Raw genomic sequence first — 72,089 nt, 5'->3', positions numbered from 1 at the left:
ACATCATGAATAGAGTCCTAATAAGACCATCCTTATCAAAAACTCCCTATGAATTATGGAATAACAAAAAACCAAATATTTCCTATTTTAAAGTTTTCGGTTGTAAATGCTTTTATTTTGAATGAAAGGGATGCCTTAGGAAAATTTGATGCTAAATCCGATGAAGGCATCTCTCTTGGTTACTCTTCTGTTTCTAAGGCTTTTTGGGTTTTTAACAAAAGAACCTTAGTAATAGAAGAGTCTATTCATGTAGTTTTTAATGAAATTTCTAATTTAAAGAAAAATGATTTTGATGATGATCTTGGTTTTGATAATTTGAATTTAAATGAACCCCCTCCTCAAAATAGCAACTTGGATGCACCTTCTTTCGAAATTTCCTTACCCAAGGAATGGAAGTATATAGATGCTCATCCAAAGGAGCTAATTATAGGAGATACATCAAAAGGGGTTCAAACTCGTTCCTCTTTCAAGAATTTTTGTGCTAACGCCGCCTTCCTTTCTCAAATCGAACCTAAATGCATTGACGAGACCAGAAAAGATGATTTTTGGGTTATCGCAATGCAGGAATTGAATCAATTTGAGAGGAATAAGGTATGGAAGCTTGTTCCTAGACCTAGTGACCATTTAGTCATCGGTACTAAATGGGTCTTTAGAAACAAGCAAGATGAAAATGGTATCGTGGTTAGAAACAAGGCTAGATTAGTGGCCAAAGGTTTCAATCAAGAAGAAGGTATCGATTACGAAGAAACATTCGCTCCCGTGGCTCGATTAGAAGCCATAAGGATGCTCCTTGCCTATGCTAGTAGTAATAATTTTAAACTATTTCAAATGGATGTTAAAAGTGCTTTCTTGAATAGTTTTATTTCCGAAGAAGTATATGTCGAACAACCTCCCGGATTTGAAAATTCTCTTCTTCCTAACCATGTATTCAAATTGACTAAGGCTCTCTATAGCTTGAAACAAGCTCCTAGAGCTTGGTATGAAAGGCTTAGTTCTTTTCTTATTTTAAATAATTTTACTAAAGGCAAGGTTGATACTACATTGTTTATTAAACATTTTGAAAATAATTTTCTTATTATGCAAATTTATGTTGACGATATTATTTTTGGCTCTTCGGATGAATCACTATGTGAATCATTTGCCAAATGTATGAGTCATGAATTTGAAATGAGTTTAATGGGTAAATTAACTTTCTTTTTGGGATTACAAATCAAATAATTTAGTGATGGTATATTTCTTAACCAATCTAAATATACATTAGAATTGTTTAAACGATTTAACATGGATAATTCAAAAGCAATAAACACCCCTATGAGTACTGCGACTAAGTTAGATATGGATGAAAATAGTGAAAATTTCGATCATAAAACATATAGGGGAATGATAGGTAGTCTACTCTACCTCATCGCGACTAGACTGGATATTATGTTTAGTGTAGGACTTTGCGCTAGGTTTCAATCAAATCCTAAATTATCTCATCTGAAAAGTGTTAAAAGAATATTTAGGTATCTTAAAGGAACTCCAAATCTAAGACTGTGGTATCCAAAATCTAAAAAATTCGATTTAATAGCTTATGCAGATGCCGATTTTGGTGGATGCAGGATAGATAGAAAAAGTACATCCGGAACATGCCAATTTTTAGGACATGCACTTGTTTCTTGGACTTCCAAGAAACAAAATTCAGTTGCGCTATCTACGGCGAAAGCCAAATAAATTGCTGCAAGTGCATGCTGTACACAAGTTGTTTGGATGAAAAATACATTAGAAGACTATAGAATTCACTTTAAAAACATTCCCATAAAATGTGATAATACTAGTGCCATATGTCTTACTAAAAATCCAATTCAGCACTCTAGAACTAAGCACATCGACGTTAGGCATCATTTCATACGCGATCATGTCCTTAACAATGATATTGTTCTAGAATTCATTGACACAAAACATCAATTAGCAGATATATTTATAAAAGCTTTGAATGAAGACCAATTTGAATTTATTAGAAGGGAATTAGGTATGTTAAATTGTCCCTAAGAATAAACTTGTTTGAATAGATTTTTCCGTAAAGTTTTTCATCCTCTCTCCGTTCCTCGATGAATCTGATTCTTCTCTTTCGATTCTAAATGACATGTTAAATTATCTTATCCTATCTTGAGTCAAACACCGCTCCCATCTGATCAAGATTAATGATTTTATGATATCTTGTGAATCTCGAAATTGATTTTGATGGCTTGATTATGAGTTTCAAGTTGACGAATTGAATTTGAATGGATTATGATCTTGGCTTATTGGAGTTTCTACTTGAAATTTTTTTATCACTATCTCTTCCTTGTACATCTACAATTTTTTGTTATTTATAGAAAGAAGAGATTTGATAAAATGGATGAATGCTGAATTTTCCTTTAAGATGAACTCTGCGTAAATATTTTAGCATACTAAAATTTTTATGATCAATGCTGAATTCCTGATGTTATAATCATAAATTATGTGCTTCAAGTCTCATTCCCTTTTTGTTGATGACAAAGGGGGAGAAAAGTGATGACTTGTACCATTTTAATAGCATGACTTATATGAATTACAAAAGCTTATGTGATATGAATGTTTTATATGCCTTGCAAAATCTTTGAGAATATTGCAAGATTGATTGATCATATTGAAAGCATGCCTTACATTTATATCATGAAATTCATGTTGAAAATCTTTATCTCCTGCCGTAGTAAAAATTGTCTCTTATCATTCGACTTGAAAATGATTTTCATCGAAGTTTTGTATTTACTATTGCTTAATGAGAATAACGATAAGTTCTATGGTTAGAACCTATCGGTTTATGCTTGAATATAATGGATGAAATTCAAGTGTTTTCATCTTCTCATAATATGGCATATAGATAGGGGGAGTTATGTTTAACTCTATCATCAATTGATTGTCATCATCAAAAAGGGGGAGATTGTTGAATCTCGGATTTTGATGATAAAATCAATTGATGGGTTAATTGATCTAATCCATATTATTGAGTTAAGTATACATGATTAACTACGATAACCAGAAAACACAAAGCAAGAATACCAGAGTCAAGTTCAATGGACGTTTAAGAGTCCGAAGAATTGTCGGAGATGCTGTCGGAACCAACCAAGAAGAAATCAAGAACCTGTCGGAATTTTTGGAAGTTCGCCGAAGAGATCGTCGGAGGTTCACGGAGATCACCGAGAAGACTTGGCTACTCGTTAAAGTCATCACAAGTTCGAGAGCTTGCTGGGAGTCCGTCGGAAGAAGTTCGTCGGAAAGCTCGCCGGAACAAGACTCGACGTTCGCGGTTGAAAACTTGCTTAGGATGTGTTTTGTTATGTAGTTCACTTGTAATTAGGATTAGGATTAAGAGATAATCATATATCCTGGTTAGGGGCCAACTGGGCCCAAAATTAGAATTGGTTTGGGCTAAATTTGAAGCCTAAACAGTGAACCGAAGGGTCTAGCGGTGGCACCGCCCAGCACCTAAGAGCTGGGCGGTGGCACCGCGAGTATCGGGAACCCAAAAAGAATTCAAATTTTGGAGCCCAAATTTAAATCCTCTAGAGGCCTATAAATACCCCTTAAATCTCAACTGAGATCACAACTTTTTGAGCAGCAATTGTTTGAGAGAAAGGTCTTAGAAAAGTCTTTGCTAGTCTTGTTTTCAATTTGCTAGTGTTCACCTCCTTCTTTCTTGCTGAAAATCTGTAAGAGAGTGAACCACTTGTAAAAAATTGTAAGAGGGGTATTTACCCTTCCCCTTCAAGAGATTTGCTAGTGGAAGGTGGGAGCCTCATCGAAGAGGGGCCTCGCAAGTGGATGTAGGTCATTTGACCGAACCACTGTAAAATCGGCGTGATCTCTAGTTTGCATTTACTTATTGTCATTTACATTACTGCAAACCATTTGTACTTTAATGCTCTACTTCTTTGTCTCCGTCTTACTTATCTCTTCAAGTTAAAACGTAATCGAAACGGTTTCAAACGAAAACGTTACTTTTATCGTAAGAAGTTTCTGAAAGTGTTTAAATCATCAAAAGTTTATCACACTTTACCGCTGCACTAATTCACCCCCCCCCCCCCCCCCCCCCCTCTTAGTGCCGCTCCGATCCTAACAACCAGAACCTGTTGTACAGAACCTGTTGTAATTCACGGGGAGATCAAAGGATAATCCATGGTGGTGGAGATGACGGTGGAATTTGGCAATGATCTCTTAAGCAATTGTGGGAATTGCTTTGGGTGGTTGTGGAGGGTTGATGGATGGCTGTGGAAGGGCAGCGAGACACTAAGAACACTACTCTAATACCAGGTGTTAGAACCCTTGCAGATTCTAAACTTGGGATTGATCTCTTTAGGGGATCGGCCTCCTTGGAACTCTATAGGGGTTCCTCCCTCCAAGTTGCGACTCAAAGGCTGCAGAAAAGATTCATCTATTGCTTATCAAAAGAGAAGGAATACATGGCTATTTATAGGGTTTCTAAACCCTAACTCCTAATAGGACTCCTACTCAAGACACTTCTAACCAACTCCTAATAGGACTTCTACTCAAGACTCCTATTCCTTTACAACTCCTAATTCATCTATAAGAAACAACCTCCTAACCCTAGCCGGCCTCTTCACCTCTTTAATAGGGGTCGGCTTAGGTAGGTTTTATATAAATGTCCCTCTCAATTAGGACTCTCCTAGCTAGAGTCCTAACATTCACCCTCTCCTAGAGATCTGTAGGGATTTAGGGATATATGATCTCCCTAGGTAACACAATCTATCTCACACGTGGTTTTCTAGTTCGTAGATTTTTACGCATCAATCTTCGCACGACGACAAACATATCTTTGGGAATTAGGGATTTTGTTTTATGTTCTTCTACTACGCATGTGATGTTGCCCCCAAGATTTCCCAACACATGTGACATGATACATATTTTTTTTTACTTATTATATTTTAGTATTTTATCATTGTATATTGCTTATTGCATATATACATATATATTGTGATGTCGATGGATCTATGTAATGAGAATTGGATAATGATGAGATCACAATAATGAGACCGATTCACCTTTAAACACAAACCTTAAATAATCCTGGTCATAGGTTACTCGAAAGGGATATTGAGATAACCAGACAAACTAGTGTGCTGTATACCCGTCTATATGATAGAGACAACGTGTCTCATAGCTACTAGTGTGGGGACACTAAGAGTGTAGTGTAGGTGCTTATCGGAGAATGAGTTCATTAATTGATCTGCTCACGAAATACTGGATGGTTGATGATGTCTTATTGTCAAACAACGATTCTGTAATCCTAGTAGTGTATCTGGTCCTTAGACTTAAGATACCAAGGATGTCCTATACGAGTACTCCACTCTTTGATACCATACTTAAATATAGTACAACCGGTTATTGAGAGTGACAGCCAACCTTACGAGGGCTATTGAGTGTCGATAGAGGATCATCCACTCTTGGTATAATGAGAGGAATATCCTGTGTATTCTTATTCAGACAAATCCTTAGCCAAGGTCATTTAGATTAAGAGAGAAAGAGTTCTTTGGGAGAATTTGATTAGGGTGAGACTCGAGGAGAAACTATATGGGCTTGACGACACCATGCCCGATATATGGCCTCTAGGATATTAGATGGTTAAGGGACTATAGGTACATGATAACTAAGGATAGATAGGTCCAAAGTATTAGATTCCCTTATATTGTTTAGGGACTACAGCGTAGTGACCTAGTACGTCCTATCACAGACAAAATTCTAAATAGGATGTTTGATGTAATACTTATGTATATCTGTATCTTTTGGTTTGTTCATGCTTTGTATAGCATATAGAGGGATGGTTGAAGGCTTAATAATCCTATTTTAGTTGGGTTTGGTGGTCATTTTAGGCTTATAAATAAAGGTTGTATCATATGGACACTTGTGAGAGATATTCGATCTGTAATGGACCATTTTGACCCTTTGTTGTGCAACCGTTCAGAGCTTGTAAAGTCTGTTTATAATTTGCATTGTCTATGAAGTATTTCGTGAAATGTTTGCTTGTGAATCCTGAGTGAGGCACTTTCTCTAACCCGTTTTCTCTTTTGTAGGTCCTAAGGGACCATGGGAGGTTTCAGGGAGGCTAACCTTTGCGGATGAATACGCAAGGGTGTCGTACGACTTAGGCAAAACCAGCTAAGTTCGTGACAGTCCGTAGTCGATAAGTCGAGTGAATTATTATGGAGATAATAATTTACTGAGCTAGAAGGAGTTTTGATAGGTATGACTCACAGCCAGCTCGATATTGGGCCTAGAGAGTCACACACATATGGTAGGTGTTGCAACGAGTAAAGGTTCATATATAAGATATCCGTTGGAACTCCTATCTTATTGGATATCCAATAAACCCCTGAATTATTGGATCTCATGGATGAGATCCAATAAGAGCTAATAAGATATTATTAGGTAAAGACCCACTAATTTAAGAGGCTTGGGTAATTGGATGGAGATCCCGTGCCCAATAGGGTAGGATCCATTAGGGTTAACTAGGGACCTCTATAAATAGGAGGGAAGTAAAGGCCCATAGGCTAGGGCTTTTTGGTGGCCACCTCCTATTCTCCTCTCATTTTCTCTTCTTTAGATAGTAAGCATGAAGATTTGAGGAGCGTCGTCAAAGCCTTGTTGAATCTCGGATTTTGATGATGAAGTCAATTATCATTTGGTTATCTAATCCATATGTTGAGATAAGTGTGTAGGATTAACTACGATGGCAGTAAGATATGCAGTAGGTGTTGAGTCGGAGTCAAGACCAAGATCACACTAGGGGTTTGAGAGTTCGTCGGAAGTCCGGACAATCATCGGAGGTTCTGCGGGAACAATCCAAGAAGTCCAGGATCTTACAAAAGAAGCTCGTCGGAACTCACCAAGAGGATCGTCGCAAGTCCAGGAGTTTGCCGGAAGTCCGCCGGAGCATCGCCGAGGGTTTGTCGGATGTTCACCGGAAGCTCGCCGGAAGAAGCGATTGACGCACCAGAGCAAGTTGCAGTATTAATGTCTTAAATATCACAATTAGCATGTAGATTAAGTTAGGAATGGGAGATGATCCCATTAATTTAATCTGGGGGCAATTGGGCCCTTGATAGACCCAAATTGGGCCGAATGGATTAGCCCATTCGGACCCAGAATTCTTGGCTGGCGGTGGCACCGCATAGGAGTTCAGTCTCCCAAGAATGTCAAGCAGTGGTACCGCCTGAGCTTGGTCTCCGAGCGAAGCTGAGTGGTGGTACCGCCCCTGTCAGGCGGTGGTACCACTTGAGCTCGGTCTCCGAGCAATGCTAGGCAGAAGTACCTTCCAATTATGGCGGTAGTACCGCCAAGACCCCGAAAATCCGGGAGATGACATTTTTTAGCTCCAAATTCAAACCAGTTGGGGCCTATATAAACCCCACCCTTTCCTACATGAAAGGGCACCGAAAATCTTGATCTTATTCTGAGAATTTGAGAGCTCAAAAGTGTTGTAAAAGGCCAAAAGTTCTTCCTCTTTTCATCTAAGTTTTGATCATTCAAGAGGGGAGTGAAAATCTGTAAGGGTTGTCTCCTAAGCCTGTCAAAAGGAGTAAAGCTATAAAAGGGTAGTTGGTCTTCGCCTATTGAAGGAAGGCCTCTAGTGGACGTCGGTGACCGCATCGGAGGAGGAAGCCAAAGTGGATGTAGGTCAAGATTGATTGAACCACTCTAAATCTCGGTTTGCATTTACATTCTGCTCTTTATATTAACTGTAAACTACCTCCATTGCTTTTCTTCAACTGTACTTTCCTTAATCTTAAGTTGAAGAACTTTCCGAAATGATTTTTCATCAAAAGTGTTTTTATCGTATGAACGTCGTTTTAAATCACTGAAAGTTATCTGCTGCACTAATTCACCACCCTCCCCCCCCCTCTTAGTCCTCTTGATCCTAACAATTGGTATCAGAGCAGGGTTAACTCTCAATCAGATTAAAACCTAAGAAAGATGGCATACGCTGGAAACCAAGAGGGCCACTTTATTACATGTCCACCCATGTTCAATGGGACGGACTACACCTACTGGAAGACCCGAATGAGGATCTTCCTTATTTTCATTGATTTTGAACTTTGGAATCTCATTAAAAATGGATTTTCAAAGTCTTCTCCTCCAATGAGCGATTGGAATGAATCGGAGAAGAAGACTTTCACACTTAATGCAAAGGCTATGAATGCCTTATTTTGTGCGCTTGATAAAAATGAGTTCAATCGTGTTTCGGTTTGTGAAACTGCATTTGATATTTGGCACACACTCAAAGTGACTCACAAAAGCACGAGTAGAGTGAAAGAGTCAAAAATCAATCTTTTAATTCATTCTTTTAAACTTTTTCAAATGAAACCGAGCAAGATTATAGGCGACATGTACACCTATTTCACGGATGTCGTCAATGGTCTAAAAGGACTCGGTAAAAGTTTTTCGGATTTTGAGCTCGTGAATAAGATTCTAAGGTCCCTTCCAAAGAGTTGGGACCCTAAAGTTACTACTATTCAAAAGGCTAAAGATTTAAACAACTTCCCTCTTGAAGAATTAATCGAGTCATTAATGACCTATAAAATGACTTGCAAAACTCATGAAGAGCATGAAGACATCCTTCCAAAGAATAGGAAGGATATGACACTTAGAACTCAAGAAGACCACTTGAGGGAAAACTCAAGAGATAGGACTTTGACGATGACTTGGCACTTCTAACAAGGAAATTTAAAAAATTCATTAAAAGAAACAAGTTTAAAAATGACACTAAAAATAAATTTGAACCCAAAAAGGACCAAGTTATTTGCTACGAATGCAAGAAGCCGGGACACTATAAAAGTGATGGTCCCCAAGCCAAGAAGAGAACACCAAAGAAGAAGGCGCTCAAAGCAACATATGATGACTCAAGCGCGTCCGAACAAGAGGAGTCCAACACCGAGCAAGTTGCTCACTACGCCCTAATGGCCATTGGAGAGGAGGTAACGAATTTAATTGATGCAGATTTATCATTTAATGAATTGTTAAATGCTTTCCATGACTTAGTTGATGAATGCAAAACAATTAGTAGAAAATATAAATAGTTAAAAAAGGAACATGATATTCTTATTAGTAATTTCGATAAATTAAAAACTGAACATAATGATAGTTTAGCTCCATGTATGAAATGCCATGATCTAGAAACTCTCCAAAAGGAGAACTTGCTACTTAAAGACACCTTGAAGAAATTCGAGGTTGGTAGCAAGTCTTTGAATATAATCCTTACAAATAAGGGTCACGTTCCTAAACGAAGTGGAATTGGATTTGTGAGAAGTCCTCACCAAAATCCAACTACCTTCATTAAAGGTCCTATCTTGCATATTTCACACCAAAGCAAATGCAACTTTTGTTGCAAATATGGACATAGAACTTATCATTGTTCATTTAAGAAAATTAGTCTGAATGAATTGATTTAGGTTCCTAAAGGAACCATGATAAATTCATGCAACATGACAAACAATTTAGATCAGTTTTTGAGGCACCCAAGATTAAATGGGTACCTAAAAATCATCCTTTCTTATAGAAACATATACCATCACAAGCTAGGAGCAAGAGATGGTACCTTGATAGTGGATGCTCAAGGCATATGACCGGAGATCCATCTCAATTTTCTAAGCTCACTAGCATAGATGAAGGCTATATCACCTTCAGAGACAACAACAAGGGTAAAATCATTGGCAAAGGAACCATAGGTAACAAATCCAACTTCTTTATTGAAGATATTTTGTTAGTTGATGGTTTAAAACATAACCTCTTAAGTATTAGTCAATTGTGTGATAAATGATATATTATTAAATTCGAATCTAATGCTTGCATTATTGAAAAACCACACAAGAACACATCTATGATTGCATTAAAACAAAATAATGTATATACTATTGATATCAATGATCTTTGCAATGAAATATGTTTTTCGGTTTTGAATGACGATGTTTGGCTTTGGCATAGGAGATTAGGTCATGCTAGCATGAAACTAATCACCCAAATTTTTTTTTTTTTGGTAAGTAAAAGTAAATTGATTATGTGTAAAGTTTCTACAAATAGCTTTGTCTATACAAGTCATAGACAAAGTCAGGTAACTCATTGAATACACATGTGGTAGTTATGACTACACATGTTGTAGACTTTAACTCCTAACTGTAGCGAGCATGTTAAGATGTGCCAAGACTACCAGTGGTTACAACATTTAACATCATTGCCAAGATCTTTAGCTAATAGTAAAATTGAATTTGACAAAAATATCTCTTTCTCTTCGTGTAAAGTGCTCCATTTTGAGATTATGCTCCATGCATGATCTTGAGTCTCTAATAATCTCTGTCAAGAGCTGAGCATCGTTTGTGTGTTGATACTCAAAGATTCTGCTACATCTCTCCTTCCACATCCACCAAATAGCACATCTGAAAGTAACCTTTGCCAATTGTGTAAGAGGTCCTTTTCTTGAGAAACTTTGTATGAGGTCGCCTAATTCTTGATGCAAGTTTGGTTGCGATAGCCTATTGAGTTCAAATCGCTGGAGAATCTCCTTCCATATCCATTTAGTATATTCACAAGCAAAATAGAGGTGGTCAATAGTTTCTTCTTGTTGCAAACAAAGGGAGCATCGGTTAACATGATAGATACCTCTTCTCTTAATATTATCTATTGTAGGTAGTTTATTCAGAAGGGCCTGCCATTTACATAAGGAGTGTCTCTATGATCCCGGTCGATCCCATGTCCAACTGCTTGGGAGCCACTTGTTATTTCTTTGCCTAATTTGATTCCATGCAGATGTGGCACTAAATTTACCATTGTCATGAAGCCAAATAAGTACATCTGAAGGGTTGTTCCTGATTGGAATAGCTGTGATAGTCGGCCAAAGTGATAACATTTCAGGAGAAATAGGAGTAGGGAGACACTAGGTACCATTAGCAATGAACTCGGAAACCTTCCAATCTTTGGGAGCCCCAAGATCTTTTCGTATTCTGTCACCATATAATTGAAATATACTTTTCCCATTCACCCAAGGATCATACCACATATTAGTATTAGTTTCAGTAGAGATTGCATAAGAAATGTGTTTGATTATCCAATTCCTTGCCTTTAAAATTCCTTTCCAAGCTGCAGAGTGGTATGTTCTTGTTGAAATTTCCCAAATCGATTCCTTCGAAAGATATCTAGCAGAAACCCATTATGACCATAAGGAACATTTGTTTTGCAAAAGGTCCCACAATTGTTGTACCAAACATGCTTTATTCCACTCTCTAATATTTCTCAAGTTCAGCCCCCCTTCATCTTTCGGTTTACAGATGTTGTCCCAATTAACCATATGCATTGCCTTATCATTTATACTATTCCAGAAGAAGTTCATTAATAGCCGTTCAATATCTTGGATAAGTCCAACAGGCAGAAGAAAAGCATTAGACCAATATATAGAGTAAGAGTACAACACCGAACGGATGAGTTCAAGTCGTCCTGCTTTTGATAGAAGCCTATTTTTCCAGGAAGAAATTCTATTCTTTATTTTTTGTAGAATAGACTGACAGTGGGTTTTATGAATGCCAGTGGATATGAGTGGGAGACCCAGATAAGGAACTGGCAGACTTCCCTCATTAACCCCCAGAGTGTGTGTAATAAAGTCCTTGTCCTCAATGCAAGGACCCATATAGACTTTACGTTTTGCATGATTTAACTGAAGGCCAGAAACCATACCAAAGTCATTTAGAATAGTAGCTAGGTTCCTCACTGAAGTTGGATCATTCTGGAGAAATATAAGTAAATCATCTGCAAATATTATGTGTGATATGTGAATAGAACCAGCATTTGATACCTTAATACCGCCATTTAAGACTGCCTTTTCCAACATACAGCTAAGTCCTTCCATTGCAATAGTAAAGAGATATGGAGAAAGTGGATCACCTTATCGGATGCCATTCGTACTCCCAAAAAAACCAATAGGTGAGCCATTAAAAAGTATCGAAAACTTTGGAGTTTCCAAGCAACTTTGAATCCAATTTACCCATTTCTGTGGGAAGTTCATATCGATGAGCATCTTATAGATAAAATTCCTATTAACCGAATCAAAGGCTTTCCGTAAATCAGCTTTAAAACATATTTTCGTCCCTCTCGCATTTGAGTGCAGGTCCTTTATCAAGTCATTGGCAAGCAGAATATTATGATGTATACTTCTCCCTTTGATGAAAGCTGCCTGATTTGGACTAATGATCTTGTGTATTACCTTTTGCATTCTATCTGCCAACACTTTGGAGATGATCTTGTGAATAAAGTTACATAATGATATGGGTCGATAGTTTTCTAGTGAATCAGCCCCTGCATTCTTGGGAATTAAAGAAATAAAAGTGCAGTTCATCTCTCTAAGAATATGGCCTGAAGAGAAAAAATGTTGGCAAGCCTTAATCACATCATTTCCAATAATAGACCATGCAGTTTGGTAAAATTCAGTTGGAAATCCATCTGGGCCAGGGCTTTTATCCTTCGGTGACTTAAAGACAACTCTTACAATTTCATCATCTGTAACTGGGGCACTGAGGATTGAAATGTTATCCGAATCAAGCTTTCTAGTTGGCTCCATATGAATGTTATTAGGTTGCACCGCTTGATTGAGTAAGGATTAAAAAAATCGCTCAGTGTATGCTTTAACTTCATCTAAATTCTCAATAAGATTACCATATTTGTCTTTGCATTTTCTGATGCGATTAACGGCCCTTCGAGTAACAATGGATGTATAGAAAAACTTAGTATTGGAATCTCCTAGAGTTAGCCAATGCTGTCGAGACTTCTACTTTGCAAAACTTTCCTCCTGCTTTAAGGCTTGCATGAAGTTACTTCTGGCTTCTGTCTCTTTGTAGATAAGATTCTCTTTTTTTTTTTGGTAAGTTTGTAGATAAGATTCTCATCTTGGGGCTGAAGTTGTAGCTCATATTGTATCGCCATTAGTTCCTTTCTGTAAATTTGAACCCGAGTGATAATATTTCCAAAGGTGTTTGTATTCCACTCCTTCAGTGCCGCTTTGCAAACTTTGAGCCTTTGGCATAAGATGTAAAGTGGCGAACCATGTATATTAATATTCCAAGCCAATCTGATAATATCAAGGAACTGAGGATGAGTACTCCACATGTTAAAGAATCTAAATGGTTTCTTGCCTCTAGGTGTTGCTTTCTCTGCGTGTATATACATTAAGGAATGATCAGAAAACAATGGTGCATCATACTCAAGAAGTGAATCAGGGTAAACTGTTAACCATTCTTGGTTAATCAAACACCTGTCTAGTCGAGCTATTATTTTTCTGTTACCATCGCCTTGATTACTCCAGGAGAGCCAATTGCCCACAGATTTCATATCAATCAATGCGGCAGTGTCTATATAATCATTAAATCTTTGAAGCTGACTTTCAGAATGATGTCTACCCCCCACTTTTTAATTTGTGTATCGAACAGTATTAAAGTCACCAAGAATAATCCACGGCATATTAAGACAGTTATTTGCAATGTTAGTCAGATCGGTCCAAAGTATATTTCTTTCTTGCATACTATTTGAAGCATATATACCAATAAAATTGAATTGACAGCCATTCTTTTTGTCCTCCACCTTAAGATGAATGAATTGATCGGTAGCAGAAATAAACCAAGCATTAATGGAGTTAGGATGCCATAAGACCCATATTCTACCAAATGTTTTACTAGAGTCATTGGTAAACAGTTCTGCGTCCGGCCATATTAAATTCTTTTGAGCAAGAACGAGCGATTTTTTAATTTTTGTTTCCACGAGAATAGCTATATCACATGCGGCAGACTTAATTATTCTGTTGAGCTCCCGACATTTTTCAGGCTTATTAAGTCCACGAACATTCAAGCAAATTATCTTCATCAGAAAAAGAAAGTAAGGTATTCATTCTACGACTTTGAATGGATAGTACCATCCTTTTTCTTATCCATAGGTTTTGCATTTTCCTCCCGCACAATATCTTTACCTTTTAAGGCTTTATTTCTATATTTATCCACTTTATCCACAGCTATCAAATTTTTAAACTTTATACCTTGAGTCAAGTAGTCTGATTGTTGAGGCGCAATATCCTGGTTAGTATGATTTATTGAGGCATGAGATAGTTGAGGTAGAATATCCTTACTAACAAGGTTTGTTGGGGCCTGTGTTTGTTATGGCAGAATATCCTTGCTGGCGATGTTTGTTGGTGCTTGAGTTTGTTGAGTCATAATGTCTTGGTTAGCATGTTGAGTAGATATTGGAATTCCTGTTGTGGATGGATCCGGTAATATAGTAAGAGATGAAGTTTCCAACTTCTGCTTCTCCTGTCCATGAGTACCATGGGCTATTGTGGAAAGCTCTGACATAATAGGGAGAGATAAAGTTCCTGATTTGTCTTGTCTATGGCGCTGTCCCTGGGAGTCGAAATGCTCACTCGTCTGTGTCACCACCGGTTCTACTACCATTAGGGGAGGTTCGCCTTGTTGTTGAGGCATCTGACGTGGCTTGTAGATCTTATTTATTGGTTTCGGGGTTTGTTGACAGGCTCCATTTGCATGACCAAAAGATAAGCAACTCTTGCATCATTGTGGCTTCCAAGAATATGAGACATGTACCTTACGAGTGTTCCCTTCAAGATCGTGATAAAAAACCTTATTAGGGAGATCTTCGTCAGAGGAAACCAGTACACATGCTCGGGCAAATGTTAATCTCGTCTGCGCAGCTGTTGCTTTATCAATATAGAGTGGCTGTCCCAAAGTGCTGCATAACTTTGCAATAAAACGTCGACTCCAAAGATGTAGAGGGAGACCTTGAAACGATACCCATAAGGGAATATTCCCTTCTGCAAAGAAGAAGAAGGAGACCAGATAGCGGAATTGATGTTTTCTTGATGTTTTCTTGATGTTTCAGAACCCTTCAAGGATCCGTTGCAAATCTTCTTCAGAGTATAGCTTGCAAACAAAGAAACCGTTCTCCAGCATATGGAGGTCAAATGCCGATGTTTCCCATCTAGTTTTTATAAATGACGATGGTGGGAAAAAGGATGTTTTGAGACCTACCACATAGCCAACAATCGCCATAGACCATGTCTCAATTAACTCTGCGGAATCATCTATCTCATACACAGCAATCTTCTTTTCAGCTTGAACTTCTGGAGCAAATAATTCCAAACTGAGGTCCGGGCTTCCAATTGGAGCCTTGAAGAGGCTAGTCCATGGCCGAGGTTCATTGGAAATAAGAGCAGGAGGCCGCGATCTAGAGCGCGACCTACTTTGATGCTACTTCGTCAAAGGAACTAGACAAGCAACTTGAGAAGGGAGCCTCGCCGTCGAATCTACCCTCTCTCCAACGTCACCAAACCCAAGGACCATCGTTGCCATGTCCCGGCCTTCTTTTTTTGGTTTTTTTTTTTTTAATAAGGAGCTCTCCTTTCTGCAATTGCCACCCCCCGTAAGGAACTCTATTTCACCGAGCAGAGCAGGAGAGAAAGGTTCGATTTTAGCCTTCCCGTTGCTACCAACCGTAGAGAGGAAAGAAGAACAGAAATTTCTTTGTCCTCTGTTCTGTTCCTTTCTGCGAAGAACAAAAATTCCTTTGTTCCCGTTCTTTATTTTTTCAGTTTCAAGATCCGATCTGCCCCAATATGTTTCCGGGCCCCTTACGATGAGAAGAGGAAGAAAGTTTTCGATCTTGAAAGAGCAGAGTGTCCCCGATCTCTTTGGTCGCAGCCTCGCCTCCGCTGGAAGGAATCAGCCACCGAGCCCCTTTCCCCCGATGAGAAGCAGGGGGCGGTGCAGAGACCCTCTCTTCTCCCTTCTCAGATGGAAGAAGGAGAGCAGATCTCCACTGTTCGGGCTCCTTTTTCCCGATTAAAAGAGTAAGAAGGAGACCCCTCCTCTGTTCGTGCAAGAGAAATAGAGCAGATCTCCCACCTTCTTCGATCTCGCTGAAAGAAGGAGAGCAGAACCGCTTTCTTTCCTTGACAGCACTGCAAAGAAGAAGAAGGAGACCAGATAGCGGAATTGATGTTTTCTTGATGTTTCTTCTTTCCTCCCTGTTCTGTTCGTTCTAAATGCTGATCTCTTCCCTTCTTGCAGAAGAAGGAAGAGACAACCCCTCTTCTTATTCGTGTAAGAGGAAGAAGGAGAGCAGAGAGTGCGACCTCCCTCCTCCGGTCGATCTCTTAGGTCTCCAGCAGTCGCCCCTTTACCCGAAGCTCGTCGCCGTCGTCGTCCAGCGGTGAAAAGCGCCGACCGTTGGAAGAAGTAGCCACCGATCGCCAACAGCTTTCGTCGACCGGAGACCTCAGGGAGAAGGCGAAAAGAAGAAGAGGACGCCGAAAGGAAGATGCTTCTCCTCCAGGGACGACTCCGCTTTCATGACGTTCTCCGTCGCCTCCCTAATCACCCAAATTTCATCCAAAGAACTTGTAAGAGGAATTCCTTATATCAAGTTTATCAAAAATAATGTGTGTGATGCTTGTCAATTAGGAAAATAAATAAAGGGTAGCTTCAAATCTAAGAATCAAATAAGCACCTCTAGACATTTGCAATTGATCCATATTCGGACCAATCTCTACATCAAGCCTAGGAGGTAGCAAATACGCTTTTGTTATAATAGATAATTATAGTAGATATACATGGACTTATTTCTGGAAATACAAAAGTGAATGCTTTAGATATTTCACTAAGTTTTGTAAACTTGTTCAAAATGAAAAGGGTTTTATGATTTTATCAATTCGAAGTGATCACGGTGGTGAATTTCAAAACTATGATTTCCAAGAATTTTGTGAATCTAATGGATACAACCATAACTTCTCTACTCCAAGAAATCCTCAACAAAATGGAGTAGTAGAAAGAAAGAATAGAAATTTATAAGAAATGACAAGAACCATGTTGAATGAACATAGTCTACCCAAATATTTTTGGGCCGAAGCCGCAAACATGGTATGCTATGTTATGAATAGAGTTCTAGTAAGACCCTTACTCACCAAAACTCCTTATGAGTTGTGGAACAATAAAAAACCCAATGTTTCATATTTTAAAGTTTTTGGGTGTAAGTGTTTTATCTTGAATGAAAAAGATGCCTCGGGAAAATTTGATGCTAAATCCGATGAAAATTTTTTTTTGGTTATTCCTCGATTTTTAAAGCATTTCATATCTTCAATAAGAGAACTTTAATTATAGAAGAATTCATTCGTGTTGTTTTCAATGAGATTTCCAAAATCAGGAAAAATAATTTTGATGATGATGTTAATTTTGATACTTTAAATTTAAATGAAACCCCTTCTCCAACTAGCAACTTGGATGCATCCATTTCCGAAATATCCTTACCCAAGGATTGGAAGTATGTAGATGCTCATCCTAAGGAGCTAATCATAGGAGATACATCTAAAGGGGTTCAAACACATTCTTCTCTTAAAAATTTTTGTGCCAATGCCGCTTTTCTCTCCCAAATTGAACCTAAATATATTGATGAAGCTATGAAAGATTATTCATGGATTATCGTAATGCAAGATGAGTTAAATCAATTTGAGAGAAATGAGGTGTGAAAGCTTGTTCCTAGGCCAAATGACCATCTAGTTATTGGTACTAAATGGGTCTTTAGAAACAAGCAAGATGAATATGGTATTGTGGTTAGAAACAAGGCTAGATTAGTAGCTAAAGGTTTCAACCAAGAAGAATGCATCGATTACGAAGAAACCTTCACTCTTGTGGCTCGATTAGAAGCTATAAGGATTCTCTTTGCCTATGCTAATAGTAATAATTTTAAGTTATTTCAAATGGATTTTAAAAGTGCTTTTCTTAATAGCTTTATTTTTGAAGAAATTTATGTTGAACTACCTCCCGGATTTGAGAATAATAGTCTCCCTAATCATGTGTTTAAATTAACTAAAGCTCTCTATGGTTTAAAACAAGCCCAAAGGGCTTGGTATGAGAGACTTAGTTCTTTTCTTATTGAAAATAATTTCTCTAAAGGCAAGGTCGATACTACATTGTTTATCAAAAATTTTGAAAATAATTTTCTCATTGTTCAGATTTATGTTGAAGATATTATCTTTGGTTCTACGAATGAATCTCTTTGTGAATCTTTTGCTAAAACTATGAGCCTTGAATTTGAAATGAGTTTGATGGAAGAATTAATCTTTATTTTAGACTTACAAATTAAGCAACTAAGCAATGACATCTTTATTAGTCAAACTAAATACGCTTTAGATTTGCTAAAAAGATTTAATATGGATAACTCAAAAGCTATCAACACTCCTAAAAGCACCTCCACTAAGTTAGAAATAGACGAGAGTGGAGAAAGCATTGTTCAAAAAACTTATAGGGGTATGATAGGAAGTTTAATTTACCTCACTGCAACTAGACCGAATATCATGTTCAGCGTAGGACTTTTTGCTTGGTTTCAATTGAATCCTAAGATATCTCATCTTAAAGCTGTTAAAAGAATACTTAGATATCTTAAAGGTACCACAAATCTAGGATTATGGTATCCAAAATCCGAGAATTTTAAGCTAATTGCTTATACTAATGTAGATTTTGCTGGGTGTAGACTAGATAGAAAAAACACATTAGGAACATGTCAATTTTTAGGACATGCCCTTATTTCCTAATCATCTAAGAAACAAAACTTGGTTGCACTATGCTTAACAAAGAATCTCATTCAACACTCAAGAATAAAGCATATTGATATTAGACATCACTTTATACGAGATCATGTCACTAATCACGATGTAATTATAGAGTTCATTGATACTAAACATTAACTAGCTGATATTTTTACAAAGTCTTTAAGCAAAGAACAATTTGATTTCATTAGAAGAGAATTAGGAATGTTGATTTGTCCAAATGCATGAATTTATTGAATTTAAATTTTTGGACTTTCTTGATTCTATGATTCAATCACTTAATGATGAAAATCTCATTATACAAATTTTACGTATATGCTTTAATAACATGTTGGAAATTGTGTGGTTTGGATGCAAAAATTTCCATGATGATGAGCATGTTTTACCTCTATGATTGTGTTTGAAAAGCCTTGGCAAAACTTTGTCTGAATGCATGAATTTCATTTTTGGACTTTCTTGATCCTAACAATATTGTCTGAATAAATGATTTTGTATTTCTCTTCCGGACTTAATGGAGCTTTCATGAGCCTAAATGATTTTATATCAAGTTCATTTCATATCAATGCTCCATGATTTTTGACATATGGAATTGATTAACAAATGCATTTCTTATGGATTTACCTTATGAAAAATAATTTTTAATCAAGAAATGAATTCCTTCTTGATGAAGGAAGACTTTTTTTTTAAATGAACACTTGCAAGAATTTAATTTCACATGTATATCTTGATTTGTGTAAAAATGAAGCATGATTTAATCTCTTATCGTTTTGTTTAACTTCATTTAAGTAAGCTCACAATGGCTTTCCTCCTTCATGCAAATAGATAATGACAAATAAAAAGAAAGATATAATGAAAACTATCTCCATGTCATGTTTCCTTGAAATGTTTGTATCCTATCATTTATTATTGAAAAATGACATGAACCTTTCTATGACACGAATCATTACCGCACTTATACTCGATGCTTAAATCGTTCTCCTTTTTGTTGATGACAAAAGGGGAGAAATATGTGGTAAATTGATGATAGATAAAATTGCTATAATTATCATATTTGTATTATTTTAAAATATCAGAGAAATATGTGGTAAATTGATGATAGAATTACTATAATTGCTATGATTGTGATATTTGTATTATGATAAGATATCAAAAGCTTACATCACAATTTTACAAATTGATATCTTGCCATATGATGAATTGCTATGATAGAATGAATTGCTATACATAGAGCTTACATTTGAAATATTTGCATTATGATATCAAGGGCTTACATTGTAATTTTACAATGTTGATATCTTGCCATGTGATGAATTGCTATGAATGTCATATTTGCATTATGTTAAGATATCAAGAGTTTACATTGCTTGCATTGTAATTTTACAAAATGATATCTTACCATGTGATGAATTGCTACAATTACTATCTTTCATATTTGAAATATAAGACTTGAAAATAGATATCAAGCCTTGATATCATTTTCAGAGAGATACATCATGATAAAAATCATGATGGGAGTATTGATAAGTTTAAATAAACTTAACTTATCAATTTGTCTCTTGAATTCAAAGGCCTTGAATTCAAGAATGACTTATCTCAAGTATGACATATAGATAGGGGGAGTTCAGGTTAACTCTGTCATCAATTGATTATCATCATAAAAAAGGGGGAGATTGTTGAATCTCGGATTTTGATGATGAAGTCAATTGTCATTTGGTTATCTAATCCATATGTTGAGATAAGTGTGTAGGATTAACTACGATGGCAGTAAGACATGCAATAGGTGTTGAGCCGGAGTCAAGACCAAGATCACGCTGGGGGTTCGAGAGTTCATCGGAAGTCCAGACGGTCATTGGAGGTTCTACGAGAACAATCCGAGAAGTCCAAGAGCTTGCCAAAGAAGCTCGTCGGAACTCACCAAGAGGATCGTCGCAAGTCCAGGAGTTTGCCGGAAGTCTGCCGGAGCATCGCCGAGGGTTTGTCGGATGTTCACCGGAAGTTCATCGGAAACTCATTGGAAGAAGCGATTGATGCACCGGAGCAAGTTGCAGTATTAATGTCTTAAATATCGTAGTTAGCATATAGATTAAGTTAGAAATGAGAGGTGATCCCATTAACTTAATCTGGGGGTAATTGGGCCTTTGACAGATCTAAATTGGGCTGAATAGATCAGCCCATTCAGACCTAGAATTTCTGGCCGGCGGTGGCACCGCTTGGGAGCTCAGTCTCCCAAGAATGCCAAGCGGTGGTATCGCCCCTATCAGGCGGTGGTATCACTTGAGCTCGGTCTCCGAGCGAAGCTGAGCGGTGGTACTGCCCCTGTTAGGCGATGGTACCGCCTGAGCTCGGTCTCCGAGCAATGCCAAGCGGAAGTACCGCCCAATTATGGCAGTAGTACCGCCAGGACCTTAGAAATCCGGGAGATAATATTTTTGAGCTCCAAATTCGAACTAGTTGGAGCCTATATAAACCCCACCCTTTCTTGCATGAAAGGGCACTGAAAATCTTAATCTTATTATGAGAATTTGAGAGCTCAAAAGTGTTGTAAATGCCAAAAGTTCTTCTCCCTCTTTTTATCGAAGTTTTGATCATTCAAGAGAGGAGTGAAAATCTGTAAGGGATGTCTCCTATCAAAAAGAGGAAAGCTGTAAAAGGGTGGTTGGCCTTCGCCTATTGAAGGAAAGCCTCTAGTGGACGTCGGTGACCTCATCGGAGGAGGAAGCCAAAAGTAGATATAGGTCAAGATTGACCGAACCACTCTAAATCTCGGTTTGCATTTACATTCTGCTCTCTATCTTAACTGCAAATTGCCTCAATTGTTTTTTCTTCAATTGTACTTCACTTAATCTTAAGTTGAAGAACTTTTCGAAATTAGTTTTTCATCGAAAGTGTTTTTATCATATAAACGTCGTTTTAAATCGTCGAAAGTTATCCACTGTACTAATTGACGCCCCCCCCTCTTAATGCTCTTGATCCTAACATTACTATGTGAATCACCACTAGAGAGGAGGATGCTTGACTTCCTTTATAATCTCTAATAGATCTATAAGGATTCAGGGATATGCGATCTTCCTAGGTAACATAACTATCTCATACGTGGTTTTCTATGTTGCGAGTTTTGTGCACTAATCTTCGCTCGATGATGAACACATTTTCGGAAATTTAGGATTTTTATTTTTTGTTCTTCCGTTACGCATGATGTCACCTATAGATTTCCCTATAAAGAGCCTATTTGAATCATGTATAATATTTTAAAATAAATTTTATAGTAATTTTATTTTGATGATCAAAACACTAAGCAGGTCATTTTTAATTTATATTTATACTGTGATATTTTAAATTATTATAAATATATATTTGAATCTCGGTTTTATCAAATGGTTTTTGGTATGTTTCGATTCTATTTGTTTAGTTACAGTGTTTTCAATAGCGTTATAATATTTTTATTAAGGTAATAAAAATATTATAGTACTATTAAAAAAATTATAAATAATATTTTATTATGTCTTTCTGATTGCTCGTAGACAATGTTATAAAATCAAATTTTTAGACTGAGAAGTTCGATTGTGAATCCATTTATATTATTATTTATAATGTTTTTAAATAATTTTTATAATATTTTTATTGTGATGACTAAAACACTATAATAAGTCATAGTATGGACGGATCATAAGATGACTCTAAAAAGGATGAGGATGATATTTTTGAAACTGATACGAGGGTAGTATACGAGGGTCTTTTGGGATATCATTTAAAAAAATAAAACAGGAGGCCTTTTAAAAAAAAATGAAAAAGGAGGCATTTTAGGAAAATCACCTTTTCTTACGAAATTTTCTTTTTCACCATTTCCATGATTCTATCTAAATTGGTTATAAAACTTCCCAATGTTCATATGTGACTAAATATATAAAATAAATTTTACAATTTTTTAAAACATTAGAAGCAATTTTTGCAGTAGAAAGACAAGAAATGCCTTCACTCCACTCACAGGAGATCCCGTTTCTCGTTTCCCGCTGTCCAAGATCGTTTCGCGATGGGAAGAGCCAACCTCCACACTTGCAATTGGTTGATCGCCTCCGAGAAGTGAAACGGCTGCTCGCGTTGCTCTCCAAATCCCGTCGAAATGGCGGCTCTCGCGGCCTCTATTGGCCTTCGTCCTAAGCCTCCGAGCTCTCTCAAGTCTTTTCCTTATACACTTTTTCGTAGGATTCAGTGCTCCATCGAGGATCTCAAGGGCCAGAGAGTTGCGGTCAGTCTTCCTCACTCTCCTCCTCCTCCTCCTCCGGAAATATCTTGTTCTTGTAGTTTCTGTCGATCTTTTCCCTTAGAGGTGACAACAAATCCAAGAATAGAAAATCTTTGTACTGATCAACAGATGTTGGATCGAGTTCCTCAAGGTACTTTCATAGTCCACTCTCCCAAATGTCAATATGTTCACAGTCGAATGTCCTTTTCCTTTTAAACCTTCTGTTTAGAATCTCAAGCATACTTACATTTGACGAATCACAACCGACGAAATAAGTGAAAAGTTTTGAATTTTTTTACCAATTTTCATTTAGAGAGACTTAGGGCTTGCTTCAACAGGGTGTTCCATTACTAATAATTTCTTTTCCATTTTGGATGGTATTGGAGAATTTGCTTGAACAAGGGAGAGAAGACATGGGATGGTCTTGTTAATGGAAGAGCATGAATGCAATTCATTGAGTTTGCTGGGTTTTGCATGTGATTTTGCCTATGGAATATTGTTCAGTAGAGGTCTATCCTTGTTTATGGGGTAAAACACACGCAATTCATTGATTTTGGTGGGACATTTATGTGAATTTTCCCGTTAAAATTGTTCAGTAGAGGTCTATCCTTGTTTATGGAATATCACGTTTGCAATTTTGGTGGAAGTTTTAGAGAAAAATACCTAATGCACTACATGTATCAGATTGAAGAACTGAAAGCCTAGAGTGTCACCATTTATGTTGTTTACTGCTTTACTTTACATGAGAAACTGTTTTAGATTATCTTAAATGCTGCAAACTCGCATAGTTTAAATTATGTGTTGCTGCTTAGCTTGCGGGTCTGCCTTAAGGCTTCTTACAGCATTACCACACTTCATTGAGTTGATGTTATCCTAGTTTGGCAGGTTGTAGGCCTAGGTGTTTCTGGGAGAGCCGCGGTTAAGCTTGCACTTTCTAGAGGTGCTTCTGTTCTTGCGATCGATAAAAATGAGCAAATGGTTCCTCTGGAGGTTTGTTATCATATTGATCATGTCAAAATTATTTTGTATTCATTTTTGTCTTTAATCTAATCACAGACATCCATGATTTCAGAGAGATCCTCAGTTTGTGGAATATGCTGATTTGCAAACCATGCTTGGTTATTGTGACAACATGCACCTTGCTAATGCAGATAGAATAGTTGTATCTCCTGGGGTTCCCCTCCAGGAGTATGACCTTTCCTCTTTGCTGCATTCTGTAAGTTCCATTGGCCAACCCTTTCCTACCTCTTGGTTTCTTCTATACCCCGTCTACCTAGAGATAGAAGTCAATGAAAGTGTTCACTGAGTAGTTCAGGGCTCAGATATAATGGCTCAATAGCTTTTTATATTTATATTGTATTTCATGAAAGAACTTTGACATACGGCAAAACAAAACTAGTTATGTTGTCACTAACTGCAGGGAAAGCTAGTGATGTCTGAACTGGACTTTGCAGCTGAAGCATTACCTCAGAGCATGAAGATTTTAGCAGTGACAGGAACAAATGGAAAATCCACCGTCACTACTTTTGCTGGACAGGTAACTTGATATTTTTTTTCTGTACTTAGGAGTTACACCTAGGCTTTCTCCCTAGACAACTTCCTGTGGCATTGTTATCAAATTAATTATTATGGCTAAAGTTATCTCTGCCTTTCTGATCTATGATACCTTGGCCATCGGTTTTAATATAACCAGTGATTTAAAAAGCGCTAGGCGCCAAGGTCCAAAAACGCCAGAGGCGCTAGGCGCTCGCTCGAGCGAAGCGAGACGCTAAAATATAAAAATATATAATATAATTAATAAATATAATTATTTAAAATTTTAAATAAAAATATGCTATTAAATTAAGAAAATCTAAGATACAAAATCACAATGTCACATTAATAAAAAGTTTCAAAATTCAAAACAATAAAATTTTACATCAAAATAAAAATTAACAACATTAAAATCAAAATAATATATTATTAATCTATTAACAGTATTGAAAATTAATCATTTCAAAATTCAAATAAACTTAACATTAAGAGTATACTGTATATTGAGCTTGACAGAGAAACGAGGAAGCAGCGGCGAGCGGCGGCAACGGTAGCGGCAGCGGGAAAGGGAAAGGGAGCGGGAGGCGCGAGCAGCGGGAGGGCTCGCGGGAGTCGCGAGCAGCGGGAAAGCTCGCGGGAGGGCTCGCGGGAGGCGCGAGCAACGGGAGGGCTCGCGGGAGTCGCGAGCAGCGGGAAGGCTCGCGGGAGACGCGAGCGGCTGGAGGGCTCGTGGGAGGCGCGAGCAGCGGGAGGGCTCGCGGGAGTCGCGAGCAACGGGAAGGCTCGCGGGAGGCGCGAGCAGCGACAGCGACGAGCAGCAGCAGCGGGAGCAGGAGCGACGAGCAGCGAGATCGGGAGCGGCAGCGGCCGCGGGTTAGGGTTGGGTAAGAGTTATATCGGTTTAGTTGGTTTGATTGAACCAACTAACAACCGAACCAGGACCGAACCAGACCTAAAATCCTGGTTCGCTTACTTGGTTTACTTAGGTGCTCGCCCGAAGCGCCCAGCGCCTAGGCTTGGGCGAGCGCCCAGGCGGCGCCTGTTTGAAACGCGCCGCCTGGGACATTAGCGAGGCGCTCGGGCCTCGCCTCGCCTCGCCCGAGCGCCTAGGCGAGCGCCCGAGCGCCTCTTTCAATCACTGAATATAACTGGAATGAGACCTTGATAAAGTTTATGATTTTTTCCTGTTATCATTCTGAACAAGCAATTGAGAATTCTAGCATGTTATCTTTTGATAGATATACATTTTTAAGACATTGAACTAGAGAGGAGTCCTACTAGTGGCACTTTAAGTTTCCCACACCACATTGTAAATCAATTTTTTTAATTTTGACTGGTTAATTTGAGGTTTGTCAGCAAACCTGCTCCGGGTCAGGTTCAGGTAGGAAAAATCTGAACAATTATTGATAAAACAGCCAGACCTGCTCTGTACACAATCCCCAGTCTTCGGATGCTGCCTTTTCCAACTGAATTTTTTTTTCTTGACAAACTAAACATGACCTAATTTGATCCAAATTTTGACTAAAAATAATAAATGGATACAATCAATGTATTTAATCAGTCTTGATTTTCTCAATCTACCTGTATTTGTCATGGTTTGACCCTGAGATTTCTACAAACATATAAAAAAGTAGCTGCTTTACATTTTATTAACAAAAAACAACATAGAACAAGATGTAACAAAACCTGTTGTGGACCTATCTGAAGCAGACCTGGTATGTTGGACTTAATGTTAACATAGTAATTCAGACCCATTTAATTCCTAATTCAGACCTGACAGAAATTATCCATGTGATTTTTCATGTTCTAAAAGATAGTTTAGAACATGCATCATGCAGGTTATTGGTGTTAATATTTATTTTACTGAGTTTATCACCACTAATCAAAATTTGTTTTGGATGACATAGGTGGAAACTGGCTGCATTTGTTACTTTCTACCTTGGTGTTAATATTTATTTTACTGAGTTTATTACCACTAATCAAAGTTTGTTTTGGATGACATAGGTGGAAACTGGCTGCATTTGATTACTTTCTACCTTTATTGGATACAGATGCTTCATCATTTTGGCATTGAAATCTTTGTTGGAGGGAACCTTGGAAAGCCACTCTCAGATGCTGCCTTCCTCTGTTTGCATGCAAATTCCATTGAGGATATGATTCAGGCAAATCTGATTATCTCTCTGTCAATGGAATACATGTTTATTTTCTTTCTTCAAGATTTCACGCTTTCAAAATAAGAATTACGCGAATTATGTTAATTCTGGATCAGTTGCCTGGTCATTGAAAGATGTTATTCTCTACCATAGTAATCATGGGTGGTTGATTTATTCAAGATAAAAATTGGTAGGATGGTATAGATTCAAGTATTCTTTGTTGGACAAATTTAATGACGTTGGACATCACAGTTGTGATATATATTGTCAAAATGAGGCTTGTAATGCTCTTGGGCTATGCACCTTAATAAGCAATCCCGCTGCAGTCGTCTCACCATTGCTTGGTTGGATTACGTGCACAACTGTTTGATTTGTTTTAGCTAATGCATGTGCTAACATTTTCTTTTTTGACAGAATAGTTTGTTGATAAATGATACTAAAATACTCTATGTATGCATCTTTTGGCAGTATCATTATTCCTTGATAAATTTAATGCAAAAGATAGTCTTAACTCTCTGCTTATATGTCCTTTTATCAATTGCAAAGATGGACTAGGGTATGTGATAAGCATAAAAAAGTGAAGTACCTTTTGCAATTTTGATAATGGTAGGACATAAGCAGCACAAGTAATAAACTTCTAGCATTTCACATGTGGCATAATATCCATAATTCGACCTTTATTATCTTATAACCTCTATACTTACAACATTGGTGAGGCTTTATGTGATCATCTCAATTAGATTTATGTGTTAATGACATCTAATTTTGTTGTCTTAGGTTGCTGTGGTGGAGGTCAGTAGCTACCAGCTAGAAATTCCAACCAAATACTTCTCCCCATCAGTAAGTTTGATTTGTTTGTTTTTTTCTATATAGCATCCAATTAGCAAATTATTGATTGATTAATCTCAATTATCTTTTAAGGTTGCAGTCATTCTAAATCTCACTCCTGATCATCTAGAGAGGCACAAGACGTTGAAGAATTATGCTGAAACAAAATGCCGTTTGTTTTCTCATTTGAAGCATAACAAGCTTGCGATCCTCCCCGTTGGTACATTTCTACAAAGTTTTAGATATGTGTCTAGATTGAGATCAAGATATTTACATTGCGTTTGTTGGTCGAAATTGAAGTGTTATAACACATCAACATGAGAATAGTGAAGCAATTGTTGGTTTAGAAAATTCATGTTGACAATTTTATTGATGCTGAAATATTTAGTTTATCATCAGCCTTGATTCATTTATCTCATGTAGGAATAATTCTAGTGTCTAGGAAGTATGCAAGTGTTCTAAGTATTCTGATATGCACTATTATTTTTCATTTTGGTTATCTGCTTGTCAATAACACTATCTGATAGCTAACACATCTCATGTACTTGCTGTCATATATGACTGAGAACTGAAAACAATTACTCCTAGGATTATGCTATGAAGATAGACTGAGAACTGCAGATGCATATGTTTCTTAAAAATTTAGTGCATGAGGGGTTAAGTATAGTTGTTAAGTTACTGACTCTTCTCTTAATGGTGCTGCATTTGGATTCTATGTAGCTACCCCATTGTTCTGTTACAGAGATGCCCTTTGCATACTCTTTAATCAACTCCTCAAAGAGCAAATAAATTAGTGCACCTTGCATATTACTGCTCACTACAGTAATCTCCTGAACACAATGTGAAGTATGATGAGACCATGACTCGACTAATATCATTAATTCCTTGAGTTGGAGATCCCATGATCTTCAAATTCAGTAGTAACAACAATGCAAGGGACAAGGGTAAAGTCCATTTGCTATGTCTTCTCTCAACATTAATGTAATACGTGGTGTATTCTATTTAAAGTTGAATTTGCTTTCCATTTTGGCTTTGACTGCTTTGTTATGTTTTTCACCTGATCATTGACATGACTTAAATACATAAGTGATGCATGTAATTTTCTGGTAACTGTTATTTAAATTTTTTTAGCATGCATCTCTTTTGGAAATGGTGCTGTAGTTAGGCATCAGGAACAAACATGGGAAATTGATATCAGGCTAATTGGTAGAGCAAAATGTTTGAGTTAAATGCATCAGACTATAAAGGAAACTAAGATATGGGATCCATATGTAGTTAGATGTTGAAAATAAAAACCAAAAATCAAACATGTTCCGGAAAACCGGATAATAAGAGGAAGTGAACTTTAAATTCAATATCCTATCACCTTGTTTCATTTTAATATCCCATTGCTTTCTGTATTCTTAAGATTTGACTCTCATGGTAGGAAATCAATACATGGAGGAAGCTTACAGCAAATATACTGATAAGTGCAATCTAGCTTGGATTGAAGGAAACCCAGGCATTAAGGTAATCTTGAGTTCTCTGGTTCTGTTTGGTCTTTTAAATGTTTTTTTTACTTATAGTCTTTGACTTTGTGTTTTGTTTTGAAGACTGATTTTGGGTCAAAGGTCGCCACATTTAGCTTTCCTACAACTGGGATTGTGACACATCTACAACTAGGAGATCTAAAGGCAATAGGGGCCCACAATCATAGTAATGCAGCTGTGGCTGCATTTTCAGTTCTTGGGTTGGATGTTGGAATTGATTGTGACTTCATTAAATCCACAGTGGGTATTCTCAGTATTCTGCCACATCGGATGCAAGTAGGTTAGTTTGCTAAATTCTTTAACATGGTGGGGCTTTGTTCAATAATGAAATTTGTACTTAACTACCAGTAGGTTCTCTCACACTCTCTTAGTACACTTACATTTCTGTTAATAACAGGTTCAACTTCATGATGATTTGATGCTCCGCTAACAAGCAATGGGATTACTAACTTTGAGGTTCCCTGGAAATGATATAATTTCGCAAAACCAGTGTAGAATACTGAATTGCTTCTATTAAGAAAAGTCATATTTTGATGTATGATACCGGTGTGATGCAGAATAGGGGTAAAGTAGAATAGATTTCGAAAGAAAACTGATGATACAATTTTTCAGATAGAAAATGTACGAACTTAGGATAATACTTAATAAGATCGAAAAAAAATAGCTCACCACCAAGTTTAAAATCACAAAGGGATACAGAGAGTTCACCACCCCAAGGAAATTAAACAAGGATACAAAACTGAAAATAAAAGACTCACCACTCAAGGAAGCATCCAAGAGACACAGAGTTTTAGAAAGAACTCCAAGAGAGCTTCTGCCAAAATATCATCAGTTTTTAAAGTCCTTTCTAAGCCCTAAATACCAAAATAAGTACTAGTGCATGAAACAACCCTTCGTGCATAGGGAATTTCAAAATTAAGTGTTTTACAGTTGCAAACCAATTTCTTTAAAGCATTCCTTGGTCATGAAGAAAAGTACCTTGAAATAGCTTTAACTTTGTGCAGGAAATATGCTGATAAGCTGTTATATTTGAGTGGGCTGAGTTGAAAATTATGAGGCAACATTGTTGGTTGAAAAAAATACCATATCATCAGCTAGGTCCTTACGAGCAGATTGTAGCAAATTAGACACTCCCGTGTCAATCTCCCCTGGTTGAAAAATGCTTGTCCTCAAGTCCTTGTTTGTTTCGTCAACATAATTGTGTAAAAGACTTAAATCAACAACATTAAATGTTGGGGACACTCCATAATCTTCAAGTAGCTCAACCTTATAAGCGTTTTTGCCAATTCTCTTAAGCACTTTGAATGGACCATCAGCCTTTGGTTTCAATTTTCTAAATTTGCCCGATGGAAACCTCTCATTCCTTAGATGAATCCAGACCAAATCACCAATATTAAACTCCATATGTTTTCTATGTTTGTTGGCAGCTTTCATGTACCTCTTATTTTGCTTTTCTATATTTGCTTTAACACCCTCGTGTAGTTTCTTTATCTGCTTTACTCTCTCATTAACATCTCCACTAAATTGCTTAGTTGTCGAATAAGAGACGAAGTCTAAAGGACCAGTAGGATTAGCACTATAAACAACCTAAAAAGGACTCTTACCAATACTATGATGCATATAACGATTGTAGGCAAACTTAATTTATGGAAGAATGAGATCCCACTACTTAATATTCTTGCCAACATAGCTTCTAAGCAAATTTCTCAAGCTTCTGTTCGTTATCTCAGTTTGCCCATTTGTCACAGGCTTAGCTGGTTTTGCCTAAGTCGTGCGGTACACTTGCGTGTCCGTCCGCAAAGGTCAGTCTCCTCGAAGCCTCCAATGTCCTTTAGGACCCACAAAAGAGAGAACGGGTTAGAGAAAATGCCTCATTCGGGATCCACAAGCAAACATTTCTGAAAACACTTCATAGATAATGCAAATTACAAACAGACTTTACAAGCTCTGAACAGTTGCACAACAAAGGGCAAAATGGTCCACTACAGACCGAAAATCTCTCACAAGTGTCCATATGACACAACCTTTATTTGCAAGCCTAAAACGGCCACCAAACCCAACTAAAATGAGACTATTAAGCCTTCGGCTGTCCCTCTACATGTTAGGCAAAGCATGAATATACGAAAAGACACGGACATACATAAGCATTACATCAAACATCCTGTTTCGAAGTTTGTCCGTGACATTTCTCCCCCACTTACTCTTTCGACGTCCTCGTCGAAGCCTTTGCCGACACTGCAACTCCTTGCCTTTGCTGAGTCTTCAATCTTCTGCTCTAGCTGCAATTCGCCTCCTGGCTCCCAGCTGCTCTCCGCTGCTGTTTTTGAGTAGTCGAACCTTTGATCCGCCATACTGCTTCAACTCGCCAATGACTCTGACTCTAGTGTGGGGTTGGCTGAGTTGTGTTGATCCCTGTTGGTTCCTGCGGATCCTCCAGATGAAGGAAAAGACCATCCTTACTGCGCTAGTCTCTCAAATGCCTCATGCTGCTTGAACTGGGTGGATGCTTGTTGGAGCTTTAACGAGCATCGTCTCGCAAACTTCTGAAGTTTTGGGTCTTTCCTCCATAAAATTTGTCCATTGACTCTTCTTTCACTTAGTTGTCACTTCCAAGTAGGTTCGCATCACTTCCACTTTCGATTGGCATTTCGTTGGGAAATGAAGCGGACAATCTACTCTCAGTAGCACTGATCACCGTTGGTGAGGATTTGACAACTATTGTCTTTCATTATCTTCGAAGGGTCTTTGAACTTGTGCAGAGCTCCTCTGCTGGATAGATAAGAGAATTGGGGTACTCAGTTTCGCCCATTCTCTTAAGGGTTGAGAAGGCAAAGGTTACTTGACTTCGCCCACCTCCTCGAGGTTGTACTCCATGCATCGAGCTGGTTAATGACCTTCGCCTGCTCTTTGCTCACACTTTTGAAACACTTGAAGTGTTTGCACTCCTTGCGTTGAGTTAGCTACTGTAATTCACCATCTCAATGCCATCGAACTTCTGGAATGCAAGAAGTTTTCACCCCAACTTGGAGTAATTCTCTAATAGATTTGGTCGCCTCTGGGATTGTACCGTCTTCTCCATCAACCCTGTCGCCTACTCCATTGAGTAGCAAAGGTACAGCACCGCGTACTGCCTGCTTCGTTCCTTGGTCGTGCACTCTTTTATGACCCGAAGTCCTTCACTTTCGGCTATCTTGATGAGAAGCTCGTTGACACCGGTCTTACGAAGTTCCTTGGCCTCTACCCTTCAGCTTTGTCTCGGTACTTGAAGTTTGCCTCTGCATGCTCCACCTCCTCGGCCCCTTTTACGACCAAGCGCTCTCCCTCCATGAGAGTAAGGGATCAATGACTTTCACGGAAGTCTCGCCTCTACAGTACCATGGCGCTACCATGCCCATGGCCCTACTATCCGTCGCCTCGCATCTGTGTCCATTTTCTTCCCGATCAGTAGATATGTCTCTGTGGCACTCCTCTGAGTCCACCTCCATTCTAATTGATGCTTGATTTTGGGTAGCTAAGTCCCTCTGGACTCGTCGTTGCTTCCTCGCCCCTTTCGACCCCTTACTTCAACACCTCTGTGTTTTCCAAACAGCTCCCTTTGGTCGATGGAAAGACAGACTGCAACTTTCATGCATGGCCTCTACCATCACGTTGTAGGATTTGCATCGATTCTGTTCTCCTTAGCTTCCTTAGTAGCAACATTCGCTTACTCGACCTTGTCCTCTGACTTGTCGGGCTCCCTTAAGCGAATATGGGCTCTGGAGCAGTCCAACTCTCCAGCTGCTTCGATCATATCTCTGCATGATCAAGTCCCTCCCATAGGACTTACTGGTACTTGCATTCGAACTTTTTCCTTGGTGAAACACAGCCCCCATATACTGATGACCAAGGCTTCTGTTACGGTAAGTAACTTTTTTAGCCGTGACCTGGGGGTCGACGCGGCTGGTTCAGGGGTCCGAACGACTAGGATCAGGCGAGGCTGCCAGGCTGGGAATAAGGCCGGGATGCTCCGCGTCGCTGGGTCGGCTTTCCCCGAATACCTGCACAAAGGTCGGGTCGGCGATTCGGCCCGACCCCTCCAACGGTCAAGTTAGTGGTGTAGAGGGGAGTTTTAGGGGAAAATCGTGTGCTTGTCTGCTTACCTCGCCGGCTGGGAGCCCGTGGGTATTTATAGGTGAGCTCGATGTTACCTGACGCCACCCCGTCGGGGCAGAGCCGTACTCCTGATCGCGTTTGTTGCCGTTGTGGGCGTTGCGTGGTAAGGTCGAGTTGTAGGGTGTGGCAAGCCTTGGCCGACGCCTTCCCCTGCTCTGTCCGGTCGTACGGGGTCAGCAAGACGAGGCCGTGCGGGTACGGTCGGTGAGGGTGCGCGTTACGCTGGTATTAATGCTTGTCCCTTGGCGTGGTGCGCCGTTTGGGGCGGTTGTCATGGGGCAGTGTTACGTCAAATCCGGTGCGTCATGTCCTATTCGTTTTTACCCCTATCATATTCCCCCCCCGGAAGGAGCTATGCGTCGGTTTTCGCATGTAGGGGGGGGGGCCCGAGGCATGGCTCCTGTCTCCGGGTGACTTGTCCACGCGGGTCTAAGGGGCGAGTTGTCGGCGGGTCGGTCGGACGGGGCCAAACTTGATGATCATAGAGCCGAAAAGGGTCGGGTAGTATGATGCGATCGGGTTATAGTGCCGCCGTGGTCTCGGGAGGCGTGCGGCCGAGGGCCGAGGAGCACGGCGCAGGCGGGTTACCGCGCAGGCGTGGTCTCGGGAGGCGTGAAGCCGAGGGCCGAGGAGCACGGTGTAGGTGGGTTACCGCGCAGGCGTGGTCTCGGGAGGCGTGCAGCCGAGGGCCGAGGAGCACGGCGCAGGCGGGTTACCGCGCGGGCGTGGTCTCGGGAGGCGTGCAGCCGAGGGCCGAGGAGCACGGCGCAGACGGAGGGCCGAGGAGCACGGCGCAGGCGGGTTACTGCGCAGGCGTGGTCTCGGGAGGCGTGCAGTCGAGGGCTGAGGAGCACGGCGCAGGCGGGTTACCGCGCGGGCGTGGTCTCGGGAGGTGTGCAGCCGAGGGCCGAGGAGCACGGCGCAGGTGGGTTACCGCGCAGGCGTGGTCTCTGGAGGCGTGCAGCCTAGGCCTTGCTTTTGATTTTTGGCGGCGGTGGGGGCCGAAAAGTTACCGTATTTAATCCCGCCTCGAGAAAGGGCGGGTTGGCTCGTTGTTGAGGTCGAGGCGCTCGGCTGCTGCCGCTTCAGCGGGGTCGCCACGTCATGCCTTCATTAAGGCGAAGGGCCTTTTGGTGTCTTTCGATGCGACGCGACGGCTGGGCGCGTGCGTGGGTGAGCCGTTGTCCGTTCTTGGGAGGCGAAGGGGCCTTGATTCTGGCGGGACATCACCCTTAAATAGCGGACGCCGAAGCTTGTCTCTATCTTCTGCTGCGACGTTTCCTCCTTCGAGCTCTGCCGTTGCCTCCCCGACTCTCTTCCCGGTCTCCTGCGTAGTCTTTCCCTCCTCCTAAGGTCAGTTGGGATGTCGTCCTCTTCTCCTCCTTTGTCCCTTTCGTCCTCTTCTTCTTCTTCTTCTTCTTCTTCTTCTTCTTCTTCCCCCCCACCTATCCTCGGGGCTGGAGAGGGGAACCCTGCTTCGTCCCCCATTGAGTCTTCCGACGGAGAAGCAGCACGAGCCCTCGAGGCTCTGATGTGGCCACACGACCTGGACTCCGTCGTGAGCGGGTCTTTGCTGGAAGGACTCCGGGATTGTTATCATATTCCGGGGGACTGTATCCTCTGTGCCCCCGAGCCGGGACAAAGGGCGTATGATCCCGTCCCGAAGGGCTTCGCCCTATCCCTTGACGCCCTGGAAGCGGGCTTGTGCTTTCCTCTCCATCCACTCATCGTATCTTGCCTGTCCTTTTGGCGGATCTCGCCGTCTCAGGTGACGCCGAACTCTTGGCGTTACCTAGTGGCATTCCTAGGGGAATGTCATTATGCCGGCATCACCCCTACCCTCGATCTCTTTCTCTCTTGTTATCGTCTTTGCAAGAGCTTGGGGGGCTACTTCCTGTCGGCCCGAACGGGCTTTCGCGTGGGGGGTGCCCCTTCCAACAACAAGGGATGGAAGGGGAGGTTTTTCTATATCAGCCGTGTGCAGGACTGGGGCTTCGGAGTCCGCTGGTCCGCGCGGGCGATCGATAATACCACCCCCTGCTTGGGCGATGCGGAGCGCCATGCTTTAGGGAGGCTGAGAGAGATCCTCCCTAAGTCGCAGGCCATCTGGGCCATGACCGAACAGTGGCTGGTCGAGGCGGGCCTTAGCCCGGTGCCTCTGGGTACGTTTAACGGCGCTTGGATTGGGGTTTTGGCGTGGCTGATTCTAGGTACTAACCCGTTCCATCTTTTGCAAAAATGGTGAAGCTCCGGTCGTTCCTGGAGGTTCAGGCGCCGCAACCTCTTCACCCCACTACGTCGGGCGACCCGGCACCTTCTCTCCCAACTCAGCCGGACGACCCGCAGCCCGGCACGGAGGCCGTCCCACTGGAGGTCGAGGCTGAGCGTCCTTCGAAGAGGGCGAGGACAACCCCGTCGAGGGGCCCTGAGGCAGGCCCCCGCCGCGGCGGGGCCGGGTCTAGCCGGCGGCCATCGGGGAAGGGCCCGCGCCCTGTCTCCGTGCGCGACCTGTGCCGACTCCCGGCTGGAGACGGGGAGCCGTTTCTAACACGGCTGGCGAGCGAGATCCCACTTGCTGGGGCCGCCGAGCCCTTGGTGGCCCGTTGGGAAGGCCTGTCCCGAGGAGACAGGGTGTGGGCCGGGGGAGATCCCTCCGCGGCATTTCTCCGAGGCGCGCTTCACCCCGACATGGCTCGGGACCTGTACACCCACCCTTCGGATGTGCTGCTCAATAAGTCCGCCCAGTCTTTGGTCTGGGTACGTTTCCGCTTTCAGGGCTTGTCTGTCCGGCGCCGGCCTTCTTGACCCGATCTTCCTCGTGTAGGGGCTCCATTATGCGACAGCCCTGATGGACAGGGTGCGTGACGCCGGCCGGGTCATCGGGGGCCTTGCCAACCGCAACGCCGAGCTTGTCCGCCAAGTCGAGGAGGTTCGATCCGGCTCTGGTCCGGAGGCCGTGGCGGCTGCCGAGTAGCGGGCGGCGGATTTGGAGGCGGAGGCTGCACGCCTCCGATTGGAGCTCGAGGCCTCCAATAAGGCGAACGAGGGGCTTCAGAAGACAATAAGGGTGGAACGGACAGAGCTCCGCTTGGTGAAAACGGAGGCGAGTTCCCTCAGCAAGAAGCTGGAGGAGGCGAAGGCCGAAGTGAAGTCGACCTCGAAGGCGCTGGAGGAGGCGAAGGCCGAAGCGAAGTCGGCCTCGGAGGCGCTGGAGGAGGAGACCCGGCTTCGACCTGCGAGAGACAAGGAGCTCCTCGAGGCCTACAAGAAGTCGGAGGGGTTCGAGCTCGGGCTTACGCGGACGGGGCGGGTGTCCTTTGAGTATGGCTACCGTATCGCCACTTCCCGCTTCCGCACTCGCCACCCCGGTCTTGAGGTAGAGGAGAACCCCTTCGCTCCTCACCCCGAGGACCGGGGGGTGGATATGCCCGAGGAGGTTCCCTTTGATGATCGCCTGGAGGAGCCTGGGCAATGAAGACAAAGCGTCCTGTATTTTATTTTGCCAGTCGGTCGATTTTTTGTAAGTCGGGTCCTGTATCTTGGCTTGGTTTCTTAAAGGCTTTTTCCCTTCCATTTTATCAACTCCCTCCTCTCTTCCTAGGCGAAGGCTTCCGTCCTTTGGGAGAAAAACTTTTGAACGAAAAAGTTCTACCTCTTTAAACGAAAAGGTTTCTTTGCCTCAGACGAAAAACTTCTTGAGGTTCTCGATGTTCCATGTTCTCGGTACGCGAGAACCGTCCATCGATGTGAGTCGGTACGTACCCGGCCGGATCACCTCTACGACCCGATAAGGTCCTTCCCACTTGGGGGCTAGCTTCCCCCTGGCTCGGGCTGGGTTGCTGACCTCGGTCCTTCGGAGAACTAGGTCGTCTAACTTTATCGGTCGAGGTCGTACCTTCCTGTTGTAGACCCTTGCGACGGCCCTCTGGTAAGAAAGGGCTTTCAGGTGCGCATGTAATATCCCTCGCTTTTAAAAATTATTAATAAAGATTTATTTATAAATTGGAGGACCTATATGTAAATATAGAAATTTCAAAGACTAAACTGTTAAGTTGTAAAAAAAAAGTAAATAAAGAAAAACCGAAAATTTCGGTTTTATCCCACCGCCTCCCACGCACTCTCTGTTTCTTCGAGAAACAGAGAGGAGCGGTGGGGCATGAGGAGTGAAGAAAAGAAGAAGAAGAGGGAAAAGAAGAGAGGAGGAAGAAGAGAGGAAGAAGAGGGAGAAGAGAAGAAGAAGAAGAGGAGGTGGCTGCAGCGTGGGCTGCAGCAAGGAGCTGTGGGGCGTGGGGAGAAGAAGAGAGGAAGAAGAGGGAGAAGAGAAGAAGAAGAAGAAGAAGAAGAAGAAGAAGAAGAAGAAGAAGAGAGGAGGATAGCTGCGGCAAGGCTGCAGCGAGGAGGTGTGTGGCTTTGGGGAGGAAAAGGGAAGAGGAGAAGAAGAGAAGGAGAAGAAGAGGGAAAAGAGAGGCAGCTGCAGCAGCCAGGGCTGCAGCACCTCTGTTCCCGCAGGTGGAAACAGAGGAGAGGATGTGTGCGGCGTTGAGGATGAAAAGGGAAGAAGAAGAAGAAGAAGAAGAAGAAGAAGATAGCTGCGGCAAGGCTGCAGCGAGGAGATGTGTGGCCTTGGGGAGGAAAAGGGAAGAGGGGAAGAGGAGAAGAAGAAGAAGAGGAAGAGAAAGAGGTGTGATACCTCTGTTTCCTGCAGAGGAAACAGAGGAGAGGGTGTGTGTGACGCCGGGGAAGAAGGGGCTGCAGCTGCGGCGATGGCAGCTGCAGCTGGAAGAGAAGAAGAAGAGGAAGATGAGCAGGGGAGGAGGGAGAGGTTGCGGCCGTGGCTGCGGCCGCGACTGCAGCAGTTGCAGCGGGGAGAGAAGAAGAAGAAAGGAAGGAGAAGGAAGAGGAGAAGGGAAAGAAGTAGCTGCGGCTGCGGTTGTGGCAGCTGCAGCTATGGCAGGGAAAGAGGAAGAGAAAAAGGAAAGGAAGAAGAAGAGAAAGGGAAGGAGAGGAAGAAGAGAGGAAGAGGAGAAGGGGCTGCGGCTGCGGCGATGGCAGCTGCAGCTGTGGCAGGGAAAGAGAAAAAGGAAAGGAAGAAGAAGAGAAAGGGAAGGAGAGGAAGAAGAGAGGAAGAGGAGAAGGGGCTGCGGCTGCGGTGATGGCAGCTGCAGCTGTGGCTGGGAAAGAAGAGAAGGAAAGGAAGAAGAAGAGAAAGGGAAGGAGAGGAAGAAGAGAGGAAGAGGAGAAGGGGTGGCAGCTGCGGTAGTGGCAGCTGCAGTTGGAAGAGAAGTAGGAGAGGAAATAGAGTAGCAGAGGAAGTAGAGGCTGCGGTTGTGGTGGCTGCGGCCATGGCTGCGACTGTGACTGCGGCAGTTGCAGCCGGGAAAGAAAGGAAAGGAAAGGGGAAAAAAAGGGGCTGCGGACGGGATTGCGGCCGCAGCGGCAGCGACTGCGTATGCAGCAGTTATGTCTGCGAGAGAAGGGAAGAAGGAAATAGTACAGTAGAAGGGGGCTGCGGTTGTGACCGCAGTTGCGGTCGTGGCTGCGATTGTGGCAGCGGCAGCGGCGGCGACTGTGGCAGCTGCGTTTGGGAAAGAAAAAGAAGGAATGAGAGTAAGAGAGAGCAGGTGACTGTGCCTCGATGTTCGACACGTGATGTAGTTACGAAGAAAGGAAGAAAACGGGAGCACAAAACGAAACAGAGAGAGGACACGGAGGAAAAGTAGAAAGATTGGATTGGCACCTTCCTTGGATATTCAGATCAAAATATTTGAAAGGCAAGTTTCCCGCTTGTTTCAATCCTTTCTATTGCAAATTCCCTGTTCGTTTCTCCTATAATTGCTCTGATATGTCTTATTGCAAGTTCCCTGATCGTTTCTCCTATAATTGCTCTGATATGTCTTATTGCAAGTTCCCTGATCGTTTCTCCTATAATTGCTCTGATATGTCTTATTGCAAGTTCCCTGATCGTTTCTCCTATAATTGCTCTGATATGTCTTATTGCAAGTTCCCTAATCGTTTCTCCTATAATTGCTCTGATATGTCTTATTGCAAGTATCCTGATCTTTCCTCACTGTCAATTTTATCTCCACATTTGCTTTGAATATGAGGAACTTTGAATTGTTCTAGCCTTGCATTTGATATATCTCCTGTTTAGACGTAACGATTCGAATCTGTGCAACTTCTGAGATTCTGACCTTTTGATACCGAGCTGCCTATAAGCCTTTGTGGAAACTCTGATTTGTTCAAAACTGATTTCATTGGAACCTAGACTCGTAGACCTTTCCTTGATATATGGATTGAAAGATTTGGAATCTAAACACCTGCCCAGTTATCTGTTGAATCTGACATTATGAATTCTGCCAATAGAGATTTTGTTCTACGACTCTTGCTTACCAAATTATTTGTAACTCTCTCTGTTGGACATTTCAATTCATATGAAGCCTGTCTTATCTGAAAGTATTATCCAATGATTATTTCTGAGTAAATTGGAGCACGATTGATAGTTTGAATCATTTGTTCAATGTGCCTTCTGTATTCTGCCAGAAATCGAGCTTTGGTCGATTTCTCATATTCTGGTTTCATTCCTTTGGAAATTGATATCCTTTAGCTTTCTTATTCAATTGAGCTTTATATTACTTCTTTGAATTCTTGTATGCTCTTGTCCTAAAAATTATTTGCATTCTTGAAAACTGTTGTGTAACGTTTATGCTATATCATATTGACTCATATAGGCACATGTATATCCTATTATTCCGCATTTGCTTTCGATATGTGCCTATTCCAGTTTCATTCCTTTGGACATTGAATTCATCAAATCTTCTTATTGAATTGAGTTATATGTGATTGCTTGGATTCCATATGTGCCATTGCTTTCAATTCCTTTCAAATCTGTATATACTTGTGAAAGATTATTGCTTACTTCGGATTGACTCGTAAAGGCACATGTACGTTTTGTTGTTCCGCGTGTGCTTCCAATATATGCTACTTATTGTTGAAACTGCCCTTTTGTACTCTGGTGTGTGGGATTGTCTGGACCTTTGCCAGAAATGGTAAAGGGTATGCGCTGATTTGCCCGCTTTGTGGGGTCCCGCTTTGTGGGATATTCTGGTATGCGCTTATTTGCCCGCTTTGTGGGGTCCCGCTTTGTGGGATATTGCTTAGAGCCTGCGATGCTCTGCCGGCCCCCTTTGACTTCACCTAGACGTGGGTGGATGGAGCTCCCAGACGTGGGAGACTTTTGTCAGGTGGTCATTCAGAAATGGATGAATCACATTCTGACTGAGATCCCACTACACCTTCTGTATGTTTGATATGATATCCAGAGCTTTGGTTATGTGTTTCTGTACATGCTTTGGATAAGATTGATATGTTTGCAACGTCAAAGACGACGTTTGAGCTTCTGTACGGTATTTGTTATTGATATGCTCTGAAATGTTTCCTCCACTGTTGATATGTTTCGAAATGTTCCATATGTCGTTGATATGCTCCGGAACATTTCATACGCCATTGATATGCTCCAATTACTCTGTGCTCCATTTGCTATGAACTGATATGTTCTGAAATGTCCTATCTGCCATTGATATGCTCCAATTACTCTGTGCCCCATTTGTTATGAATCAAATATGTTTTGAATGACATGATACTTATGATTTTGTATCTAATGAGATGGTATCCTTGAGAATTCTTGTATTCTGCCTTACATTATGATACCTTACTCGTTTGAAACCGTTCCTTTTGTTCTGAATATGTTTTGTCACTTGTTGAGCCGTTTTTGGCTCACTCCGTTGTTATATAAATCTTTCAGGTCAGCTTGTCACTCTTCGAGATGTTTGATTTGGGCTGAGGCAGTGGATAGCTATTCAGAATTATGGGCAAGTCTTGTCGGTTGTTATGCTATTGTTGTATAAGCATATTTTGTATGTAATGAATTGTTCTGATGATCGAAATGGATATACTGTGTAAAAGTGTTAGAAGATCTCTGTTATTTGGAATTTCGGAATGTTAAGTCTAATTTATGACGATATGAACTTGTGATGAATAGTTGGAGTTCTGATTGTATAATTTATTTAGCTTGTGGATTTATAAATGTTGTTCATGTTTGTCAAGTTGGCTTGGGTTGCCATAAATGTGAAATATCGAGTGATGTGATATATGATTTTAAAATGCACAGGTTTTATGGATGTGAATTTGATTGAATGTTTTTCAGTGTCCTCAAACGTTAGTTTGGATCCTGGATTGGTTTGTGACGAAAAGTTTAAAAATCATGGATATATTTTGAGGGGACGTGACAGAGGTGGTATCAGAGCATGGTTTGAGGATTACTGAAATATTTGATATGTTGATGTGTAAAATATATTGAGGTCTAGTGAACTGTAGTGATCGGTGGAAATTTTCTTTGATGCATTTTAGGAATCTGGGATGACGAGGACATTTGGTCCTCCTATTTCATCTGATTTTGATTAATTAAGTGGGATGAATGGGGTAATCGGGGATATTGAATCAGAGTGGCACAGCATGGTGCACCTAATCCATTGGTGGCAGAAAAATGGATAATGCGAATAGAGAAGATATTTGATGTTCAAAATTGTTCTGATGATTAAACGATTTCTTTTGCCACCTTATATTGGAAGTAGAGGCTGATCATTAATGGGAACAAAAAAAAAAAATTTGAAGATCAGTGGCAAGAATGATAAGGACAAGTTTACCAAAAAAAAAAAGATTGAAAATGAATCAGAAAGTGATAACAAGAGGGTCGAGACATTTGAATTTGAAAAGGGAAGTCACCACAAAAGACTCAATCATGTGTGAATTGCAAGTTAAATTATGAAACAAGTTTGTGTTGGTGGGTGACTGGAGTCTATTCGTTTGTAGAAAGTTGGATCATAAAACAAAAGACTGCCATTTGAACAATAAGAAAGAGTCACTGTCTCATAAATCATCAGCCCATGTCAGAGTGTATGCTATCACTGAATATGATTCTAAAACTTCTGAATTAGTGATCAAAGGTATTATACATGTTTATGAAAGAATGCAAATATTTGTTTGACCATGGGTCCTATCTACGATTTGATTCGTAACATGTTGCCTATCACTTGGGTATTCAACCTAGACCACTGTATTATGTGATATATGTAAGTACAATCAATGGAGATTCTTTGATAACGAACTTGAATCTGGTCCTCTTGTCTGATTTTTGTTGGAGAACTTGAACTTTTGCTGATTTAGTTCTCCTAGAGATTTGGAGTTATGATATTATACTTGGTATGGATTGACTATCTTCTTATCATACCAGTATGGATTGGTATATAACGAATGATCACTTTTTGCATATTTGATCAACCGATCTTTTATTTTGAGAGTATTGGACATTATTTATCTCCTTGCCTAATGTATCCCAAGATGACTTGTTTGGATTACCTGCAAATGTGATTTTGCTTTTGATTTGGTCCTTGGGACAATCCTAAAATCTAAGCTTCTCTACAAAATGATATCATTTGAGTAAGCGGCATTAGAAAAACAACTACAAGGATTACTAAATGAGGATTTTATTTGGCTTAATATTTTATCATGAGGTGCTTTGGTGTTAGTTAAAAAGATGGATGGAACATTGAGGCTTTGTAATGATTATGGATAGTTGAATCAGGTGATCATCAAAAACGAGTATTTTCTGAAGTAACGACTTGCTTGATTAATTACAAGGTGCGCAAGTATTTTTAGAAATTGATTGAAGGTCGGGTTACCGTCTATTGAGGATCAAGGAGGAGAATATTTCGGTCACTCGTGAATAATTATGTAATTGTATTGTATTGATGAAACTATTTAAGAGTAGGAGGAGGAAATAAAGATATCATAATCCTCATCTTTTCATCGATTGAGCTATGATCAATTTAGAGGACTAAATTTTCTTTTAAGGGGGGGAGAGTGTAATATCCCTCGCTTTTAAAAATTATTAATAAAGATTTATTTATAAATTGGAGGACCTATATGTAAATATAGAAATTTCAAAGACTAAACTGTTAAGTTGTAAAAAAAAAGTAAATAAAGAAAAACCGAAAATTTCGGTTTTATCCCACCGCCTCCCACGCACTCTCTGTTTCTTCGAGAAACAGAGAGGAGCGGTGGGGCATGAGGAGTGAAGAAAAGAAGAAGAAGAGGGAAAAGAAGAGAGGAGGAAGAAGAGAGGAAGAAGAGGGAGAAGAGAAGAAGAAGAAGAGGAGGTGGCTGCAGCGTGGGCTGCAGCAAGGAGCTGTGGGGCGTGGGGAGAAGAAGAGAGGAAGAAGAGGGAGAAGAGAAGAAGAAGAAGAAGAAGAAGAAGAAGAAGAAGAAGAGAGGAGGATAGCTGCGGCAAGGCTGCAGCGAGGAGGTGTGTGGCTTTGGGGAGGAAAAGGGAAGAGGAGAAGAAGAGAAGGAGAAGAAGAGGGAAAAGAGAGGCAGCTGCAGCAGCCAGGGCTGCAGCACCTCTGTTCCCGCAGGTGGAAACAGAGGAGAGGATGTGTGCGGCGTTGAGGATGAAAAGGGAAGAAGAAGAAGAAGAAGAAGAAGAAGAAGATAGCTGCGGCAAGGCTGCAGCGAGGAGATGTGTGGCCTTGGGGAGGAAAAGGGAAGAGGGGAAGAGGAGAAGAAGAAGAAGAGGAAGAGAAAGAGGTGTGATACCTCTGTTTCCTGCAGAGGAAACAGAGGAGAGGGTGTGTGTGACGCCGGGGAAGAAGGGGCTGCAGCTGCGGCGATGGCAGCTGCAGCTGGAAGAGAAGAAGAAGAGGAAGATGAGCAGGGGAGGAGGGAGAGGTTGCGGCCGTGGCTGCGGCCGCGACTGCAGCAGTTGCAGCGGGGAGAGAAGAAGAAGAAAGGAAGGAGAAGGAAGAGGAGAAGGGAAAGAAGTAGCTGCGGCTGCGGTTGTGGCAGCTGCAGCTATGGCAGGGAAAGAGGAAGAGAAAAAGGAAAGGAAGAAGAAGAGAAAGGGAAGGAGAGGAAGAAGAGAGGAAGAGGAGAAGGGGCTGCGGCTGCGGCGATGGCAGCTGCAGCTGTGGCAGGGAAAGAGAAAAAGGAAAGGAAGAAGAAGAGAAAGGGAAGGAGAGGAAGAAGAGAGGAAGAGGAGAAGGGGCTGCGGCTGCGGTGATGGCAGCTGCAGCTGTGGCTGGGAAAGAAGAGAAGGAAAGGAAGAAGAAGAGAAAGGGAAGGAGAGGAAGAAGAGAGGAAGAGGAGAAGGGGTGGCAGCTGCGGTAGTGGCAGCTGCAGTTGGAAGAGAAGTAGGAGAGGAAATAGAGTAGCAGAGGAAGTAGAGGCTGCGGTTGTGGTGGCTGCGGCCATGGCTGCGACTGTGACTGCGGCAGTTGCAGCCGGGAAAGAAAGGAAAGGAAAGGGGAAAAAAAGGGGCTGCGGACGGGATTGCGGCCGCAGCGGCAGCGACTGCGTATGCAGCAGTTATGTCTGCGAGAGAAGGGAAGAAGGAAATAGTACAGTAGAAGGGGGCTGCGGTTGTGACCGCAGTTGCGGTCGTGGCTGCGATTGTGGCAGCGGCAGCGGCGGCGACTGTGGCAGCTGCGTTTGGGAAAGAAAAAGAAGGAATGAGAGTAAGAGAGAGCAGGTGACTGTGCCTCGATGTTCGACACGTGATGTAGTTACGAAGAAAGGAAGAAAACGGGAGCACAAAACGAAACAGAGAGAGGACACGGAGGAAAAGTAGAAAGATTGGATTGGCACCTTCCTTGGATATTCAGATCAAAATATTTGAAAGGCAAGTTTCCCGCTTGTTTCAATCCTTTCTATTGCAAATTCCCTGTTCGTTTCTCCTATAATTGCTCTGATATGTCTTATTGCAAGTTCCCTGATCGTTTCTCCTATAATTGCTCTGATATGTCTTATTGCAAGTTCCCTGATCGTTTCTCCTATAATTGCTCTGATATGTCTTATTGCAAGTTCCCTGATCGTTTCTCCTATAATTGCTCTGATATGTCTTATTGCAAGTTCCCTAATCGTTTCTCCTATAATTGCTCTGATATGTCTTATTGCAAGTATCCTGATCTTTCCTCACTGTCAATTTTATCTCCACATTTGCTTTGAATATGAGGAACTTTGAATTGTTCTAGCCTTGCATTTGATATATCTCCTGTTTAGACGTAACGATTCGAATCTGTGCAACTTCTGAGATTCTGACCTTTTGATACCGAGCTGCCTATAAGCCTTTGTGGAAACTCTGATTTGTTCAAAACTGATTTCATTGGAACCTAGACTCGTAGACCTTTCCTTGATATATGGATTGAAAGATTTGGAATCTAAACACCTGCCCAGTTATCTGTTGAATCTGACATTATGAATTCTGCCAATAGAGATTTTGTTCTACGACTCTTGCTTACCAAATTATTTGTAACTCTCTCTGTTGGACATTTCAATTCATATGAAGCCTGTCTTATCTGAAAGTATTATCCAATGATTATTTCTGAGTAAATTGGAGCACGATTGATAGTTTGAATCATTTGTTCAATGTGCCTTCTGTATTCTGCCAGAAATCGAGCTTTGGTCGATTTCTCATATTCTGGTTTCATTCCTTTGGAAATTGATATCCTTTAGCTTTCTTATTCAATTGAGCTTTATATTACTTCTTTGAATTCTTGTATGCTCTTGTCCTAAAAATTATTTGCATTCTTGAAAACTGTTGTGTAACGTTTATGCTATATCATATTGACTCATATAGGCACATGTATATCCTATTATTCCGCATTTGCTTTCGATATGTGCCTATTCCAGTTTCATTCCTTTGGACATTGAATTCATCAAATCTTCTTATTGAATTGAGTTATATGTGATTGCTTGGATTCCATATGTGCCATTGCTTTCAATTCCTTTCAAATCTGTATATACTTGTGAAAGATTATTGCTTACTTCGGATTGACTCGTAAAGGCACATGTACGTTTTGTTGTTCCGCGTGTGCTTCCAATATATGCTACTTATTGTTGAAACTGCCCTTTTGTACTCTGGTGTGTGGGATTGTCTGGACCTTTGCCAGAAATGGTAAAGGGTATGCGCTGATTTGCCCGCTTTGTGGGGTCCCGCTTTGTGGGATATTCTGGTATGCGCTTATTTGCCCGCTTTGTGGGGTCCCGCTTTGTGGGATATTGCTTAGAGCCTGCGATGCTCTGCCGGCCCCCTTTGACTTCACCTAGACGTGGGTGGATGGAGCTCCCAGACGTGGGAGACTTTTGTCAGGTGGTCATTCAGAAATGGATGAATCACATTCTGACTGAGATCCCACTACACCTTCTGTATGTTTGATATGATATCCAGAGCTTTGGTTATGTGTTTCTGTACATGCTTTGGATAAGATTGATATGTTTGCAACGTCAAAGACGACGTTTGAGCTTCTGTACGGTATTTGTTATTGATATGCTCTGAAATGTTTCCTCCACTGTTGATATGTTTCGAAATGTTCCATATGTCGTTGATATGCTCCGGAACATTTCATACGCCATTGATATGCTCCAATTACTCTGTGCTCCATTTGCTATGAACTGATATGTTCTGAAATGTCCTATCTGCCATTGATATGCTCCAATTACTCTGTGCCCCATTTGTTATGAATCAAATATGTTTTGAATGACATGATACTTATGATTTTGTATCTAATGAGATGGTATCCTTGAGAATTCTTGTATTCTGCCTTACATTATGATACCTTACTCGTTTGAAACCGTTCCTTTTGTTCTGAATATGTTTTGTCACTTGTTGAGCCGTTTTTGGCTCACTCCGTTGTTATATAAATCTTTCAGGTCAGCTTGTCACTCTTCGAGATGTTTGATTTGGGCTGAGGCAGTGGATAGCTATTCAGAATTATGGGCAAGTCTTGTCGGTTGTTATGCTATTGTTGTATAAGCATATTTTGTATGTAATGAATTGTTCTGATGATCGAAATGGATATACTGTGTAAAAGTGTTAGAAGATCTCTGTTATTTGGAATTTCGGAATGTTAAGTCTAATTTATGACGATATGAACTTGTGATGAATAGTTGGAGTTCTGATTGTATAATTTATTTAGCTTGTGGATTTATAAATGTTGTTCATGTTTGTCAAGTTGGCTTGGGTTGCCATAAATGTGAAATATCGAGTGATGTGATATATGATTTTAAAATGCACAGGTTTTATGGATGTGAATTTGATTGAATGTTTTTCAGTGTCCTCAAACGTTAGTTTGGATCCTGGATTGGTTTGTGACGAAAAGTTTAAAAATCATGGATATATTTTGAGGGGACGTGACAGAGGTGGTATCAGAGCATGGTTTGAGGATTACTGAAATATTTGATATGTTGACGTGTAAAATATATTGAGGTCTAGTGAACTGTAGTGATCGGTGGAAATTTTCTTTGATGCATTTTAGGAATCTGGGATGACGAGGACATTTGGTCCTCCTATTTCATCTGATTTTGATTAATTAAGTGGGATGAATGGGGTAATCGGGGATATTGAATCAGAGTGGCACAGCATGGTGCACCTAATCCATTGGTGGCAGAAAAATGGATAATGCGAATAGAGAAGATATTTGATGTTCAAAATTGTTCTGATGATTAAACGATTTCTTTTGCCACCTTATATTGGAAGTAGAGGCTGATCATTAATGGGAACAAAAAAAAAAAATTTGAAGATCAGTGGCAAGAATGATAAGGACAAGTTTACCAAAAAAAAAAAGATTGAAAATGAATCAGAAAGTGATAACAAGAGGGTCGAGACATTTGAATTTGAAAAGGGAAGTCACCACAAAAGACTCAATCATGTGTGAATTGCAAGTTAAATTATGAAACAAGTTTGTGTTGGTGGGTGACTGGAGTCTATTCGTTTGTAGAAAGTTGGATCATAAAACAAAAGACTGCCATTTGAACAATAAGAAAGAGTCACTGTCTCATAAATCATCAGCCCATGTCAGAGTGTATGCTATCACTGAATATGATTCTAAAACTTCTGAATTAGTGATCAAAGGTATTATACATGTTTATGAAAGAATGCAAATATTTGTTTGACCATGGGTCCTATCTACGATTTGATTCGTAACATGTTGCCTATCACTTGGGTATTCAACCTAGACCACTGTATTATGTGATATATGTAAGTACAATCAATGGAGATTCTTTGATAACGAACTTGAATCTGGTCCTCTTGTCTGATTTTTGTTGGAGAACTTGAACTTTTGCTGATTTAGTTCTCCTAGAGATTTGGAGTTATGATATTATACTTGGTATGGATTGACTATCTTCTTATCATACCAGTATGGATTGGTATATAACGAATGATCACTTTTTGCATATTTGATCAACCGATCTTTTATTTTGAGAGTATTGGACATTATTTATCTCCTTGCCTAATGTATCCCAAGATGACTTGTTTGGATTACCTGCAAATGTGATTTTGCTTTTGATTTGGTCCTTGGGACAATCCTAAAATCTAAGCTTCTCTACAAAATGATATCATTTGAGTAAGCGGCATTAGAAAAACAACTACAAGGATTACTAAATGAGGATTTTATTTGGCTTAATATTTTATCATGAGGTGCTTTGGTGTTAGTTAAAAAGATGGATGGAACATTGAGGCTTTGTAATGATTATGGATAGTTGAATCAGGTGATCATCAAAAACGAGTATTTTCTGAAGTAACGACTTGCTTGATTAATTACAAGGTGCGCAAGTATTTTTAGAAATTGATTGAAGGTCGGGTTACCGTCTATTGAGGATCAAGGAGGAGAATATTTCGGTCACTCGTGAATAATTATGTAATTGTATTGTATTGATGAAACTATTTAAGAGTAGGAGGAGGAAATAAAGATATCATAATCCTCATCTTTTCATCGATTGAGCTATGATCAATTTAGAGGACTAAATTTTCTTTTAAGGGGGGGAGAGTGTAATATCCCTCGCTTTTAAAAATTATTAATAAAGATTTATTTATAAATTGGAGGACCTATATGTAAATATAGAAATTTCAAAGACTAAACTGTTAAGTTGTAAAAAAAAAGTAAATAAAGAAAAACCGAAAATTTCGGTTTTATCCCACCGCCTCCCACGCACTCTCTGTTTCTTCGAGAAACAGAGAGGAGCGGTGGGGCATGAGGAGTGAAGAAAAGAAGAAGAAGAGGGAAAAGAAGAGAGGAGGAAGAAGAGAGGAAGAAGAGAGAGAAGAGAAGAGAAGAAGAGGAGGTGGCTGCAGCGTGGGCTGCAGCAAGGAGCTGTGGGGCGTGGGGAGAAGAAGAGAGGAAGAAGAGGGAGAAGAGAAGAAGAAGAAGAAGAAGAAGAAGAAGAAGAAGAAGAAGAGAGGAGGATAGCTGCGGCAAGGCTGCAGCGAGGAGGTGTGTGGCTTTGGGGAGGAAAAGGGAAGAGGAGAAGAAGAGAAGGAGAAGAAGAGGGAAAAGAGAGGCAGCTGCAGCAGCCAGGGCTGCAGCACCTCTGTTCCCGCAGGTGGAAACAGAGGAGAGGATGTGTGCGGCGTTGAGGATGAAAAGGGAAGAAGAAGAAGAAGAAGAAGAAGAAGAAGATAGCTGCGGCAAGGCTGCAGCGAGGAGATGTGTGGCCTTGGGGAGGAAAAGGGAAGAGGGGAAGAGGAGAAGAAGAAGAAGAGGAAGAGAAAGAGGTGTGATACCTCTGTTTCCTGCAGAGGAAACAGAGGAGAGGGTGTGTGTGACGCCGGGGAAGAAGGGGCTGCAGCTGCGGCGATGGCAGCTGCAGCTGGAAGAGAAGAAGAAGAGGAAGATGAGCAGGGGAGGAGGGAGAGGTTGCGGCCGTGGCTGCGGCCGCGACTGCAGCAGTTGCAGCGGGGAGAGAAGAAGAAGAAAGGAAGGAGAAGGAAGAGGAGAAGGGAAAGAAGTAGCTGCGGCTGCGGTTGTGGCAGCTGCAGCTATGGCAGGGAAAGAGGAAGAGAAAAAGGAAAGGAAGAAGAAGAGAAAGGGAAGGAGAGGAAGAAGAGAGGAAGAGGAGAAGGGGCTGCGGCTGCGGCGATGGCAGCTGCAGCTGTGGCAGGGAAAGAGAAAAAGGAAAGGAAGAAGAAGAGAAAGGGAAGGAGAGGAAGAAGAGAGGAAGAGGAGAAGGGGCTGCGGCTGCGGTGATGGCAGCTGCAGCTGTGGCTGGGAAAGAAGAGAAGGAAAGGAAGAAGAAGAGAAAGGGAAGGAGAGGAAGAAGAGAGGAAGAGGAGAAGGGGTGGCAGCTGCGGTAGTGGCAGCTGCAGTTGGAAGAGAAGTAGGAGAGGAAATAGAGTAGCAGAGGAAGTAGAGGCTGCGGTTGTGGTGGCTGCGGCCATGGCTGCGACTGTGACTGCGGCAGTTGCAGCCGGGAAAGAAAGGAAAGGAAAGGGGAAAAAAAGGGGCTGCGGACGGGATTGCGGCCGCAGCGGCAGCGACTGCGTATGCAGCAGTTATGTCTGCGAGAGAAGGGAAGAAGGAAATAGTACAGTAGAAGGGGGCTGCGGTTGTGACCGCAGTTGCGGTCGTGGCTGCGATTGTGGCAGCGGCAGCGGCGGCGACTGTGGCAGCTGCGTTTGGGAAAGAAAAAGAAGGAATGAGAGTAAGAGAGAGCAGGTGACTGTGCCTCGATGTTCGACACGTGATGTAGTTACGAAGAAAGGAAGAAAACGGGAGCACAAAACGAAACAGAGAGAGGACACGGAGGAAAAGTAGAAAGATTGGATTGGCACCTTCCTTGGATATTCAGATCAAAATATTTGAAAGGCAAGTTTCCCGCTTGTTTCAATCCTTTCTATTGCAAATTCCCTGTTCGTTTCTCCTATAATTGCTCTGATATGTCTTATTGCAAGTTCCCTGATCGTTTCTCCTATAATTGCTCTGATATGTCTTATTGCAAGTTCCCTGATCGTTTCTCCTATAATTGCTCTGATATGTCTTATTGCAAGTTCCCTGATCGTTTCTCCTATAATTGCTCTGATATGTCTTATTGCAAGTTCCCTAATCGTTTCTCCTATAATTGCTCTGATATGTCTTATTGCAAGTATCCTGATCTTTCCTCACTGTCAATTTTATCTCCACATTTGCTTTGAATATGAGGAACTTTGAATTGTTCTAGCCTTGCATTTGATATATCTCCTGTTTAGACGTAACGATTCGAATCTGTGCAACTTCTGAGATTCTGACCTTTTGATACCGAGCTGCCTATAAGCCTTTGTGGAAACTCTGATTTGTTCAAAACTGATTTCATTGGAACCTAGACTCGTAGACCTTTCCTTGATATATGGATTGAAAGATTTGGAATCTAAACACCTGCCCAGTTATCTGTTGAATCTGACATTATGAATTCTGCCAATAGAGATTTTGTTCTACGACTCTTGCTTACCAAATTATTTGTAACTCTCTCTGTTGGACATTTCAATTCATATGAAGCCTGTCTTATCTGAAAGTATTATCCAATGATTATTTCTGAGTAAATTGGAGCACGATTGATAGTTTGAATCATTTGTTCAATGTGCCTTCTGTATTCTGCCAGAAATCGAGCTTTGGTCGATTTCTCATATTCTGGTTTCATTCCTTTGGAAATTGATATCCTTTAGCTTTCTTATTCAATTGAGCTTTATATTACTTCTTTGAATTCTTGTATGCTCTTGTCCTAAAAATTATTTGCATTCTTGAAAACTGTTGTGTAACGTTTATGCTATATCATATTGACTCATATAGGCACATGTATATCCTATTATTCCGCATTTGCTTTCGATATGTGCCTATTCCAGTTTCATTCCTTTGGACATTGAATTCATCAAATCTTCTTATTGAATTGAGTTATATGTGATTGCTTGGATTCCATATGTGCCATTGCTTTCAATTCCTTTCAAATCTGTATATACTTGTGAAAGATTATTGCTTACTTCGGATTGACTCGTAAAGGCACATGTACGTTTTGTTGTTCCGCGTGTGCTTCCAATATATGCTACTTATTGTTGAAACTGCCCTTTTGTACTCTGGTGTGTGGGATTGTCTGGACCTTTGCCAGAAATGGTAAAGGGTATGCGCTGATTTGCCCGCTTTGTGGGGTCCCGCTTTGTGGGATATTCTAGTATGCGCTTATTTGCCCGCTTTGTGGGGTCCCGCTTTGTGGGATATTGCTTAGAGCCTGCGATGCTCTGCCGGCCCCCTTTGACTTCACCTAGACGTGGGTGGATGGAGCTCCCAGACGTGGGAGACTTTTGTCAGGTGGTCATTCAGAAATGGATGAATCACATTCTGACTGAGATCCCACTACACCTTCTGTATGTTTGATATGATATCCAGAGCTTTGGTTATGTGTTTCTGTACATGCTTTGGATAAGATTGATATGTTTGCAACGTCAAAGACGACGTTTGAGCTTCTGTACGGTATTTGTTATTGATATGCTCTGAAATGTTTCCTCCACTGTTGATATGTTTCGAAATGTTCCATATGTCGTTGATATGCTCCGGAACATTTCATACGCCATTGATATGCTCCAATTACTCTGTGCTCCATTTGCTATGAACTGATATGTTCTGAAATGTCCTATCTGCCATTGATATGCTCCAATTACTCTGTGCCCCATTTGTTATGAATCAAATATGTTTTGAATGACATGATACTTATGATTTTGTATCTAATGAGATGGTATCCTTGAGAATTCTTGTATTCTGCCTTACATTATGATACCTTACTCGTTTGAAACCGTTCCTTTTGTTCTGAATATGTTTTGTCACTTGTTGAGCCGTTTTTGGCTCACTCCGTTGTTATATAAATCTTTCAGGTCAGCTTGTCACTCTTCGAGATGTTTGATTTGGGCTGAGGCAGTGGATAGCTATTCAGAATTATGGGCAAGTCTTGTCGGTTGTTATGCTATTGTTGTATAAGCATATTTTGTATGTAATGAATTGTTCTGATGATCGAAATGGATATACTGTGTAAAAGTGTTAGAAGATCTCTGTTATTTGGAATTTCGGAATGTTAAGTCTAATTTATGACGATATGAACTTGTGATGAATAGTTGGAGTTCTGATTGTATAATTTATTTAGCTTGTGGATTTATAAATGTTGTTCATGTTTGTCAAGTTGGCTTGGGTTGCCATAAATGTGAAATATCGAGTGATGTGATATATGATTTTAAAATGCACAGGTTTTATGGATGTGAATTTGATTGAATGTTTTTCAGTGTCCTCAAACGTTAGTTTGGATCCTGGATTGGTTTGTGACGAAAAGTTTAAAAATCATGGATATATTTTGAGGGGACGTGACAGCGCATCCGCGCGTCGTTCCTCGAGCATGTCGAGGCTGGCGCGAAGTCCTTCGTTAGAAACTTCTTCGACGAAGCTCCTCGTCCGGAGGGTGGAGATGGTTACCTCGGGCGGAAGGACAGCCTCGGTTCCGAACGTCAGGCTGTACGGGGATTCCCCAGTCGCGGTCTTGGGTGTGGTGCGTAGTGACCATAGGATGCTAGGGAGCTCGTCGGCCCAGGTCGACCGGGCCGCGGACACCCTTCTTTTGAGTCCGTCCAAGATGGATCGGTTAGTCACCTCTGCCAGTCCGTTCGTCTGAGGGTGTGCTACCGAGCTGAACCTTAGTTGGATGCCATGACCTGCGCAGAACTCCCTGAACCTTCTGCCCGCGAACTGCGGTCCGTTATCCGTAATAATGGCCCTGGGCACCCCGAACCGAGTCACTATGTTTCTCCATACGAACTTCTCCATTTGGTGCTCCGTGATCGTCGCCAATGGCTCGGCCTCGACCCACTTTGTGAAGTAATCTACCCCCACGATGATATATTTCCGTTGTCCCGAAGCCGGCGGGAAGGGGTCGAGGAGGTCTAATCCCCACTGCGCAAACGGCCATGCGCACGTGACGGGGTTGAGAGGGACCGCGGGCTGTCGGGGTGCGCGGGCGTGTTCTTGGCATGCGCCGCAACGTTGAGCGTAAGCTTTTGCATCCCGGCACATGCTCGGCCAGTAGTACCCCTGGCGAAGCAATTTGTGCGCTAGGGTTCGCCCTCCGCTGTGCTCTCCGCAAACCCCTTCGTGGACTTCAGCCAGGACCGTCTGGGCCTCCTCCGGCTCTAGGCACCGTAAGAGGGGATAGGTGAAGGACCGCCTATAAAGCCGGCCACCTTCTTCGGCGTACCACGCGTGCGTACGGCGCAGCCGTCGAGCCGCTACCTCGTCGCGGGGAAGGATCCCATCCCGCTTGAAACGCAGCAGCTCCTATACCCACGTGATCGGGGCATTTCCGGGGGCCGTAATCGCTACTTCGATGGCGCGGGCAGGAAGCTCCTCGATCTCTGGGTGTGTTTTGCAGGTCGGTTTCGACGCCAGCTTGGCCAATGCGTCGGCCCGCTCGTTCTCCCCCCTCGGGACATTGGATAATGTGAAATAAGGGAACTTAGCAGTCAGGTCCCTTACCTGTGCCAGGTATTTCGCCATGGTCGGGTCCTGAGCCTCATATGCACCGCTGAGCTGTTCGGCCACCAGCTGCGAGTCAGTGAGGACGTGTACAGCGGCCACCTGCATCTCGAGGGCCAGCCTGAGTCCTGCCAGGAGCGCTTCGTATTCCGCCTCGTTGTTAGTGGCCTTGAACCCGAAGCGGAGGGAGCGCTCGAACGAGCAGCCGTCGGGGGCGAGGAGGACCAGTCCCGCGCCGGCGCCCCTTGAGTTGGATGAGCCGTCCACATGTAGGATCCAAGCTTCGGGAGGCTGCTCTAGATCCTCGCTCGTCACCTGGGTTAGCTCTGCGATGAAGTCGGCCACCGCCTGTGCTTTGATGGCGGTCCTGGGCACGTATCTTATATCATGCTCGCCTAGCTCTACTGCCCACTTGCGAAGCCGACCTGCAACATCGAATTTAGATAAAACCTGCCGCAGGGGTTGGTCGGTGATGACCTCAACTGGGTGCGCCTGGAAGTAGGGACGTAACTTCCGAGCCGACAGCACCAGGGCGAGCGCGAGTTTCTCTATCGGCGGGTAGCGCCCCTCGGGTCCGCTTAGGATGTGGCTAACGTAGTAGATCGGAAGCTGTTTGCCCGAGCTTTCTTTGATCAGGACGGAACTGACTGCATGGGGCGAGGCCGCCAGATAGAGGCCCAGCTTTTCGCCGGGAGAAACAGAGGCGAGCCGGGGGAGGTCCGCCAGGCGCTGCTTTACCTGCTTGAAGGCTTCTTCGCACTCCGTTGTCCATCGGAAGTTTTTCGGGTCCTTGAGCGCCCTGAAGAAGGGGAGGCAGTGATCTCCCAACCGGGCAAGGAATCGGGATATGGCAACAATCCTTTCGTTCAGTCGTTGCAGGTCTTTGATCGTCCGGGGCGACTGCATGTTGATGATCGCTTGGACTTTCTCTGGGTTGGCGTCAATTCCCCTTTCATGTATAATGAACCCGAGGAATTTCCCGGAGGTGACCCCGAAGGCGCATTTTGTGGGGTTGAGCCGCATGTCGAACTTACGTAGTGTGTCGAACGCCTCGGCCAGGTCGGCAATATGTGCTTCGATTTTTTGGCTTTTTACGATCATGTCGTCCACGTATACTTCCATGTTCCTTCCGATCTGATGGGCGAACATTTTGTTCACCGTCCTCTGATACGTGGCCCCGGCGTTCTTCAACCCGAACGGCATGACCTTATAGAAGTACACCCCTTGGTCGGTGAGGAAGGCCGTGTGCTTGCTATCCTCGGGCGCCATCCTGATCTGGTTATATCCTGAATAGGCGTCCATGAAAGAGAGGCGCGTGTGTCCTGCTGTGGCATCGACCAACTGGTCGATTCTTGGGAGGGGGTAACAATCTTTTGGGCATGCATTGTTGAGACTGGTGTAGTCAACGCACATCCTCCAGCTTCCATTGTGTTTTTTCACGAGGACTACATTGGACAGCCATTGAGGATACTTGGCTTTCTCTATGAAGCCTGCTGCTAAGAGACGGGTCACCTCCTCTTGTATAACCTGCTGCCGATCAGGGGCCTGCCGTCTGGGTCTTTGCTTTACCGGGCGAGCGTCAGGTGGGATGTTAAGGTGGTGCTGCGCCACCCCCGGGTCGACGCCCGTCATATCAGACGGGGACCAGGCGAAGATGTCGGCGTTTTCCCGTAGGAGTCCGACGAGCTGCTCTCGTTCCCGCTCGGGTAGCTTCGATCCTACCTTGACCGTTCGGTCGGGTCGGGCTTCTTGTAATGGTACATCAATGGTGGGCCCCTTCGGCTCGGGATGAGGGGCCGGTCTTTTTGTCTCCCGCGGGTCCTCCAGCGGTGGCTCGACTCTGGTCCTCTTGTGCAGTGAAACGGCGGTTAAGTAGCACCGTCTGGACTCACGAGGGCTCCCGATGACTTCTCCGACCCCTGCGTGAGTCGGGAATTTGATGGTTTGATAGTAGGTCGAGACAAAGGCTCTGGTTTTATTGAGGGTCGGCCGTCCCAGTATGGCATTGTAGGCCGTAGGAAGGTCGACCACCAAAAAGGCGGTCATCACCGTTTTTGACCTCGGCGGGACGCCCAGGGTTAGGGGCAAAGTGATGGCCCCCAAAGGTGATATTGACTCTCCCGTGAACCCGGTGAGCGTTGAACCGATCGGGCGCATGCATTCCTTGGCTAAGCCGAGCTTCTGGAAGGCACCAAAGTAAAGTATATCAGCCGAGCTTCCCGTGTCGACCATGATCCTTCTTACCTGCGCGTTGGCTATCCTGGCTGATATTACCAGGGCGTCGTCGTGGTCAGGTCGCTCGGCAGCTCCGGTTGGGAAGGTAATCTCGGGCTCGGGCTCGTATCCCGAGGCTTCGTCGGGAGTGGCCCGGGCATACGCCTTTCTGCCCGACACGGAGCCCCCCCCCCGCTGCCGGCCCCCCGGCTATCATGTCGATGTGTCGTTCAACGGGGCCTTCCGGGCGAGGTGACGGCTCCTTGACCGGTGGAAGGTAGTGGCCGAGATGCCCTCGGCGGACAAGCTCCTCGATCTGCCTTTTTAGCTCACGGCACTGCTCAGTGTCGTGCCCATGCTGCCGATGAAAACGGCAGTATTTCGAGCGGTCCGCGAGCTCTCGTGGGCTCCTCATCGGGTGGGGCTCCTTGAGTAATCCCTTGAGTAATCCCTTCCCCTTCTCATGGAGAAGTATTTCCGTATGCGAAGAACTCAAGACAGGGAGATGAGACCTCGGGTCGGATCTATCCAACCTGCGACGGGAGGCGGAGGGCTGCTGCTGTCGGGGCGGCTCCGTCTTGACTTTCTTGTGTTGCTCCCGCTTCCCAGCCATCCACGTTTCTGCGGCGATGAACTGGCCAGCACGCTGAATCATTTCGGGAACCGCGGCAGGGGGTCGCTCCACGAGGGACCAGAAGAACCGGGAAGGTCGCAGGCCTGTCATGAATGCCTGCATCAATAGAGAGGGGTGAGCGTCCGACAGTCCGCGAATTTGTGTCGTGAAGCGGTTCACAAAATGGGAGAGGGGCTCGTCCTCCCTCTGGTTGAGTCCGAGGAGTAATGCCACGGACGGTTTCGGTCGAGCGTAAGCCAGGAAACTGAGCTCGAAGTCTCTGGCGAGTTGGTCGAAGGAGGCGATGGTCCCGGCCTTCAGGTTGCTGTACCACGCGCGGGCCGGACCCCGTAGGGTCGTCGGGAATGCCCTGCACATCAAGGTGTCGGAAGTCCCGTATAGCGCCATCTGGGCGCAAAAAGTGGCCACGTGGTCTGCTGGGTCGGCGGTGCCGTCGTATGCGTCCAGCGAGGGGAGGCGGAAGTGTGGCGGGATCGCCTGATCTTGGATCTCGGGGGTGAACGGGGATCCTTGCTATCTGTCCACCCCGAGGTCCCCTTTGGACCTACGGACCTCCTGTTGTACTTCGTCGAGTCTTCGACTGACGAGGCACAGCTAGGCTCGTAGGGCATTTGTAGAATCGGCGGACGGAGCCTCGCGCTCGGGACGGCTCGTCGTATCCTCCGCCTCCCGGCTCCCGGGCCGAACCGTCGGGTTCTGGGGTGAGCCAGGGAGCCCGGAGAGGGGCATGTGAGCCCGGACGAGGGTTTCCCGTTGCTGCGAAGGGTGAGCCCCGTGCGGGGGGGTTCGCTGCGAGATGATCGGGATGATGGTCTGCACCATACTCGTTAGGGCTCTGACTTGGTGGGTGAGGTCGTGAAAGGCCTCCGGAGGTACCGGCGGCGGGTCGGTGGGGGCGCCGTCGGGAGGTGATAAACCTGGGTCGTTGAATAATCGCCAGTAACGCTCCGACGTCGCTGCGGGGTGTTCGTCGCGAGCTTCATCGTGCGGGGGGTGTTCCCCCGGGGCGGGGAACCCAATGGCTGGGGGCTCGCCAAGGCGGGTTTGCTGATCGTTTGTCATTCGGAGGCCCTCCTTCTAGCGCCAATCTGTTACGGTAAGTAACTTTTTTAGCCGTGACCTGGGGGTCGACGCGGCTGGTTCAGGGGTCCGAACGACTAGGATCAGGCGAGGCTGCCAGGCTGGGAATAAGGCCGGGATGCTCCGCGTCGCTGGGTCGGCTTTCCCCGAATACCTGCACAAAGGTCGGGTCGGCGATTCGGCCCGACCCCTCCAACGGTCAAGTTAGTGGTGTAGAGGGGAGTTTTAGGGGAAAATCGTGTGCTTGTCTGCTTACCTCGCCGGCTGGGAGCCCGTGGGTATTTATAGGTGAGCTTGATGTTACCTGATGCCACCCCGTAGGGGCAGAGCCGTACTCCTGATCGCGTTTGTTGCCGTTGTGGGCGTTGCGCGGTAAGGTCGAGTTGTAGGGTGTGGCAAGCCTTGGCCGACGCCTTCCCCTGCTCTGTCCGGTCGTACGGGGTCAGCAAGACGAGGCCGTGCGGGTACGGTCGGTGAGGGTGCGCGTTACGCTGGTATTAATGCTTGTCCCTTGGCGTGGTGCGCCGTTTGGGGCGGTTGTCATGGGGCAGTGTTACGTCAAATCCGGTGCGTCATGTCCTATTCGTTTTTACCCCTATCAGCTTCCATCCGATGCAAAATCCGATGCACGTATGGAAGACCCACCTTTGTGGTACCATGGCCTTCACTCCTTGAATCCATAGCCCTTCTTGCTGTCGTGTTGTTCACCGAAGTGGAGCTTCCAGAAGCTCCCGATCATACCTCTATATGATCTAGTCCCTCACGGGACTCATTCATGTGTATCGCATTGCCACGAACTGTTCCATCATGATCCGCTGTATCATGTCGCCTCCTGGTGACATCTCCATTGCATTCTGATCCTTGTGGGATGAACTCGAATTGTAATCCCTCTATGTGTGGCCTCTGCCAATACATCGCAGGATCTCTTCCGCCTTCGATTTTGTTCGCTCATTTGGCAATCGACCTTCATCCACCCACTCTTGGGTCACACCTAGATGAAGCACCGCTCTAGGACAGTCCGTCACCTAGTAGCTCCCGAAGTCCCACGACTTCGCTGCAATTAGTGCACCATTGTTTAGATCCTGGGCCTCTGCCCCTACCAACACAATTTTCGCTGCGCATCGCTTCCTTCATGGCAACTTGAATGACAACACTGTGGCATATTCTTCAAGAGTACCCGCCTCCGCGTCCTCTTGCCCCGTGCCAAGGCCTTCTAAACCCAACTTCGCCTCCGCAACTTGAGTTGCCTTAGTTCCTCCATCAAATGCTTTTCCGAGATAAGGTGTATGTGCCTAGAAGCTCCCTTCGTCTTTGGCACCATGTAAGATGAGTCTGCTCCGACAGAATGAAGGACCCATAGAACAACATGATCCTGCTCTTGCCTCTGCAAGAGTTCATGTCCTTGACCATTGTCCAAGGAAAGCACTGTGCCTCTGCTCCATGTTCCATCTTCTAAGTTGGCTCCCTTCATGCGGCTTGGGTACTTTGCCAAGTTACACCCAAGTTGCTCCGCTCGTTTTTGCATTGAGTTGATGGTGGCCTTCCTGTCCACCATTCCAGGGGTCAGCCCTCTCTCGAGTCCGATCTCCATATCGACTCCAAGTTTGCCTTCACTTGTGTTGCTTTGGGTCGCTCCCCCACTTGATCTCGCAATGCATCCACCAATGTATTCTCTCGAGCGAGATCATGCGACGACTCCTCGCCGCTTGCTTAGTCCATTGAGCTTCGTGGAGTTGTTGTTTGTTGAGGTACTCCTCAACATGTGAGGTTCGTCCCACATGATTCTCCCTTTGGAGAGCCGGGACTTATCTCGTTGGAGCAACATCTCTCTTCGTTTCGGAATCCACCATCCCCTTGGACTACTCCGATTTGCTGAACAAACTGTGCATTGTTCTGCCTCCTGCAAACGCACTTGCTAGATTGTGACTCCACGTCAATACAGCCCCCGCTGCACCACTCAAGGCCTAGCAACATGCTGAACTCGTTGCACACTTTAACCTCCTACGGACGTATCCTTCACATGCCGAAGAGAAAGTTTCAATGCTCCATGGCGTTGAGTTTTGGTCGCCTTGGGATGACCGTGAACATTCCATCGTCCACATACAAGCTCATGCATGAGTACCAAATTCTTTGAGTTAGCAATTCCCCTCACCTCTGTGCGCATTGCACAACTCTTTCGGTCGCTGAGCAATTCATTCCACCTTGCATGGTCTCATCTTTTACTAAGCGCCTCGCTTGCCTTGAGCACCATCATGTCTAGTTGTCAACGTTGAGCCGTAGCTCAAACTCACCCATCCTAACCTTTATGCGCTCCGCATTCTTTCAAGCTTGCCTGTTCTCGTGGTGCCTCTTGTGCGAAGGGTTGGCCATTCCTCTGAATGCCAATCTCAAATGCCCACTCCTCCGAGCGACTCCTTTTCCTTGCATCTCCATGCCCGTTTTCCCCCAAAAGGTCACGCGTGTGCTGACTGCCCTCAACACAGCCCCGCTAGGTCCCCCACGTTTGCATGCTAAGTGTTTCTATGAGTGCTTGTCCCGCTCTGATACCATTTGTCACGGACTTAGCTGGTTTTGCTTAAGTCGTGCGAGCGACTCCTTTTCCTTGCATCTCCATGCCCGTTTTCCCCCAAAAGGTCACGCGTGTGCTGACTGCCCTCAACACAGCCCCGCTAGGTCCCCCACGTTTGCATGCTAAGTGTTTCTATGAGTGCTTGTCCCGCTCTGATACCATTTGTCACGGACTTAGCTGGTTTTGCTTAAGTCGTGCGGCACCCTTGCGTGTCCGTCCGCAAAGGTCAGCCTCCCCGAAGCCTCCCATGTCCTTTAGGACCCACAAACGAGAGAACAGGTTAGAGAAAACGCCTCATTCGGGATCCATAATCAAACATTTTCGAAAACACTTAATAGACAATGCAAATTACAAACAGACTTTACAAGCTCTAAACAGTTGCACAACAAAGGGTAAAATGGTCCACTACAGATCGAAAATCTCTCATAAGTGTCCACATGACATAACCTTTATTTACAAGCCTAAAACGACCACCAAACCCAACTAAAATGGGACTATTAAACCTTCGGTTGTCCCTCTACATGTTAGGCAAAGCATGAACATACGAAAAGACACGGACATACATAAGCATTACATCAAACATCCTGTTTCGAAGTTTGTCCGTGACACATTGGTTTGTGGATGATGCGAGCTGCTGAAATTCACAGAAGTACTCATCTTCCTCCAAAGAGTTCTCCAAAAATAACTAAGAAATTTTGAATCTCGATTAGACACTATAGTTCTTGGAATACCATGCAATTTAATAATCTCCTTAAAATACAAATCAACAATATGAGATGCATTATTCAATTTATTGCAGGGAACAAAGTGAGACATTTTTGAAAATCTGTCAATAACAACCGTGATAGAATTCTTGTTCCTTTGAGTTCTTGGTAGTCCTAAAACGAAATTAAGACTCACTTCCTCCCATAGAGCATTTGACACAGACAATGGAGTGTACAATCCAGAATTTTGACTTCTTGTTTTTGCCAAATGATACACTCGGTATTGCTTTACATGTCTCTCCACATCTCTAAACATCTTAGGCCAATAAAAGTTTTATTGAACAAGAGTTAGTCTTGTCTCTATCGAAATATCCACCCAAAACACCACCGTGAGCTTTAGCTAGAATTACTTGTCTCAAAGAACAAGATGGAACACATAAAACATTAGCTCGAAAAAGAAAATCATCAAAGATAGAAAATTGTTGAAAGGAACACAATTTATAATTCTACCATATTGAGCCGAAATCTATATTGTTCTCATAAAAATATTTGAATGTTTTAAATCCAACCACTTTGGCTTTCATTGCTGATAATAAAAAATACTTTCTGCTCAATGCGTCAGCAACTACATTTTGAACACTAGATTTATGCTTGATTGTAAAGTTATAAGATTGCAAAAACTCCACCCAAGCTGCATGTCTCTTGTTTAGCTTGTGTTGGTGATTAAAGAACTTTAATGTCTCATGATCAGAATATAGGACAAATGGCTTGACAAGAAGATATTGACTCCAATGAGATAAAGCTCGATAAGTGACATAAAACTCCTTGTCATAGGTAAAATATTTCTTTCTCGTATCATTTAGTTTTTCACTAAATAATGCAATAGGCTTTCTGTCTTGACTCAAAATAGCACCAATTCCCACATTAGATACATCATATTCAACCTCAAACACATTGTCAAAATTTGGTAGAACTAAGATAGGAGCTTCGGTCACCTTTTTTTTTAAAAGCTCAAAAGCATCATTAGCCTCACTAATCCATTTTAATTTATCACATATCAGACATTCGGTGATTGGAGCGACAATAGAGTTGAAACTCTTGATGAATCTTCTGTAAAAGGAAGTTAAGCCATGGAAACTCCTCACATCATACAATGAAGCAGGTGTTGGTCAATTGAGAATAGCTTCTACCTTACTTTGATCCATCATGATTCTATCTTTTGAAACAACATATCCCAAAAGTACAACACTAGAAGTAAAGAAATCATACTGCTTTAGATTAGCATAAAGTTTTTTCTACCTCAAAATAAAAAAGATCTCTTTCAGATGATTCATATGCTCCTCTTCGCTCTTGCTAGACACCAATATACCGTTAAAGTAAACTACAACAAATATTCTAATGCATGGCTCAAGTATGTGATTTATAAATCTCATGAAAGTGCTAGGAGTATTAGATAACCTAAATGGCATAACCAACCATTCATATAAGCATTCTTTAATTTTAAATGTTGTTTTTCACTCATCTCCAAGCCTCATTCTTATTTGGTGAAAACCACTCCTCAAATCAATTTTAGAGAAAATATAAGCACCACACAATTGATCAAGTAAATCATCTAACCTTGGAATAGGAAAACGATAGTCCATTGTGATTTTGTTGATGGTGCGACTGTCCACACACATTCTCCAAGAACCATCATTCTTAGGCATCAACAAGGTTGGAACTGCACAAGGATTCATGCTTTCCCGAATCAATCCCTTTTCCATCAACTCGTCCACTTGTCTTTGAAGTTCTCCATGCTCCTTGGGACTTATTCTGTAGGCGGCCTTGTTAGGTAGAATAGCCCTTTGAATAAGATCCATATGATACTGGATGTCTCTCAAAGGTGGAAGGCCATGTGGAATCTCTTCCAGTATAACATCTTTAAACTTCTCCAGGATTTGTTTCATGATTGCTGGTGTCTTCTTGTGTTATTCATTTTCCTCTACTACTACTAGAGCCATAACATGACCACCCTTGTCTAATTCACCTTTGCATTCGCCATAGGACATAAAAGCACTAACTTCCTTCTTTAGTGCACTGATTTCGGAAGATTGTAATGGAGCTAAGATAATCTTCTTTTTATTCATCTTAAAAGAATAAGTATGTTTGTAGCCATCATACAACACCCTTCTATCATAATGCCAAGGTCTTCTCAACAGCAAATGACAAGTGTCCATAGGAGCAACATCACACCATACTTCGTCTTTATAATACTTGCTAATAGAAAACGAAACTAAATATCTTTTAGTTACCTTGATGTCATTTTCTTTTTGCAACCAACATAATTGGTATGGATGTGGATGAGGGATTGTGTCTAACTTTAGCTTCTTCATCATCTTCAAAGATACCACATTCTTAAAGCTGCCGCTGTCGATGATCACCAAGCACACCTTGCCAAGAGAAGTGCATTTAGTGTGATACACGTTTTTTATCCTCGGCCACATAAGATACTTGTAAGCTACGTTGCAATACAATAGACAAATCATGATCTGCATAAGTAACCTCTTCCTTATCTTCATCATATTTTGGTTCGTCGTCGGCTTCATCTACTCCTCCATCACTATGATCTTCAACCAAAGTTACAATCCTCCTATTTCGACAATTTGAAGCAATATACCCAAAACCATGACATTTGAAGCATTTTCGGCCACTTGGGTAGAAGAATTAGGTTTTTTTTGCTCCCAATAGATTCTTCACCCTTTTTTTGCACCTTCGATATCACCTTGCTTTGTAAAGTAGGCTTGGAACTTCCTCCTTTTGTATAACCTTCTTTTGAATCGTATCGAGAACTCTTTTCAAATTTCTATTGCTTTTTAACTTTTAATGCCAGCTTGCTCATATCATTTAAAGACCAATATGATTGCAGTTGAACAACTTTAGCAATCTTATACTTCAGACCTCCTAAGAATCTTGTAATGGTTTGCTCTTCTGGTTCCATAAGCTCTCCTTTTAACATTAGGTTATCGAATTCTGCTATGTACTCATCCACACTAAGATCTTTTTGCTTAAAATCATGGATTTTGAGAAATATCTCTTGTCGATAATTGTCAAGTAAATATTTTCTCATCAACTCCCTTTTCATTTTTTCCCATGTCACGATCTTACTCTTCCCCTCACGTTCTCTTTGTTTCTTCATATTTTTCCACTAAAAAGATGCATTCCGTCTAAGTTTAAGTGTCACAAATTTTACCTTTTGTTATGGTGGTTCTTGAAAAATGAAAATTATTTCCACTGTATTAAGCCAATCAATAAAGTCATCAACATTAATTTTATCTTCAAACTCTGGAATATCCAATCTTGGGTTGTATTTTTTTTGCCACTCGTCTTGAACTCCATGCCTTGTCCGAAATCTTCTCGACTCCCTTGGATGAGGAGGTGTATAATCATCAGAAGTAAATTCATGGACATCATTTTCATGCTGGTTGTGTCTACTTTGAAGTTCTTCGATTATTTCATTTTCTTCTTGTAGACTACGTAGCAATCTTCGTAGCTGCAGCCTTAATGACTCAGCATCATCTTCATGGCAACTACCTTTACCAACTATATCTTTTCTATTCCGCCTCACTATGATCTCTAACCTTTAGCTCTGATACCAAACTGATACCGGTGTGATGCAGAATGTGGGTAAAGTAGAATAGATTTCGAAAGAAAACTGATGGTATAGTTTTTCAGATAGAAAATGTACGAACTCAGGATAATACTTCAATAAGATCGAAAAAAAAACAGCTCACCACCAAGTTTAAAATCACAAAAGGATACAGAGAATTAATCACCCCAAGGAAATTAAACAAAGATACAGAACTGAAAATAAAAGACTCACCATTCAAGGAAGTATCCAAGAGATACAAAGTTTTCAAGAGAACTCCAAGAGAGCTTCTGCCAAAATATCATCAGTTCTAAAGTCCTTTCTAAGCCCTAAACACCAAATAAGTACTAGTGCATGAAACCAGTGTCTGCCATACCGAATCGTACCGCCCGGTACGGGCGGTACGTACCGGTCCGATAGGCCAGTGATACGCGGATCGCCCGGTACCGGTCCGCACTGTAGCAGTGCTACAGTGCTCGGTACACTTGGGTGTACCGCTCGGTACACCGTACCATACCGGTACCGAGCCCAGGTCGAAATACCGGTACGGTACGGTATTGCGAACCTTGCATGAAACAACCCTTCATGCATAGGGAATTTCTAAATTAAATGTTTTACAGCTGCAAACCAACTCCTTTAAAGCATTCCTTGGTTATGAAGAAAAGCATATTGAAATAGTTTTAACTTTGTGCAGGGAATATGCTGATGAGCTGTCATATTTGAGTAGGCTGAGTTGAAGATTGAGGCAACATTATTGGCTGAAAAAAATACTATATCATCAGCAAGGTCCTTATGAGCAAATTGTAACAAATTAGACACTCCTGTGTCATTGTAGTTCAATGACATCAAAGACAAGAATTTCAATTTGCTTGAGGTAAGAAAACCAATGAACTATAGACAAAGATCATCATAGGATTGAGTTGACACTCAAATTTAAAATGTGGGGTCTTGCTCACATGATAAACATTATTGCTGACTTGCATAAGTTTGGGGCCTGCTTTACCTGAATACTATGTGATTAACTGTTTGAATTATCTTACACCTCTTTTTACAAATTATTTCAAGTGGAATTGTTGGTCAAAATAAATTTTCTTCTGAAGATGTCACTCCTGTTCACTCAGAAAAAATATATATTACTTTGTTCATGGTTGTTCTGGATTTGATTTATTCCTGGACATGGTTTTATATTATTTGCAAGTTTTGATGGATTTGCTAAATACAGTTTGCATAGATGCACATGGAATAACATGGGTGGATGACAGCAAGGCAACAAATGTTGAATCAACCTTGACAGGATTAAAGGGTTTAAAAGAACATAATGCTGTTGTTCTTCTTGGTGGTGTTGCAAAGGTAACTTTAGTTTGACCTTCAACTCATAACATGTGTTTTCAACAGAACGTTTTTAATCATAATGGCTTTTAGATATTTTTTTCTTTCTTTGTAAGTTTTTTAAATGTTGGGAGGTACATGAGTTCTTGAGTATCACCATATCCCTATGATAACATTGATATTGTAAACATTATAGGTGTTTTTAGAATATTGACTTGCCTTTGTATAAACTGTCATGTCAGTACAGTCTTAAAGTTTCTTAATGTTGGCTGTTGGATTCAGTTGCTTATACTTGATGTCTACATCTTTAATTAAGTTACAAATTTTTAAGAAGGGAAATCATATGGCATTATATGTCTTACTTGTCATGCTTATGTGCTTTTCTAGGCTTTGAATGATCGAGAATCCAATGGTTTTGAACAACTAATAGACGATCTTAAACACCACAAAGGTGTTATCACGGTAAGATATTTTCTAGTTGAAGCTGGTTGTGCTTATATGACTAGATCCACTAGTTTATACTTTTCTTACTTTATAAATTAAATTTCTGATGATAGGTTTGTTAACCAACAATATCATGGATTTTTTTTAGTTTGGATCATCAGGTGCAATGATCCAGAAAACACTCTGTGATGGTGGTCTAGAAGTTCCTTGTGTCAGAGCCATGAATCTTAAACAAGCTGTGGATATTGCCAAAAACATGGCAACATATGGTTTGGCTTTTTTCTCTTTGAAGCATACTTGTAGTCTTTATCAGGAACCAAAGTTGTCTAGTTTTGGACATTTTGCCTTTTTCCTTCCTATTAAAAGATTTAGGTGCAAGTAGGAGCTTCCGTCTTCCTATTTTTTCTTGTTGCTGTTGGAACTAAGAAATATTTATCTTTTATAGCAATTCTCCTTTGCAATGCAATTTTTCATTGGTTTTACAAGCAAGTCCAAATTTTTATCTTCAGAGAATTAGCTGTAGTCTGGATATTTCAGTTGCCACATGCTCTTGGGGCTTTGGGTTTTAGATATAGAAACCCTAAAAAAACTGTAAAAAGAGTTTGAATGTTGTGGACAACATTCATGTAGCAGACCCCATATAGTTGGGACCTTATGATTTGCTGTTGTAGACACACACATCTAATGAAAAAAGGGCACGGTTTGTAAAAGTGGAATGATCTAGCCTACTTTGTCCGTAACTAGTATTAGTTTACTGACAGTCCTTTTGATTTGTCTTTCAGAGTAAAACAAACCTTGCTTAGCTTTCTAAATATTCTATGAAATCTTTCCTTCATTGTGATGCATCATTGTATCCATTGTTTTTTGCTGAATGGTAACCAATGCACATAAATCACTTTGCTGTATTTATTATTAAGATCACATGACAGTATACTTATGAGAAATTTTAACTTTTTCAGGGGCTGCATGTTTGGTTATATGCTGTTTTATATTTTCTATTCCATCAAAGCTTCTATGTTTGGTTAGATTCTTAAGAGAAGCTGATCAAATATTTGTGTTATGTTTAGGTGATACAATTCTTTTGAGTCCAGGATGTGCTAGTTTTGATGACTTCAGAAACTTTGAACACCGAGGAGAAGTCTTCCAAGAATTAGCATTGTTGTCATAGCTTATTTAGTGCTTTACTGAAGCCTCTAGTTAAGAGGGGCTGTAGCCTGTCCTACTTGTTTGGAATCAGTCACATGCTTTCTTTGTTATATTCTAAGTAATAACTCAGGACGTCAGAATTTTTTCCCCTTCCGGCCTCTGTTTGAGTGGCCAGAATGTAATGAAGCATAATAATCTGTACTAAAACTTTAGTTCTATTTTGAAATTTAATATGCTTATATTCATTGTTTTGTAACATTATCTTGTCGAGGATTTTAGCTAGACCATGGCTGAAACTTCAGATGATGTCAGCCTAATAAATTTCCATATTTTCTTGTTTTCTTCTGTTTGAAACCTGCAAGTCCCTGTGGCCTTGTAGCATGCCAGAGAACTTGAAGCTACTAAATTTGGTAGATGTTACTTTTTCTCTCTTTTTTGCCTGATTTCAGGTGGTGAGAAAGCAAATGAGTCTAATCAGGTTTGTGGTGCTGCATCATCTTACAACTAGTTATTTTCAAACCAATTAATGGAGAAAAATCACTCTAGTCTCATCTTGTATCACCATATTTTTGCAGGGACCTTGCAGTGCAAGTGTAATGATCTCAGGTGCAAATTTCTTGAAATCATGCCCGTGAGTCAATCATGTTTCTAGAGCTTCTAATTACAATCACAATACAGGTATTTGTTATATTATTTCCGTCAATCATGAAATTATTTTTCATTGTCATGTGTACAATACAATAATACTTACAAACGTATACTTCAAACAATATAACTCATTTTGTCAGTGAAGTTCTCTTTGATTTCCTGCTCTTCTGATGTAGTATGATGGCAGCACAGTATCAGATACATTAATACTCATAATATGATAATGGAATCTTATTGTTCATCATGTTTAAGAATTGTCCAAATGTTCTTAGAAATTGGTTCCTCATGAATTTATGGTAAAATCTTGAAATTTCTTCTCCCTTGAAGCAATCGACTGTTAAAAATGCATGTGTCACAGTGAGGAATATACCAATGTCAATATGCATGTATTTGTGTTCGAATCCCTTGTTTGTAGGATGTTGGAGGCCTTCCACAACAGTTGTAGGGGATGGCTTGAGGAGGGGTGACAATCTCCTCTCGGATGAAGTGGATCCAGAGTGGGTTCAGGTTATGGACAAGGAGGGGTCGAAAGCTAGGAGAAAGCCTCCTAAGAAGGTCCCTTCAGTCCCGTTTTTCCTATCAATTGCTCGGAGTAAGAAGAAGAAGACCCTTCATACCAGCGACAATGTTGTTGATGCAGCGAATCTCTCGCGTCCATCCTCTGAACTTGTTTATTTTATCCTAGAATTGCAGTGGTGCAATCGAGTGGGAGGGTCGCGTGTGACTTAGTGCCCTCACAAAATCTTAGTCACACTGGAGAGTCATCTGTTGAGGACCACAACCTTGCCCTTTTCCGAAAGCTAGGATCTGCTTGAGAGGGTGACGTCATCCCTGCCAATGGATGCTCTAGTGACATTATAGTGGGTATGGAGAACTGCTTCGGTCAAGGCGACACCCGGTAAATTTCCTCAATGTCTTAATATCATCCTGGAAACACCAGGTGTGCCTCCTTGCCTTTATTTTTGTTTTTTTTCCATGGTTTATTCCAGTACTTCTTTGGTTGTCGTTGTGACCTTTAGAATATATTTATGGATATCAGTTCTATTAATTCTCCTAGGTTGGTTTGCAACGATTTTGATCCCTTTCTTTCAGCCGAGGATGAGCTTGGAGATAAACCTTTCAACCTTTGTGGTTCTGTTGTGGATTTCCAAAACTTCATTTTCAATGTTGGTCTTATCGATTTGGGATTTCACGACAACTGTTTTACTCAAGGTTCAAAATAACGTATCATATCGGTGTTTCGGCGTTTGCTCGGTACGGTACGGAATGGTATATCGAGCGATATACCGAGCGATATACCATTCGGTATATATATATATATATATATATATATATATATATATATATATATATATATATATATATATATATATATAAATAAGATTATATATATATATATATATTTATATATATTTTTTATTTATTTAAAAGTCGATGTTGCATCGCCTCGGCGACGTCGCCTTTTCCTTCCCCACGCGGGGTGACGTCGTCGAGGTGACGCGACGTTGTCTCGTTTATTTAAATAATAAATAAATAAATAAATAAGTACCTCGGCTACGTTGCGTCGCCTCGGTGACGTCGTCGAAAAAGGCGACATCGTCGAGCCTTTTCTAAAATAATAATAATAATAATAATAATAAATAAATAAATAAATAAATATTATATTATTATTATTATTCGTTTTGTCCCGTAACGAGCGGTCCGCATATCGGTATACCGTCGGATCGATACGTACCACCCAGACGGTATTATTCGATATTGCTTACCTTAGTTTTACTTGGAGCAACAACCACGACACTTCTTTGGTTTATGTTAGATTCCTTGGTAATAACCTCTGATTGTCCTTTTTCCAACAGGATCACTGTGCAACACTTTTTTTTGGTAAGTAAAAGTAAATTCATTATGTGTAAAGTTTCTACAAATAGCTTTATCTATACAAGTCATAGACAAAGCCAAGTAACTCATAGAGTGCGAATGCGATAGTTATGACTACACATGCTGTAGACTATAACTACCTGTGGGTATATTATTTGGCATCATTCCCAAGATCTTTAGCTAATAGCAAAATTAAATTTGTTAAAAATATCTTTTTCTCTTCGGGTGAAGTGCTCGGTTTTGAGATCATGCTCCATACAGGATCTTGAGTCTCTAATAATCTCTTTCAAGAGCTGAGCATTGTTTGTGTGTTGACATTCAAAGATTCTATTACATCTCTCCTTCCACATCCACCAAATAGCACATCTGAAAGTAACCTTTGCTAGTTGTGTAAGTGGCCCTTTTCTTGAGAAACATTGCATAAGGTCGCTTAGTTCTTGGTGCAAGTTTGGTTGCGGCAGTCTATTGAGTTCAAATCGCTGGAGAATCTCCTTCCATATCCATTTTGTATAAGCACAAGCAAAATAGAGGTGGTCAACAGTTTCTTCTTGTTGCAAACAAAGGGAGCATCGGTTAACATGATAGATACCTCTTCTTTTCATATTGTCTATTGTAGGTAGTTTATTGAGAAGGGCCTACCATGTACATAAGGAGTGTCTTTGTGATCCCGGTCGATCTCATGTCCAACTGCTTGGGACCCACTTGTTATTTCTTTGCCTAATTTGATTCCATGCGGATGTGGCACTAAATTTGCCATTGTCATGAGGCCAAATAAGTATATCTGAAGAGTTGTTCCTGATTGGAATAGCTATGATAGTCGGCCAAAGTGATAACATTTCGGGAGAAATAGGATTAGAGAGACACCAGGTACCGTTAGCAATGAACTCGGAAACCTTCCAATCTTTGGGAGCCCCAAGATCTTTTCGTATTCTGTCACCATATAATTGAAATATACTCTTCCCATTCACCCAAGGATCGTACCACATATTAGTACTAGTTCCAGAAGAGATTGCATAAGAAATGTGTTTGATTAGCCAATTCCTTGCCTTTAAAATTCCTTTCCAAGCTGCAGAGTGGTATGTTCTTGTTGAAATTTCCCAGATTGATTCCTTTGAAAGATACATAGCAGAAACCCATTGTGACCATAAGGAACATTTGTTTTGCAAAAGATCCCACAATTGTTGTACCAGGCATGCTTGATTCCAATCTCTAGTATTTCTCAAGTTTAGCCCCCCTTCATCTTTCGGTTTGCAAATGCTATCCCAATTTACCATATGCATTGCCTTATCATTTGTGTCATTCCAGAAGAAGTTCATTAATAACCATTCAATATCTTGGAGAAGTCCAACAGGCAGAA

The 72,089-nt window shown here is 42.1% G+C and overlaps 1 protein-coding gene across 5 annotated transcripts; it reads left to right on the top strand.

Moving 5' to 3' along the window:
* The first annotated feature begins 22,661 nt into the window (after positions 1–22,661).
* Positions 22,662–69,869, top strand: LOC103973737 (uncharacterized). 5 transcript variants are annotated; one of them, XM_065099397.1, is made up of 14 exons: positions 22,662–22,907; positions 23,790–23,894; positions 23,977–24,120; positions 24,325–24,441; positions 26,489–26,599; positions 27,368–27,430; positions 27,512–27,638; positions 28,845–28,927; positions 29,011–29,227; positions 66,513–66,640; positions 67,007–67,081; positions 67,212–67,332; positions 68,659–68,687; positions 68,785–69,869. In XM_065099397.1, exons 1-14 carry the CDS (start codon positions 22,782–22,784, stop codon positions 68,842–68,844), a joined length of 1,506 nt encoding a protein of 501 aa, XP_064955469.1. In that variant the 5' UTR covers positions 22,662–22,781; the 3' UTR covers positions 68,845–69,869. The 5 variants fall into 5 exon arrangements, with proteins under 5 accessions (XP_064955469.1, XP_064955468.1, XP_064955467.1 ...); XM_065099396.1 differs by lacking the exons at positions 68,659–68,687; positions 68,785–69,869 and adding an exon at positions 68,131–68,454; XM_065099395.1 differs by lacking the exons at positions 68,659–68,687; positions 68,785–69,869 and having other exon boundaries at positions 67,212–68,454.
* Positions 69,870–72,089: the final 2,220 nt, after the last annotated feature.

This window comes from Musa acuminata, chromosome BXJ2-3 (assembly GCF_036884655.1).
Source record: "Musa acuminata AAA Group cultivar baxijiao chromosome BXJ2-3, Cavendish_Baxijiao_AAA, whole genome shotgun sequence".
NCBI classification, from domain to species: domain Eukaryota; kingdom Viridiplantae; phylum Streptophyta; class Magnoliopsida; order Zingiberales; family Musaceae; genus Musa; species Musa acuminata.
The sequence above is the reverse complement of the archived record's forward strand: the minus strand, read 5'-3'. Positions and strand labels throughout refer to the sequence as shown.

Coding starts and splice junctions, on each gene's coding strand:
- LOC103973737 (XM_065099395.1), top strand. CDS start 22,782: ATGGCGGCTCTCGCGGCCTCTATTGGCCTTCGTCCTAAGCCTCCGAGC. Junction 27,431..27,511: donor CCAAATACTTCTCCCCATCA/GTAAGTTTGATT, acceptor TTATCTTTTAAG/GTTGCAGTCATTCTAAATCT. Junction 27,639..28,844: donor GCTTGCGATCCTCCCCGTTG/GTACATTTCTAC, acceptor CTCTCATGGTAG/GAAATCAATACATGGAGGAA.